This window comes from Parus major, chromosome 2 (assembly GCF_001522545.3).
Source record: "Parus major isolate Abel chromosome 2, Parus_major1.1, whole genome shotgun sequence".
Taxonomy (NCBI): domain Eukaryota; kingdom Metazoa; phylum Chordata; class Aves; order Passeriformes; family Paridae; genus Parus; species Parus major.
In genome coordinates, this window is record NC_031769.1 from 47,390,068 (window position 1) to 47,462,156 (window position 72,089).

The following is a 72,089-nucleotide window of genomic DNA, read 5'->3' on the forward strand; positions in this document are numbered from 1 at the left end:
CAGCAGCTTCACGACCAGCACACCAACGTCCTTCCCCGAAGCCGAAGAAGGCCCAGCTAAAAAACTGTCCCCACCCTCTTTTTCTGCCCCTTTTCCTCCCCCCCTGGGCCCGGCCACTCTTTGTCCGTTGTGTGCACCCTTAAGTACCGGCAGTTAGCTTGTCTCAGCACATAATGGGTAAAAAATTCCCCGGGCAGGCCAGAAGGACAAAACAAAAAAAAAAAGGACACCTAACCCTCAACAACCACGTAAATGCTTTGGGAAATGTTTCATGTTGATTGAATGTTGCTCTAAACATTTTGCTAAAGATCTCTGTTTTTCTAAAGATGCTGATAGGGTATTTTTTGTTGTTTTGACCTTTTGAGCATATCTTGTCATCATTCTCTCACATGCCCAACTCAAGAGTACATGAACAACCATAAGCCCTTCTAAAAGTTTCATCAAGTAAGTTTTTTTGGGGCCTTACAGGAGGCCACATAGAATTCCAGATATATTAGTATCTATCAGCCACTCATTTCTCTCAACATTTATATCATGTTGATTCACTCAGGCACTTTTGCCTGAATAAGAACTCCAAAATCCCACCCATGATCTGATTTCTTTAAGTCACTTGGGAAACAGGATTACACTGTCTTTTACCACCTCACATCCACATATACCTGTAGTGTGCTTGCAGCTACAAAACAATTGTGGCTGGATTTTGATTACTTTCTTTAAAAGTGGCTTTGCCTATTACTTTGATGGTCTCCACTAGGAGCCAAGTGATATAAAACCATGTGTGCTAAGGTGAGTATTACTTTGTTTCTCTAGTCCCTAAATGCATAGCAGAATAATTTATGTGAAAACTCAGTGCAGAATAGGGATGATTAGCAGAAATCTATTTTTTATGAGAATGGGATGGGTTGACACCACGTGACCATCAAAACCACTCTATCTGTCCTCAGCAGGAATGGAGGGGGGAATAAAGTGGGAAAAACCCCTCATGGGTCAAGACAAATGCAGTTTAATAAGCAAGAACAAAGGCTCAGTGCAAAAGAAAAGGAAAACAAAAGATTTGTTTTCTATGTCCCAGCAGGCAGTACGCAGACACTTCCTGGGAAGGAGGGTTTTAACATGCATAGTGGTTGCTCTGCCTCCAACACAGACAATTCTTGGCACCCCTCTGTCACTGAAGAGATCCAGATGTGTTCTGTGTGCCTGGAGCCTGATGGCACCAGGGTACACTGTACACCAATGCCTACCAAAGCTTTTTACTTCTGTGGGTCTGATGCACCAGGCAATCGAATCCACATGGTCCAGTAAGCCTGGCCATCCCTTTTCTTGTCCTGGACACACAATAAAAAAACAGTGTGCCATGCAGCACATGACTGGGGTTCCCTTTCCCTCCAACCAGGGCAGGAAGAGACTAATTTCTTGGGGCATGTCTAATTGCCAAGGTGATACCCATAAGGTTGAAGATGTACAGAGACAGTCTTCAAAGTTTTTGAGAAGACTTGATTCCAAAAATTGAGGTGTTGATATCTGGGCAATACATTACTGCTAAACTATTAGAATATGAAGCTGGAGCTCTTCCTCCATGTGAAAAACGATGTTCACTGTTCTGGTAAATATTTAAAAGGTTTAATAAAAAAAAGACAATAGGAGACAAAGACAATAAAGCAAAGAGTTAAAATGATCAGATGCTTGTCACTCTGCCAAGAGCATACCTGGTGGTTTGGAAACACCCTTTATATAGCATTTCTATTGCATCAACTTGATGCATATTCATAGACTTTATGCATATCCAAACTTTTCTATTGACTAGTTTACATTTTCCAGGAACTGTTTAGCATTGCAACTCCTTGAGTCCACCTTTTTAGAGCATGCATGTTTCTTGGCATGTGGTTTTAACCCTCATCTTATCACCCTTTAATTTGGGCCTTGGCTCCTTCTTTCCACAGATGGTGAGTGTTGATAATAGCAGGGTTCCCATCATCTGTTCATTGAATGTTGCAGACAGTTCAACATACATATATCGATTATTACAGCAAAGCCATTTTAATATTATACATATAGCATTCATCTTCATATTTGCAAAAAGACAATATTATACCATGTATCTATAACACCCCTCACAGCCTGTGTGCACAGGATAATCTTTGGATGTTTGGAGACTTCATAATAGTTTATATCACTGTAGATGACTTCCATCACCACTAATTCTCTCAGACTGGATGCCTTTGCCTGTGGTAGGAACACATTCCTGGCAAGTTCACAAGATCTTCCTTGAATTGATACATTGCTCTCACTTGAGAGGAACCATCTCCAGAGACTGTAAATTGCTCACTCTATTCCACTCTCTCAACTCTCCAGTTTCTGGTGAAGCATCCCAGCTGTTGGATTTCCTTACTCTCCAGCTGCTGACTCCTACCCTGTTTCCCAGCACTGGAGCAGGCAGAAATCCGCTCATCTGGCGGCTATGATCTTCCCATGTATCTCGAAATTCTGATGAAGTCAGAGACTGGGTAGATTCTGCTTCATGTATGAATTCTCTGGCTCTTTTCTCAAATTTCTGTGCAGAAAAGGCATACTCTGAGAAGCCAGTGTCCACAAAAGAAACAGAGGAGTCCTGCAGCTTTATCTGAATAAAGGGAGAGAGTCCACCATGCCATACTCCCTGGGTTCCCTCTTGAGGTATTGAAGGGTGCAGTGTCCTTTAATCCTAAACTCTGAACCACATGTTGCCCTCTTCTTTTACTCATTGGCTGAAGTACAGCCTTCCTGAAACACCTACAACATATTCCCCCCTTGAACTTGAAATCATCATTTTCCCCTGAAGTTTGGAGGTTCAAGTTGTCTGGGTTCTGTGGACCCATCAGAAGCTCAGACTGTCTGGGATCTGCAATAGACTTGTTGCAGACCCATTTCTCCTATTGCCCTAAAGTTCGAAGTTCAAGCTGGATCAAACTGCCTGGGTTCTGTAATAAACTCTCAGGGCTTGATATTCGTAGAGACATTAGACCCATTTCGAAGTCGTTAACACCCACTTCTCCTAAAGACTCCCACAGCCATTCTTCCAACACCTAATTGGTTCTTTCAGACATAGGCATTAGTGAAGACATTAAGACCCACTTTTACCATTAGTGAAGATCCCAAACCCCATCTTCCAGACTGAGGCATTTGCGAAGACATTAGCACCCATTTTTTTAATCATTTGTCAAAGTACCAGCTTCTTGATCAGACCTTTCCTCTTCCTCCTCCTCCTTTACTAATTGGCAATATGGATCCACTGTTTTCTTCATCCAGTGCTTCTTTCCTAGTAATGAGAGAATTGCTGTAGCTGCTGTTTGGATTCCTGTCTCAAGCACTGAGAGTACAGAACTGTGGCTCCATAGGCACAGGCCAGGGCCCAGGACAGTACTGGAAGCTGCTGGTTTTCACTGGGATAGGCAAGACACCTTTCTATCAGTTTGTGGCATGTCAGTTTTCCAGGGTAACCTGCCTCTTCAGGTGTGAATTTCCAGGATTTGGTAGATGAGAACTGCTGCAGGAACCTGCCCCAATCCTTCCACACACCCTGCTTCCAGGACCAGCTGTCCAAGGGCACATTTCAGTATCACCTCATCCGAAAATTGTCTTCTCCTAGATCAGGATGACACTGGATTCCACAAACCTCATAATATGCTAACAGTGTTAATAAGTAGTTTTAAACAGCTCATGTAAGGATGAACAAGGATCTCTGAGGCCTGCATAAAAAACCATCTGCATTAGTCCCAGATGTGGAGAGGGATATGTATTTCCTCGTGCTCACCACAAGATACTTCCTCCAGAAGAGCAAGGACAGAAATGCCAGGGGAAAGGACAGAGCCGTTTTTATTAACGTGTTCTCAAGCTTAACTAAATAAAGACATAAGCAGTGCAGCCAACAATCTCTGTGACCTGCATTGGAGCCTGATGCTGAATAGCCACTGTAGCTACAGCACACTTCATACAAAACTCTTGTCTCATGCCCCATACTGGGCATCAAAAGGACTGTGATGGGTTCACCTTGTCTGGAAATCAAGAGGCCATCAAGCGGCTCTGTCACTCCCCTCCTCAGCAGGACGAAGCAGGAGGAAGGAACTAAGATGGAAAAAACCCTCACGGATCAACATAAACGCAGTTTAATAAAACAAAAGCTCAAGCAAAGGTAAGAAGCTCCAAAAAATTGTTCTCTACTTCCCATCAGCAGGCAACATCTGGCCATATCCTGGGAAGCAGGGCTTCGGCATGTGTAGTGCTTGCTCTGGAAAATGTAAATAATGAATGCCCCACCTTCCTCCTCCTTTCTATTAGCTTTTATATTTGAATAGGCATCACATGTCCTGGAATTCCCTTTTGGCCAGTTTAGGCCAGCTGTCCTGGCTGTGTCCCTTCCCAAGATGTTGCCCACCCCCAGCCTACTGCTTCGGGAGAAATGTTGGAGAGATGAGCGGCTGAAGCACTGGTGTGCAGTTAACACTTTTTAGCTCCCAAAGCAAAGCACAGCACGGTGGGGGCTGCTAGCAGTGAGATTAACTCTATCCCAGCCAGCCCGGATACAGAGGAAGACATGCAGGTGATAATACCAGAGAAAAACTCGATTAAAAACGTGTTTCACAGAGGGGTGAACTATTGAACCATGTCCTGTGAAGCATCCATCTTTGACTTATCGATCCTCTTTTCACGGGAAACGACAAATTAGCAAACAATTGCATCGCAGGAGGAGAAGCCCGCGTTCCCAAGTGATCCTCGCCAGGAGCCCCAGCTTCCTCTGGGCGGGTGTTGCCGTGAGAGGCCGGAGGGACAGCGCGGCGCCTCAGGACCCGGGGCTGCCCCCGGCCCGGACGAACGCTGCTTTTCCAAGTATCCTGAAGGCACCGCTACGTCATTTTAAAGAATGGCACTCTATACGCTTCCCGCAGCGGAGGGAGAGCCGAGCCATCCCAGAGGCACTTCCCGAACGTTCCAGCCGGGAGACGAGCGCCAGTACCTCCCACCCCCGCCACACTCCCTGCTGCGGGTCGGGACGAGGGGGGGACATCCCTCACGGGCGGGGCGCTCTCGTTTCGATTCCCCCCGCGCTCTGGATTTGTTTCGATTCCCCCATTCCCACTCCCACGGTGACGCGGGCGGCGGGGGCGGGCGGCGGGGCGGAGAGTTTAAGGGCGACAAGCGGAGCGCGCCCCGGCGGGGCACGGACAGGCAGGCAGGTAGGTAGATGCTCTTCCTCGGCCACCCCTTGTCCCCCTCAGAGCCTTGTCCCCGGTACGGGGAGCTCGGCAGTCGGCCGCGGGCCGCTCCGAGCGGGATGCCGGGGTGCGGGAGCTGCCCGCGCCCCCTGCGCCGCTCCATCCGTGCTTGGTGCAAGGCGGGGGCAGCCGCGGCCTCTTGGGGGTGGCTTCCCATCTCGGTGGAGCTGCTGGGAGCTTCCTGCATGTTGGAGCAGTTCCGGAGGGGCGACGTGCTGCCCCGACGAGGAGCCTGGGTGCGGGATTTGGCGTGTGGGCAGCGGGGGTGGCTGTGCTGGTTGGGAAGCCTGCCAGGGAATGTGTGGGGTGGTTGAAGGAAAAGGAGAAGAGTGCATTCTTGCTCTGGCCAGGCATCTGGGAGTGTGTGTTGGCCTGGTATGGTTTGCGCTGTGGAGCTGGGGGAGATGCGATGCCGTGTCCGTGCTTGAAAAGAAGAGGGAGAACTCCTTTAGCATAGCCCGGAGCGAAGCATTGTCTTCAGTGGTTTTGGATGCTTTCCCTGAAAAGCAAAACTCTTGTACGAGGTCGTGGAGTGGTCGCTTAACAAAACAGACTTTTTCAACTGGAAAGGAGTTTGAGCACAGTGTGCACTGCAGAAGAAAAAATGCAGAAGGATCTCTCACCAGCTTTTGTATTTTTTTTAATTTTTTTTTTTTTTGTAAATTTAGATTTACAGAGGATTAACTTTAGATTTATCGCGAATGGGAAGAGGCTTTGCTTTCCCATGAAAACATGCCAGAGGGAGTATTTCCTATCAGTGTTTTTTTACCAACATACAAATAAATTTGTCAAGCATTGGCTGAGAACTGCACAGGCTTGAAAACCTTGATATTAGGGCGATCTTGGTGTTTTGGTCCTGGGGTGTTTTTTCGGTTTGTTTTTTCCTCATTCCAGAGTCAGTACCCTCTGGAATGAGTTTATACTCAAGCTGTTTGTTGCCGTTTTTCTTACTTGGTCGTAGAATCATAGGAAATGCTGAGTTGGAAGAGACTTACCAGGATCATTGAGTCCAAGTCCCGGCCCCGAACAGGACACCCACCCTAATAGTCACACCATGTGCCTGAGAGCGTTCTACAAGTGCTGCTTAACTCAGACAGGCTTGGTGCTTCCCTGGGGAGCCTCTTTCTAATATCCAATCTAAACCTTCCCTGATTCAGCTTCAGTCCATTTCGTCAAGTCCTGTCGCTGGTCACGAGAGTGAAGAGATCAGCGCCTGCCCCTCCTCTTTCCCTCAGGAGGAAGTTGCAGAGTGCAAAGAGATCTCCCCTCAGTCTCCTTCAGGCTGAACAAACCAAGTGACTACTCAGCCGCTTCCCTTACAGGTTCCTGTTCAGACCCTTCACTGTCCTCGTGGTCTCCTTTGGATGCTCTCTAACAGCTTAATGTATTTTTTATTTTGTGGTGCCCAAAACTAGGCAGTAATATTCAAGGTGAGGCCACACTAGTGCAAAGAAGAGCAGGACAATGATAACAGGAACATTGCCAGGCTGAGCAAACAACTGCAGCAGTGTAAACAACTCCCTCTTGGACTGAGTTAGGTCATGTATGGCTGAACTAGACTAGGGATTTCAAGACTGTTGTTATTTCAGACAGAAACAGAAAGATTAACTTTTTCTACTGTTGTGAGGTTTTGGTGGTTTTTGTGTTGACACAGTAATGACACTGTGCGAAAAGAATATTGAACATGCTTTTGCATAATTTTTTTGTATATAAAACGGGAAATGCAAGTATTTTCTTAATTTGCTGGAAATCATAAGTATTTGTATGTGTGAACAGGTGTGTTTCTTGAAAAAGCAATTCCAGACACAGCTCAACTGTACCTTTTTGTTGGGTATGACTTTTTACTGGTAGGTTACAAAGAGAGAAGAATCACTTGAAGCTGAAGGCAAAGAGGCCTGTTTTGTTTCCCTTAACAAAACAGGATGTGCTGGGGAGCAAGGCCAGGCCTGTTGCTGCTGCAAGCTGTGAAGCAGTCTTCAAGGAAGGCTAGTCACATGTGCTTGGCCTGAGTTCAGCTTGCAAGGAAAGGAGGAAGGATGTTCTGAGGTATCATCTGGTTTTGGCTGGGATAGAGTTAATTTTTTTCCTAGTAGCTGGTACAGTGCTGTGCTTTGTATTTAGGATGAGAATAATGTTGATAAAACACTGATGTTTTTGTTGTTGCTAAGCAGTGCTTATCCTTAGTAAAGCATTTTTCAGCTTGTCCCACCAGAGGGGAGGCTGGGTGAGGGCACAGAAAGCTGGGAGGGGACAGAGCTGGGGCAGCTAACCTGGGCTGTCCAAAGGGATATTCCATACGACAGAATGTCACATTGGTCTGTCAGGTTTCTGTTGCCTTGTCCATGAGTGTGAAACTGGTTTCCCAGGGTCTAAAGCAGGTACAGAGCTGGTGTCCTGGCGTGTGTGCACCCATCTCTTTTTGTGAAAGGTGTCTTGTTCCTGGTGATGTGCTTCTGATATCCCTTTCCTTGCTATGTCACTTCCTTGCCTAGTACCTTTTATTTGTGCAAGTGAACTACAAATCCCTGCTCTAAATATTAGTAACATTTCAGTGTCCACTTCTTGAGGTTTTGCATGGATTTCTGCTTGTCAGCAGGGCTGGCTGAACTTCTGTCTGGGTTTGGCTGCGGTTTTTGTAGTCCTGTTTGGTGGTGTTGCATCTGAAAAAGAACTGAGCTGCGTCAGCTGTGAGTTTAGTTGGAGACATCAGGTGTCTGAGCTTTGTTATTAATAACAATTCCTTTCTGAGAGTTTGCACAAACAGAAAGCAACATACACTGGTAATATAAAAAAGGAGGACCCTGGGAGGTCGTTCAGGCCAGCTCTGCCCAGAACAGGGCCCTAGCCCAGAGTCTTGTGTGTATTCTGCTTATACCCCTTGTTTCATTCAGACATTGCACATATCTTCCCTACCTGGTTTGAATGTGGTATTTGAGGTATTAACAAGCCTTTGAGACATCTGCAGTTGCATCCTGGGCTGCATTTGCCAAATGTTGATAAGGATGTTTGTCTTGTAATGTCTGTGCCCTGCAATCATCAGTTTATTACAGAGCACATTTTGAAGGAAAAGCTTGGTATAAAATGAAGAGCAGCCTGGGATGTTCTGTCTCACTCTGCTCTCTCACCCCAGCCATTTAGCATCTTTTGAAAGCACAGCCAGAACTTAGAAGTCACACTGATGACTTCCAAAATACGGAAATAGTGCTTGCCTGCTTGGCTTAGCTCAGGTGAGAATTCCTTCTCCAATAGTGAGAGATGTTTCGTGCTGTCTGGGTGTGCTGATTCAGTGTGGTACTGCATTGGTGAAACTACAGAACAGTAGCCTGAATTCCCTAGTACTGCTTCTACCTGTTTTCTATACACTTTATAACTTTATAACTGTTCTACTGCTTTCTATACACTTAGGAAGGAAGTGTATCTAGAGAAGCAAAATTCTGTGAGTGGTGTTGAGGATTGCTTGTGTCCAGTGATGGAGGTTGTGTGCAGGTCTCCAGTTCAGACTGAAACAACCCAATAAAATGTTCTCTCTATTCACCTACCTGGGAAATGGTTTTCTTTTGTCTTTTTAGAGGCAAACAGCTCCAGAGATGCACGCTGTCTTTATCTGTGGAGTACTGTGATGTATAGGATGTGGACTGGCCATAGAGCCCAGAAACTGTAAAAAAACTTCCTTTGGTCCAATTTGTGCTGAGTTCAGGACAACATTCTGATGAGAAATGATCACTGTGCTGCTCTGTTTGCCCTAATCTAATCCAAATCTGCTCTAGAATTTAATTCAGTATTTTCCAAGTGGTGCTGGCTTTTACTGGGAGCAAAGGGTCTTTGGCACTTCCAAGGTCTAGTACAAATCTGGCAAAGTGACTTCTAACAGATTTTTTTTGTTCTTGTTTTGTACAACTGAGTGAGAATCTTCTCTCTAGATAAGGCTGTTTCTATCCATCTATCTGAATATATCTCTAATGATAGGGATGTCTGATGACAAGCTGTCCATATTAGAGGCTCTTCATTTGAGTTGACCAGTTTCTCCAACATGAGCTGACATTTTACAAGGGCCAAATATGAGATTTTCATGTTCATCATCATCTTCAATATCTCTCTTCATGAGATACTGGCTGAATGTTCAATTAAAGTATTGTTCAGATAGTCACAAATGCTACTATGACCTTTTTCAGACTAAACAGATCCATGAGGATGTCCATGTCTAAATCTCAGCTTCTTTCCTCTCTTCTACATGAGATTTACAAATGTGTCTGCTTGTAGCCTGGTCAGTTATGAGCTGTTCATTTTTGTCTCTGCTGTTTCTTCAGGGCCTCCTCTAAAAAGTACAGATGATTTCCAGATTTTTCATTTGACTTTTCAGCATTCAGTGGAAAACTGAGAGAAGTAAATTTTTCCCTGCTGTCACTGTCAAAATTGGGCTTATACACATTGAAAGGAGACCGTGTTCTCTGAATATGTCTTTGGTTGTTGTCAGGAAAACAGGTAAAACTGGCTAGCAGGCAGAGCACTGCCATACTTAATGGCCACTTACAGCCTTCTTGGCCTGTGTTTGTCCTTCTTTTACTGGGTAAAAGAAGCTGAATGTCTGCCCTGACATTCACATCTGTCTGTATCATGAGGAAGATGTCATTTGGAAGACCTGAATTCAGTGTCCTTTTGCTGGGTGACTGCAGGGCTGCCTGCAGGGGTTGTGCCAGTGGTGGGCATGCATCTGCAGGGGTCCCTCTGGTGTAGCAGAAGGGGTGACCTGACAGTTCTTTCTTGGTGGCATTGTGCTCTTGGAGCCAGCATGCTTTTGTTGAAGGAGAGCTAATGGAGCCCTGAGGTTTCCTGTTGAGAAAACATGAATTATTCGAATGCTGATGAAGTGCATTTAGTTGTAACCCAGTCACAGTGTAGATGCATTGTTGGGCTTTTTCTCTCCCTACCTATTGCCAGTTTGGAATGTCTGCCTTTTGGGTTAATGAGGAACAAGGGATGGTTTGTCTGCTTAATAGGACTGAGGAAAGCACTGTCTTTAGAAGTCAGATTTCCTGAAAATAGGAGGATTCTTATTTGTCACCATTCTTTTAATTCAGATGCAGGGCTCCTAAGGTTGCTATACTTCATTTGTTCCTTGAATTATGGAAATCTATTGTGTCTGGAGAATAAAAATATTATTCTACCAGTAAGTAATGCCATAGGGATGGATCCTTAAAGCTTAACTTTCAGGATCAAAAATAATTAAAAACTTGTCTGTGAAGACCTTTTATTTTATTTTTTTTTCTGTGAATTAAACAGAGTCTTGCAGTTTCTCTTTTTAAAATGTGTAAAGCAGATGCAGACAGAAAAACTGATGGCTTGGGTTCGCTCTCAGATTTCTAAATTTTTTAGCACTGCCAGCTTCAGATGTTCAGAAAGCACAAGCTGGCCTCTTGAGAACCATAGCTGGCGTAAGGAACACAACATTTTTCAATAGTGACAAATAGCTTTTCTGGGCAGCCTCCATTTGTGTTTTCAAAATTATCTTCTGAAGCGAGAGGAATCAAAACTTAGCATTGTAACCAGTCCAAAGCTGCCCTGCTTTTAACAGCAGTCTGACTGAAGCAGTTCAGTGGGACACTGACCAGCCCAGTAACATAAGAGTTGATGGCACGTAAAGTAAATGGGAATTTTGACCACTGGCAGCAGTTGGGCTTGGAGTAGATTGTTTCTGACTTAACTGTATAATCTTTTTGTTTTAATTCTATGAGTAAAAACCAGCATGCTTCATTTTGCTGTCTCGTTTTTGCTGGTGGTCTCAGGAGTCATTAAAAAAGTAAACACAGTAGACCATGTTATCCGTTTGATTTTTTGTTTGTTTTGTTTCTGTTTCATTTCTGTGAATGATAAGGTCTCAACAATGCACTGGGAGGGGTCTCCCAGACCTTAGGGTGTTCTCACACCTTTATGTGTTTCATAGACTCCATAATTTAGGAGTAATCCCTCCTTCATGAGGGGAACATGTGTCTGGCTGGGATGGAGTTAATTTTCTTCACAGTAGCTGGTATGGTGCTTTAAATTTGTGAATAAAACAGTGCTGATAGCACAGTAATGGTTTAGGTGTTGCTGAGCAGTTTACACAGCTTTCTCTGTTCTTCCCTCAGCATCCCAGTGGATAGGCTTGGGATGCACAAGAGGTTGGGAGGGGGCACAACTGGGCAGGTGACCCAAACTGACTGAAGGAATAGTCCGTGACATGTGGCATCATGCTCAGCAGTGACAATGGAGAGGAGACTTGGGGGATCATCCTTCCCTGTCTTGGGAACTGGATGGGCATTATTAATCCATGTCAGGGAGGTGGTTAATGATTGCCCTTGCATCACTTTTGTTATCTTTCTCTCTTCTTCCAGGCCCCTTTTGGTTACTGAGCAATTTTTATCTTGACCCACAAATGTTTTTGGTTTTACTTCTTGCTTTTCTCTTTCCCCACCCCACTGAGGGTGGGAGAATGCCAACAGTTAGCTTCCCACTGGGGTTAACCCACAGCACTCACCCCCAGAAATCTTCCTATAGTTCTATCCAGATACAGCTGTGGCTTTTACCTGTGCCAGTTAAGGCAGAGGAATAGACAAGAGTTTTGTTTAATGCTCCTCACGCTTGGTAGACTTTACATAATAGGCCCTCTATTAGTCCATTGGTTTTGAGTTAAAATTGTTTATGCTGCAGGAATATGTTGGGCAATAGCAAGACATGCTGTGCTAGTCGGCACAGCAATTCTTTTGGATCATTAGCTTAGATGTCAGACCAGCCTGCCCAGTGTATCTCTCGGGTCTACAAACTTGAGTATAGCTGCTAAAGCCCACAGCAGACATCCCAGTTATTTATACAATCTACAGTTTGAAGTTTTGGCTGGGAAACTCCAGTTCTGGAAAAGGATGAAAACTTGTGTTCTGGTAAAAATTCCTGCTGCCTGGACAGGGGAGGGCATGCTGTCTTCTGATCTAAAACGGGGAGTTCAGTTCCAAAATTTCTCAGCACGGCACTCGTAAAGTCCTTTTAAAAATGCTCATTGCTGCTTCCACTGTACTGTGGAAAAAACAATCTTTTAAATATCTTGTAATATCTTTTATTTGTACTTGTACTTTTAGCATATTACAAAGAAAAGAAAAGATAAAAATATAATTCTGGGGAAAAATATGCTGACTAGAAGCATAAATTTCTTTAAAAAAAGAAAAAAACTGAAATTAAGCTACTATTTGGAAAACCACCAGTTCATGTGTATTCCTACTTGAAAAAACTTCTGTGTAGCTGACCTATTTTGGCAGTATTCTTGAGAAAATAATTTGCCAAACTTTTTGATGATAAAGACTTGAAATCTGAAACACAAAAGATTAGGTAGAACCATCTTTTGGCACTTGTTTTTTATCTTTGTTCTGTTGTTCTATTTTTTTCTTTTTTTCACCTTAATAATGCTCATACCATGCAGTGTAAAAGGATTTCTGAATATGCTATGAGTACTTTTGATTGGCTGTTTGGAGAAGTAGTATTTTAAAAGTATATACTCTATGCACATTGCTCGGTAAAGCGATGATTTAATTTGCCTGGGATAATGTAAAAATTACCCCTCTAGAATGACTGGTTGTCGTACCTTCCCCAAGCAAATGGGACTTCCTTTTCTTGAGTTTACTTTTTATCCAGAATTTAATCTGTTCTTGGTGCTTCCCTGGAATTAGCCAGCTGATGGTTCGATTACAGACATCATCATGGAGTTTTTATTTAATTAGGACATAACTTCTGACAGGTCATTTCCCACTCTGTCTGAGGCAGTGCAGATCAGAGCATTATGGTTTCATCTGATTTTTCTGCTGTTTCCTCCTCAGAGTTGTGGGCTGATGCTCTCCCATCTGTTTAGTGCACTCATGAGCCTGACTAGTGCTTTTTGTGCTTGGATAAATGCAAAGGCACAGTGCCATCCGTAGCATGCCTCATCATACCTCTGTGCACACAGGACAGCACTGGTTCATGAGGAGCTCTACAGAGAAAATACATCAGTAATGTTTCATATACTTAAAAATATCTAGTTTGCTTTGTTGTCAAGAGATCTTGCAGGTATTTTAGTGCTGCTTTCAGCTGGGATAATTTTCTACTCAGTAGCTGGTACAGTGCTGTGTGTTGGATTTAGTATGAAGATAATGTTGATAACACACTGATGCTTTAGTAGTTGCTGAGCCATGTTTGCCCTAAGTCAAGGACTTTTCAGCTTCTGATGCTGCCCTGTCAGCTGCAGGGGTGCACAGGAAGCTGAGAGGGGACACAGCCAGGACAGCTGACCTGAGCTGGCCAAATTGATATTCTGTACCATACAATGTCATGTATATAAATCAGGAGGGAAAAATGGCCAGGGGCCACTCCTCAGGAACTGGTTGGACATTGGTGAGTGGGTGGTGAGCAATTTCATTGTGCATTAATTGTTCTGTATATTCTAAGCTTATTATTAGTAGTATCAGCTTTCTTTTTCTGTCCTGTTAAACTGTCTTTATGTCAACACACAAATTTTACTTTTTTTCCCCTAATTCTCTCCCCCATCCATTCAAGGGAGTGGGGGAGTGAGCTGAGGTCTGTGTGGTGTTCAGCTGCCTGCTAGACTAAACCTCGCTAGACTAAACCTTGACATTGTTAGCAGGTTGTGAAGGTTGCAGATTTTATGGGTTTTGCTACAGGCTTGTTAATACCTGGATAATAAGTAAATGTGTGCATTCCTATTTGGTGAATTAATCTTACTTAATTGCACTGAGATTTGTGAGATTCATACAGGTTTTTACAAGTAATGGAAACAGCTTTTAATCATAAACTCAGTCTGTGAAGAATGATTCTGCAGAGCACTGTAGCAGTGGATATTTCTCTTGTCTGCTTCTTATGTGCTGATTCTCATACATGTAACTGGTATTTTTCTCTTGCCTTTGTTTTTTCCATCTAGCTGCTTGACCATGTGATTAATTTTGTTTAATGACCCTTGATTTTAAAATTCTAATGATGAAATAGTTTTTTGGTAAGTTGCAGTTGATGCTAGTTTCAACCTTTGGTTTCTTTGGCTACTTCCTGTATTTATTTTAATAACTGTCAGAAGTCTGATTCAAGGTCCTCAAGCATTATTACCATACTATGTTACAATATTTTCTTGCAGTAATTAAGTTTCTGAGCAGGTCTGTATACACTGGATTGTTGAGTATCTAGACAGAGGACCTGGACAAAAAAACTCATAAATAAAAAGCAAGTAAATGGGTTTTGTGTTTAATTAATTGAAATGTATAGCTTCATATATTTCTGAAGCATGTAAATGCTGTTTGTTTTCTCAGGTATTTCCTCCTGCATTGTGTATGTACTTTACACATTGAAATAATTTGGAATCTTAATTTAAAAGATACACTTTCAGACCTGAGGATAAAAACTGAAAAAAAAATTAATGCCAGTGGTAGATCTGGTTAGCTGAAGTTTAATGAAAAGTAGATGAAAAGTTGAGGAGGCATCAACAACAAAGATGAGGCTGTCACCAGATCTCTGTTTAGTCCAACTAAACTATCTAGCCCAACTGCAGGGAACAAAGAGGATGTGCTCTTTTGTTCTTCTTTCCAAATATGCAAAAACTAAGATGAACATTTAAGTCAAATTTAGGGAAAGAAATGTCTCATAAGTCAGTGCTTTTGTTTGATTGTTTTTTTCTTTTTTCTTTGTTTTTTCTTTTCCTTAGCATGGATCCCATGTCATATGCACAGTTGAAGAGGCAAGCTGGGAACCAGGATTTTAAAAATGGAAATTACTCTATGGCCATCAAAAACTATGATGAAGCTCTACAAACGCTTGGTTATTTAATGCAATGGATCCCGTAAGTATTCTTGAATTATGAGATGTAAACCATAAGATGTAAACCATAAGCCTGAAATATGGAAATATGTACAGTTGCACAGTTAATTCAAAACTCTGTTTTTTGACCTAACACTTGATTTTCTTGTATCTTTTTTTCAAACTTTATAGTGTACTAGTTTTATAGTTATTCTGTTCCTTACATATACGTGAGATTAATTAGTGACTTAAATATTAATATTTTTGCATAAATATCAATTATAAATTGGTGCAATTAATGCTCAAATTAATTTTTCATAAACTGCCCTGGTTTCTGTTAAATTTTACTTCTGTTTCTAAGCTGACATGTTGTGGATTAATCCTGTTGTGATTTTGCCATGTCCTGGCCTGTTGTTGCATGAATCATCTGGTTATCTTTAAAATTATTCATGCAGGTTACTTTGTTCTTGTTATTGGTCATTCTCAGTATTCTGAGACTTGTTAAAAATAAATTTTCAGCCAAAGATTCCTTTGGGTATTTCTTTCCAGATGTTAAGTGCTTTTTATCAGTTAATGTAAGCTGGTAATGTTATCAATGATTAAATAGTTGAGTATTATGTTAAGTATTAAATATTCATTACTGCTGTATATTAACACTGCTGTTGACCTAATTTAACACTGGCCACTTACTTATTTTAAATGTGGATTTTTCTGTTGACTTCCCCAAGTGGTGATACACTAAAATGCATTTTTTGGTGACCAGAATGTGTTTAGTACTCTTTCCATCACACAGCTTCCATTCCTGGCTGCTGGCTTTCACTGAGCCATATGCAGGTGTATCCGGGTGGTCTGAACTCTTGCTAAATCCTCATACTTCATTATTCCAGTGGCTTGGCTTTCTGCTTCAGAAGAGACCAGGTCATCACTATGGGTATCGCTAAGCTATCATTAGGATGTCTCTAAGACATTTTACAGCCGATATTCAAATGATATTTATTATCCACAACTACATTTTTTACCTCTGATTTTGTCAGGTGGGTGGGTGATATGTGTATTTTTTTTCATTTATTCATATTGCTAAATGTAAAGTGTGATCCTTTTTCAAGTGAAAAAACAGTAATGCTAAAACCATATCTTTAGGTGTTCCCGGGACATAGCTGTGGTGCTGTGCAACAAATCAACAGCCTTGTTCTGCCTGGGCAAATGGAAGGATTCAGTGGTTTTAGCCCACCAAAGCTTACAGTGGGATCCAGAGTATGTTAAGGTATTCAGATGCCTAAGCTGGCAGTTTTAGCATGTCTTCCTGCTTATTTTTCTTTTTTTTTTTTTTTTTTTTTTTTTTTTTTTTTTTTTTTAAATAATGGTGTCATTTTTTTTTTTTTTTTTTTTTGTTTTTGCTTTGGGGCATGATGAGTAAATGTAGCATAAAATCCCAGAATTAGTGTTTGATTCTACACATAAGCATCAGATTCATGGCTGTAATAGTATTTTTAATGATGTGAAGCAACTCCCTTTTTCACCAGGAGATGCTGGTTCTCTCTGGGTCCCAATGAGAGAGGTACCAATGCTTTCAAGAAATGTAACTATCAATATCCCAAATAAGGGTTACATGTTAATAAGCCTTCTGTTCCTGGGAGTGATATTTGGTGATCGAGGTCATGCTGTATTTCCAGTGGACAGAACAATGCACTACACTTGGCTTGTGATTAAATACACATTGATTAAGCACACCTTGGCTCAAATAGCCATCTGTTAAGAATCAGCAGGAGTTGTACAGTATTTATGATATGGAGTCATACTTTTAGATTGGCTTTTATGTGCAATAAATAGTCTTCTGTTCTAACCACTAAAGACTCCCAGACCCTGTAGTAGTTTTTTTTATTTAGATATGGTAAAATTGCATCCAAATGCCCATTTAACTTGTGCTGTGTTGCAACATGCCAGTTATCTGATTTGAACAAATTAACTCCACTGTGACTCTGAGCTGGTACAATCTAATTCAGGGTGAATATAAATATGTTCACGTGCTGTTGGCTGAAGAATACATGTATTGTGGGAAATGCTACAAAATGCAGTGATGTGGAAACATAAATACATATTCTGGACAGCCCACTCTTGTCCAGGGGAGGTTAACATACAGTTGCTGAAAGTATGTTTTTCATCCTGTAGTTGTTTTCCAAGCTTTGAATTTCAGGATTTCACTTTTAGTATCTGTGATAATATCAGTAACATGCTGTGAATTTCAAGGTATTAGAATAGAATAGTTCATTTCACTTTTTTTTTTGATCTGTATTTAAGAAGCTGTAGAAATAGTACTACATGTCATAACATAATGAGAAAATTTAAAAAAATACTTTTTTTTTTTTTGACAGTAAATATCTCTGAATATTTTTCCAATATCTTTTCTCCTCCTTTTTTTTCCAGGCTTACTATAGAGCTGGCCATGCATTCATCATGTTATCAAAGTCTCGTGAGGCAGTTTCTATGTTCCACAAAGGTCTCGTTCTCCTGAATTCTTCTGCAGATCAAACTCAAATTGCTGAGTTCATAGCAGGAATCTTCATAAGTGTAAATGGTAAACTCAAATTAAGACCTTAATTTTTCTATCAGGCTTTCAATAGTGATGATGAGACTTAGTAGCACGAACTACTAGTGAACTTGGTCCAGTTTATATACAGCAGACACCAACAATCTCAAAACAATTATGGACTAGTTAGAAAAGGTAAAAATTTAGAGTCAGGAAGGCAAGATTGCAGATTTGGAGCTCTAGATCCCAGAGGCTTTAAGTGGATTTTGTCCAGGCCACCCTCCTTTTCTTTAAGCCAGGTAGATTGAAAATAATTAGAAGATGGGCTGTTTAAATGTTTTTACAGTGCAGTGTATTTCAGTGTGGAGGACTTTCCCTCAGCTAGTAGTGGACAGCAATGAGAAGAGGAAATGTGGCCTTCCTGTGGCATTGTCTGGGTTTTTCCCGGCAATGTCCATCGCCTGTCTCCCTGCCCTCTCCTCAGTCTCTCCCCCTCTACTTGCTTTTTAGTCTGTTTAACATGCTTTGTATGATGGACCTCCAGGCATGCCAGGAGATTTCAAGTTGTGCCCCTGCTGCCTTTTCTTGATCCTGTAGCCCCATGTTAAGGTCTTTGATGAGTTGTTGCAGAGTCAGTACCTGGTTGACCTGTAAGTGGAAGAATTGCCATGAGGTTCGCAATGCCTTGGGGCTTTGAGGTGTTTCTTGAGGGCAGGGGTTAATTTTTTCCTGCTTGTTTAATGAAGTCTGTCCACTGATGAACTGGGTGCTGAATCAGTTGGGTGACCAGCTTTTCTTAAGCCCTCACTGGGCAATCCCCTGGGTATTAACCAGTGCTAAAATTATTGCTGTGCAATGAAGTAGTTTAGTCGGACACTCGGACCTCTGAAGTGCTGTGTGTACCAAATAGTTTTCTCTATTGCTTATCCTTGCAGATGAACGATTCTTGCCACAAACTTTCCACCCTGCATATGATCATATTTTCAGTGCACGTTTCAATGCACTGATTTGGCAAGCAGTGATAGAAAGGCTGGCCCAGAAAGGGAAGTGGCGGGTAAGTGTTGTCACTGTGTCACCGTGTTACCGTGTCACCTCCCACTGCATGTTGGGCACTCAGGTCTTACCACTTCAGTATAAGCTCATGTTACCTTTAAAAGCCAAACCTGAACTGCCTATAGTACTGCCTAATTCAGATGTCTTGATTTTTAAGACTTGGAAAAATGCTTTTAGTGATAAATAATTTCTGAAAGTCATTTCTGAAAGGGATATGATGGACTTGAAATCCTACTTGTCTTCTGCTGCTGTCTGTTGTCCAATAGTACCACCTAGAGTCACTATTCAGTTCAGTAATACTCAAATTAGAGGGGAAAAAAAATACAAATTTATTTGTGGTCCTTTTTACTTCTCCTTTTGTATGAAAAGCTGGATTTTTGAAACTGTCTGTGAAAGACCCACAATTAAAGGAGCATCTCAGTGGAAATACAGGGTTGTTGAACAAAACCAGATAATTTAGAAAATTCAGAAGGTGGATGATCTGAAATGACTTTAATCCTCTCTGAATTAACTGTGGAAAGAATTGGTCACTGTCATAGTTACACCTGTCTGGGGTGTTGAGGTGCTGGCAGATCCCCTGTAAGGAATAAGGAGTGGCCAAAGCTGTGCCACTTCCAGCTGGCTCCGACAGTCCTGTTCTAGGGCCTGGCTCAGCCAAGGTGGTGGTGCCTCAGAGAAAGTGTGTTTTAAAAAGGGCCAAACCCTGCCTGAGAGAGTGAGGGGGAAAGAGTGGGAGAAACAGCCCTGTGGGCCCCTGGGGTGGAGAAGGAAGAGGAGGTGCTCCAGGCCCAGAGCAAGGGGCTCCTTTGCAGCCTGTTGCAGGCAGAATGAAAGCTTCAGTTGAGGTTTGTCAGGGAAACCCTCCTGTTGGGTCATAAGGTTCAGACAGGACCCACTTGCTTCTGAACTCCTCAGAGAGGCATCTAGATGCAGTTGGATCCAAACCTACTCCCTGACTTGCTGAATGGTTTATGTTTAAAGGATAATATACAAGTAACTGAGCCTTTCTCCCACAGGATTAAGGATGGCAAAACAAATATATCTATATGAATAAAATAAATAACATATTTAAATTTATGATAATGATCAGACTAAAATACTTTAATCAGAATTATTTACTGCACGCTACAGATAGTTATAGCAGTTAGTAAATATTATATAATAAAATATACACTATATAATAGTGCACTATTTATTAAAGCAATATTGAAGCACTGGTATTAACGATTGCAGAATAGTTATTTAGTAGAGATTGATGCTACTCACCCATGCCAGTGGCCATGTGCAAACCTCTTTTGCTCAGCCTCCAGAAGTAACCTTGAGGAGAATCTCCACTCAAGGGAGGAATCTCCGCACACATACAAAAAGGGGCATGTTAGAACACCCTGCTTTTAAAAAGTGTGACCATACTTTTATAGTATAAAGTGACTGTCAGTCATATGTTTCTAGGCTGGCTGTGTCAGCTTAGCAGCTTTAGATAACTTATCAGTAGTATCAGCTGTTAGGAACTTTGCTGCTTCGTCACTGGTGGCAGTTTCTGTCAGGAAACATTGTTTTTCACATCCTCAGCATGTCTAACTTCGGGATTGATAAATCAGGCTGGTCTCAGCGTTCTTCAAGACTACAAGCAGTGTGACCCTCCCTTCTCTATCCATCACTGATAACTTTTACAAATAAGATAAAGTTCAAGCTGTTTCACCACAACTTAGGGCAGAGTATCCTACTAGACTCTGCTTAGGCAGAGTAGCTTGTGGAGAGACCATGAAGGAACAGGCTTTTGACAGTAACCACAGCCTGTGGAGGACCCACACTGGAGCTGTGGACTCACTGGAGCCCCACATTCCCCATCCAAGCCCTATTCTGGGCAGGGACATCTTTCACTAGGTCAGATTGCTTAAATGCTGGATGAACCAGACCTTCAATGCTCTTAAGGATGTGACATTCAGAGCTTTCCTGGGCAGCCTGTTCCAATGCCTCACCACCTCTATCATAAAAAATTTTTCATTATGTCCAATGAGAACATACTCTTGGTTAAAATTTTTGCCTCTTGTCCTGTCACAAAAGCTTTGTTAAAAAATCTTTTTTCTAAGCCCACTTTTTATATTGACCTTATTGAAATAAGTTTTCCCTGAAACCTCCAGGCTGAATAACCCCAACTTTCTCAGCCTTTCAGTGCAGGAGAGTTGCTCCATCCCACTAATGATTTTTGTGGCGCTCCTCTGGACTCATTCCAACAGGTCCATGTATTTTCTGTGCTGGGGACCCCAGAGCTGGTTGTATTATTCCAGTTTACAGCAGAGAGAGACTCTCAGCAGAGCAGAGAGGTAGAGTCACTGACCTACTGACCATGCTACTTTTCCTTGCAGCTCAGGATACTGTTTGTTTTCTGGGCTGCAAGCACACATTGCTGGCTTTTATCCGATTTTCCATCCATCACTGTCCCACAGGTCCTTCTTCCTCAGTCTGTATTGATACTGGGTATTGCCCTGACACAGGTGAAGGACCTTGCACTTGGCCTGGTTGAACTTCCTGCAGTTCCCATGGGCCTGCTCCTCAAGCCTGTCAGAGTCCCTTTGGATGTCATCCCTTCCCTTGAGCATTATCAACTGCATCACTCAGCTTGGTGCCATCTGCAAATTCCCTGAGTGACTGAGGGCAGCCCGCAATCCCACTGGCAGTGTCATTGATGAAGACAGTGAGTGTACTGGTCCAGGCACTTGAGGGACACCACTCACCACTGGTTTCCACTTGGACACTATGCCACTGACTACAGCTCTTTGGATGCAGCCATTCTGCCAATTCCTTACCCATCCAACAGCCCATTCATTAAACTGGTATCGCTTCAATTTAGAGCTAAGACTCTTGTGGAGCACTGTATCAAAGGCCTTACAGAAGTCCAGGTAGATGGCATCCATAGTCCTTCCCTTGTCTTTGGTGAAGTTAAGTGGATTTTCAAGGAGAAAGGCAAAGTTTTTGAGAGAAATGGAGAAAACAGAGGAAAGCAGCAGAAGAAGATACATTATTAATTTCTTGCTTTCTGCTTGGGATGTTGGTGTTAGCTGGGCAGTCTTGTCCCCAGTGCAAGGGTCCATTCCCAAAGCAGAGGGTTACTTCCAAGCACTGGAAGTATTTGAAGTATTGGAGAATCTTTTAGAGCCTAACCTTTTTAACATGGTTTTTATTTCTGAGGTAACTTTCATTGCTTGTAACTTCCTACACTCCACTATATATTACATTATTCAGTTGAAAATTAGAAATGAAGATTCAGTTGTGATATTACAAAAGGATCTGAAATATTGCTAGCCTGTGATGGCTTTCTGACAAGATCAGATGAGGCAGTGAAAAACAAAGTTTTGAGTGTGCTTATATAAGAGCATTAATGTCTGGGGTTTTTTTCAGTCTTGTCTGTTGTTGTTGCCTGAGAAGAAAGAGTTGCCCCATGATCTCAGAGTTAACCAGATATCTCTGAAGAATCTCTTTGAGGTAAGTTCATGCATTTTATTTTTACCTTGTATCTATTTCTTTTCTTCCTGATAACTAGTGAGAGATTTTCCATCTTGAACTAAGAAAAATAAAATGAAAAATAATACATGGACATTATATGATTTCATTTTATCATCTATTTGTTTGAAAATTTAACTTCATGTAATGTAATATTTCTGAATGAAATTTAGTATTTCCAAGTGTATTAGTATTATGAAAGTGTAGTTGGAGGCTGTTGCTGGGAGTTCACCAGCTCTGCAGCTCAGGAGAAGCCAGTTTCCGTAGCAGTAACACACCAGCTTTCTAAAGGCATCTCACAATGTTTATGAGAAATTAAGAAATTCCACTGGGCATTACCATAGAATCCTAGAATGATTTGTCTTGGAAGGGATGTTAAAGACTGTCTAGTTCCAGCCCCCTGCCATGGGCAGGAACACCTTTCACAAGACCAGTCTGCTCAAAGCCCCAACCTGACTTTGAACACTGCCTGGAATGGGGCATCCACAACTTCTCTGGGCAACCTGTTCCGGTGCCTTACCACCCTTACAGTAAAGAATTTCTATATTTCTTGCAGTTTCTTTCTGGTCAGGAACTTTAGAAGATGTTATCTGTAGGCTACACAGTACCTCTGCTTGGTAACTAGCTGGCAAGTTACAGTTTGTTGGTGTATGAATACTAGACTCACAAGCTGAGAGCAAAATGAATCTGTTTATTGTCTGCTTAGACAGTACTTACACACTTAGTGTGAGAGTCTTTGTTTGTGCAGCATGGTTGCAGGCCTGTAATAAATCCATCAGCCTGACATTTTGTTAGTTTCCTCAAGGTTTGCAGGCTTGGAAGAAACAGGATGCCTTTTCTGTTGTGAGATTGTGTGTACTTTCTCTTGTGCTTCTCAGGTTTTTTTTTCAGTGTCAGGCTCTGCTGTTTCTCACAAAGCTTTAAGTCATATTGGTGGAATATACTAGAATTTGCCATTTGGCTGTTACAGTCCTTGTGGTACTTTGGTCATAATAATTTCAAATTGGTGTTTTTTCCATAATTATGTTTCATTTATGTACCTGACAGAGTGTGCAGGAGTAATTCTGAGGGTAATGCAAGGGAAATAAAGTCACACCTCCTCACAGGCTTGTTTTTAGAGATAGCAGAAGAATTAGTGACTGGATATATGCAAGCATGTCCTGGTTGGGTATCATTAGGCAGGTGTGCTGTGCCAGTGCAAGCACAGTAACTCCACAATGGCAGTGATGTGTGGTAACACAGCAGAAGACCCATGCAGAGTGTCTTAGCAAAGTGTCTTCCAGCAAAGCAAAATGCCTCACTGAGACAGGAAAAATGGGCAGGCTTTGCAAAATAGTATGGCCATTTTTTCATTGAATTGGCCCAACCAATCTTACCTGGTCTAGTGGGTTTGTTGTACTGAAAGAATCAAGATGAAAAATCCCTAAGTACCAATTCTCCTTTGCAAAAATTAGAAAATGTGGCTTTCTGACAGCTCAAACTTCCCCTGCTGCTGCTACATTCTCCCTGTAATCTGTTGTACTTTGATTTGATAACTGTGCTCAAAGAGTAATTCTTGCCAGTCAAAATTTGGCATGAGGTATTAGAAAAAAGGATTTATTTGTAAATGTTGGAAGCATGTGTGAAGACTGCTATTTAAAAAGATGACTGGCACAAATGGAGAAGTTTTGTCTGAACACTGTTTCCGACCACCTCCTCATGTCCTGATCCTTCTGGCATATTGTCTGAATTTCTGAGTTTCCGCTGCACACCTCCAGAGTATCCTGTATTGCTATACCCTTTGTAGACTGTGCTTCAATTCATTAAGTCCTTGCTAGAACATACTTTTTAAGTTCAGCTGGCTTTTGCTCGGGTTGTGTGCTTTTTCAGAATCCCAGAATCATCAAGGGTGAAAGAGACCTTCAAGGTCAACCCAGCACCACCATAATCACCCCTAAAACCTAAGTGCCTCTTGAGCACTTCCAGAGATGGTGACTCCAGCACCTCCCCAGGCAACTTATTCCAGTGCCTAACCACTCTTTCGGTCAATTTTTTTTTCCTAATATCTGGTCTGAACCTCTGCTGACACTATTTAAAGCTTCTCCTTCTTTTGGCTGGGAGGTGTTGAAAGAGACCAGCCCCCAACTGGCTACAGCCTCCTTTCAGGAACGTGAAAAGAGCGGTGAGGTCTCTCCTCAGCCTCCTTTTCTCCAGGCTAAACAATCCCAGTTCCTTCAGCCTCTCCTCATCAGACTTGTGTTCCAGGACCTTTCACCAGTTCCATTGCGTTTTTCTGGACACACTCCAGCACTGCAAGGTTTTTCCTGTAGTGAGTGGCCCAGAACAGAACACTGGATTTGCGGTGTGGCCTCACCAGTGGGTACAGAAGGACCATTGCCACCCTCGTCCTGCAGGTCACACTATTCCTGACATCAGCTTTTTGGGAGTGAGTCCACCAGAGGAGGCCACCAAGATGATTAGAGGAATGGAGCACTTCTCCTGTGAGGGAAGGCTGAGAGAATTGGAATTTGTCAGCCTGGAAAAGAGAAGGCTTTGTGATGCCCTAATTGTGGCCTTCCAGTACCTGCAGGGAGCCCAAAAGAAAGATGGTGAGAGACTTTTTACAGGAGCACATGATGACAGGACAAGGGGGAATGGATTCAGACCGAAAGACAGTAGGTTTAGTTTAGCTACCAGGAAGAAATTATTTACTCAGAGAGTACTGAAGCACTGGAATGGGCTGCCCAGAGAAGTTGTGGATCCCTAGAAGTGTTTGAGGTTGAATGGAGTTTTGACTAGCCTGGTGTGGTGAAAGGTGTCCCTGCCTATGGCAGGGTGTTGAAACAAGATGATATTTAAGGTCCCTTCCAACCCAAGGCATTCTGTGAAAGTCTATGAAATAAATAGTTCCATTTTACAGTGGCTATGGCTTGGTTGTTGTTCTGCTGATTCTTGTCTTGAAAATATAGAAAATACTGAAAAAGAAATGCTTTTTGTGTATGTAAAAATGATGAGTTGTAATTGTTCTCTTTGCTGCCAGACATCTGAGTTGTATGGTCGCGGTGAGAAGCTGCAGGAAGTGGCGGAGTTAGTCAAGTGGCTGATTTCCATTGGGGCGAAGGCTGAGTCCATCGGGCTGTATCCTCTGCATGCTGTTATCAGGCTGTGTATCAAAGCAAGTGAGTGACATCTGCAGCTAAAATAAAACAGTGCTGGCTTTTATCAGAGAACTGACAGCTAGACCTTTTTTAAATTAAAAAAATACGTCCCAACAGCTCAGGTCAGATCATCTAGGTATAACCTTGCCCATGCCAATAAAGCACTCTTTTAGAAATGTTCTGAACACTCTCTTCGAACACCCATGCCTGATAGTAGTGGAAACCTAATATAATTGTTATTTTCTGTGTTTTGAAGCAGAAGTGTGATTGATAGGGGTCTTTTGTAACCCGAGTATATCAGCTTTAAAAAAGGTACAGTGTTTCTTTCCCCATCTCAGTGTGGAGCAACAGTTTCTTTGTGTGTAATAGAGTCATGAATCAGCCTTAGATTTGCATCTTGCCACTCCAAAGGGGAAAACAACCCCAGGATCTGTTTCTTTAAGTGTGCTTTTTTATCTTTTCAGCAAAGAACCATCTCTTCAGATGGTTACTGACTTGGAGGCCAGAGCTGAAGGACAGGATCAACCAGAAAGACAGAGATGGACAGACCTTGCTGCATATTGTGGCCTCTTCCAGTGAATATTCACAGAAACGCAGTAAATACTTCTTTTCTTCCTTTTAGTGTGTGTATTGTTCATTTTCATATGGAAAAATCTATAATGGAAGAAAATTTCAGACCCTGGTGTTTTCTATTTCATGCTAAGGAATAAAATGAGAAAGTATCTGAATGTAGACTTGTAGTGGCAACTGATACTTAAACATTACAATAATTCTTTTATAAATTGTGACCATTCTTGCTCTTTGGTTTTTTGGTTAGGATTTTCTCACAAGTATGCTGCAGTTTTTAGAATCATAGAAGTTACCTTTTAAAATTCATTGTGCCCTTTAAATCACATCACACCACCTGGAGACCTGAAACAAAGAGTTTTAAATCTAACAGCAAAAACTGTGAGATGAACATTCCTAATAACAATTTTGAGTCAAAATCAGGAACATATTGAGAATTCATTTGCCACAGACATGTTCAAAGAAACAAGAATTTTCACTCATTTCTATACAATATAACATCCAATGTTTTTTTTGTAGACACTCCCAAAAGCCAGCCCAATTTATTGTAGTATGGTGTAGGTGTTTTGTTCCTCTTAATTCCCACCAGAACATCTCATTTATCTTCTTTTTTAATGGATAACCCAAGTTTTATCCAGCTAAACAATGCTTTATTACATTTGCTGTCCTGGTTAGACAATTACAGTTAAGTTTTCTGGGGTATATAAGCCTATGAAGTGGCTCCCTTACTGCACCTGCAGTGTATTAATCAAGTTTTCTGGGGTGTATAGGCCTGTGACTCCTTAACTCTCTCAATATATCTTTCTTGTTCTGTGGCATTTAATTCATCTCCAGTTATATGACAGCATTAAACAATCTTCTATTGAATTTTGTTCTTCAACTATTGATTAAGTTCTCTAAGGGGTATGGGTCCATTGAGTTCCTTTCTGCAGCTCAGTGAGGTAATTTCTCATGATTTTCTACTGTCACTCAGCCAACACAGATGCAAATTAAAACCAGATAAAATAGCATGTTGTTGAACATTCCTTAGCTAAGTAAATATAGTTCAGTACAAAATTTTTAAAGGACCACAAAATTCCTGGCTGACTAAGATATATAACTTGTTGTCAAGCCTCTCCTGTTCTTTTAAATAGGTGAAAATTTAAGGCTTGGATAGCAGTGTGCCTTGTCAGAGGAAATGCTTTCCTTCACAGTTTCTGTGGGATTTCATTTTATGTTACCTTGGCTTTTTTCCTTGTATTTCTTACTCTGCCCACAAGGTGGCAAGAGGAAGCAAACATTAATGCCAAGGTAACACCAGACTTTTGGGTGCTTAAAATTGATTTGGCAATATTCATATGGTATTTATTATGTAGAGAGCACATATTTTTAATATGTATTTATTTATTAACGTTTATGTCTTTATGTATTATATATAATGTTATAAAATGTAACTTTATATGTATCTTTTTAACATATTTATATATATATCTGTTATAGTTATATAAAATAAATATTATAAATCATGAAATCACAGAATCATTAAGTTTGGAAAAGGCCTCTGAGATCTTCAAGTCCAACCTTTGACTGATTTCCACCCTGTCAACTTATAACTCTGAAAGAACTTAGGTTTTTTAAAGTTAAAATTATGCTAGAAATTGTGCCAGGTAATTAAAAATAAAAAAGAAGACAGAACAAAACTGCTGAACAATGTGAATTTTTCTTCCTCTAATTTTTTTTTCATGTATTGCTTTAGGACAAACAGAAGATGTGATCATGCTTCTGAACTTCGGGGTTGATCCCACTGTTCCAGATGCACAGTCAAGATGTGCCATAGATATCTTGAAAAAGAACAAAAACTTTGATGCTGCAAAAGAAATCATCAAGCACATTGAGAAACACACTTCCTCTGGGAAACAGAAAGGTACTACATGCAGTGCTTTTCCTGTTTTAAAATTATAACCTTTAGGTACAAAATCGTTTTATTTCAAATAAGTAATTGCGGGTGTGTTTTGTGTAACTTTCCCTGTGGGTTGTCACTGTGATCTCCTGCCAGTCAATTGTGAACATTTTGTCCTTGCTTGAGAGCAGCTGCTGTCCAAGTGATGTTCAGATCAAGTTTGGCATAAAGCAAAGTTTTTGAGCTATATATGTTTTCATGGGTGTATTGCTTTAAGTTTATTGGACAACACTGGGTTTCATTGCGCTTCATTTCATTATGGCTCCTGGCAAATAAATTCCCACAGGTTTTTTTTTCTTTACTGTGGAGATCTCTGCTATGGAGAAGGTTTTAGCACAGTGGTTATCCATTAGGAGGTTAACACCAATACCTTTGTGGTAATAATGGCTTTGGTTGGCATTTCAGGTTGCACTGTCTTTTGTGGCCAGGGTTTTTTTGGTTTTTGGGGTTTTTTTTGGTGATGCACAGCCTACAACAGTTTTCTAAGCTTTGTGCAAATGAGAGGCTGGAGAATAAGCCTCAGCTTTACAGGTAACAATTTGAGGTTAGTCCTTCTTTCTAAAAAGATGACCAACCTTGTCTCTCTCTTTGTCCTAAGAGGTAAAGCTACTGTTTTGTTTGGTCTTTCATGTACCTGGATTCCTTAAAGCATTTAGGAAATCCAAGCAAACTTTTTCACTGTTTAAGGACATTTATTGGGACGTTGTTTAATATCTGCTATTTCCCATTACCTAAATATTTCTTAAACTTGTGGATAACATTTTGGTTTGGTGTATATTTTTGGCTTTGTTTTTTAACTTTAAGAGGAAATTCTTTTATGGCTGTAGGTTTTAAGTGGCACTGGGGAATCAGACAAGCTCGTTTAAAGTGTATGCTGTGAACATTACTGGGTTTAGTCATCCACTCTAAAAATTCTGAACAATGATATAATTGCAGCATTTTCCTGCCTGCATACAGAAGCTATTGCAGTCAGCCTTGTGAATTATGGTAAATAGAGTCGTGGTTTTACCTCAGATGCCAACTAAGTACCAAGCAGCAGCTCCCTTGCTTCCCCTCCTTCCCATTGTGGGTTGAGATAAGAACAGTTTAAAAATGGAAATAAAGTAAATTACTACCATTATTATTATTATTATTATTATTATTATTATTATTATTATTATTATTATTATTATTATTATTATTATTATTATTATTAAAGTTAAGAAAAGGAGAAAGAGGAATAAAACCCATGAAACACAAGCGATGCACAGTATAATTGCTCACACCCCTCTAACGTGATGCCCAACCCATCCCCAAGCAGCAGTGGTCCCTTCATGGCCAATTCCACGTAGTTTATATAATGAACATGACATTTTGTGATATGGAATATCCCTTTGCCCAATTTAGGTCAGCTGTCCCAGCCATGCTTGTCTCAGGGTAAGCACTGCTCAGCAACACCAAAGCATCACTGTGCTATCAATGGTATCCTCATCCTACATCCAGAGCATGGTACTGTACCATTTACTAAGAAGAAAAATAACTCTATCCCAGGCAAAACCAGGACAAGAGTGTATTTGATGAAAGTATCAAATTTCCTTTGGGGTCAGAAATCTATCACAGGACTGGCATTTGGCAGTAAGAGTTTCAGCCATCTGTTTTTAATTTGCCACTACACATTTCTTAGAGCCCTGGGATGTAATGCATCACAGTCTTGCCCTGAAAACATGCTGGCAAGGAAGTGGATTTTCAATTTCTGTAATGTTTTGCAGGAGAGAATGAGAGTGCCACGGCCGATACAGATTCTCTCCAGGATGTTTTGGAACAGTTTGTCCAGTTCTACAGGTGTGAAAATGGAGTACATAATAAAAATGTATTGAAGGAAGATGCAGTTAAACGATTTCTGAAATGGCTGTCTTCTGTGAAAGGTGCAGTGAGTTTCCATTTCTTCCTTTCACAAAACTTAATTGCTGTGAAAAATGTTTCTGGTGCTAACATAAATTAAGTGCCCTTTTGCCCTTCCTTCTCTTATCTGTTTCTGTAACTTTTAGGACTGATGTTCTTTTAATTATATTTAATGTTGTGTTTTTGCACTTAAAACCAATGGAATGTGCACAGAAATTCATGATGCATCAAAATGCTCAAACTTGGCTGACAGCATAAGGATGGAAAGATATATTTTGATGTTCCTTACTTTCAGTTTAACAAGCTAATTATTCTGAAATTAGTTTACAGTGAGGTGGAATTCATTATATGGCTTTGAGTGAGTTATGTTGTCTTAACTGTCTTGCAGAAATCCCTGAAGAAATCTCATGTGACATCTCCAATGCCTGTGCTAACAGCTTCATAAAACAATTGCTGGGGAAGCAAATGTGGCATAAAGTTTTGCTGCTCCTAACAGGGACAGCCAGTGGGGAAAATCCATCAGGTGGAGGACTCTTCAAAACCTGCAGTCTCTCAGATGTTGACATTGGCAGCATTATCCAACAGACTGAACAAATGGATAAGCAAGTGCAGCTCATAAGATGCTTGCTCGAACGAGGAGGTGAAAAACTGTGATATTAATCTGCTATAAGAGATGCAGTATGTTGTTTGACACGTTGGGAGCAAGATTGTCTCAGAAATACCAACACATGGGGTTTTTTGTGGCTCTGTATAAGTGCAGCAGTTTGTTGGAGCACATGCATTGGCTGCATATGCTGTGTGGGACATGGAGAAGCTAGTAAGGCTACATGGGTGGAAGATGTTTATCAAATGAAATTTATCTGCTAGGGTTAGTAAAAGGCCAAGGACTGTCGTTGCTCCTGCACTTGTAGTTTCTCTTGGGCCTTAATTTCTCTGTCTTCAGCCAAAATATTGTCCTGGTATAAAGTTTAAGCCACAATCTTTGAGTTCAGTCTGCTGTTATGCTACAGGGAATGGACTACTTCATTGATTTCAAAGGAATGACCAGATGTCTTTCTGTTTTTAACTAGTGTAGACATCATCATACTTGTTTTGTATGAGCTTATTCCTAGGGTCCCTTTGGCATATTTCATTTAATCTTACAGCTTGATGCTAGCTATAAGTTATGGACATATGGTACTGCTGAAACCTTTTGAATGCCAGGAGAGGAAGGAGGCCTCTTATGTCAGTCAGTGACTGACTGACTTGGAGAAGATATGTTCTGGCCTTTATGTCTTCCTGTCACAGCAAAGGGACTGGTTGCTCAGCTTAATGGGAGACAAGGAGAAATGATGAAGATATTCTTAGTCAAAAAGTGTTTTAAAAGTTACATGTAAAAAGCTGGCAAAAACCACCCCTGTCACCTGCCTGGCAATCAGCATCTGACTGCATCTGTTCAGAGCTTTCTGTAGTTAGCAGATTGGTGTATTAGATTTAAACCCTAATATTTTCCTGTCCTTCACACCAGCTCTGCCTGATGGTATTGGAGCCAGCTCTGAAATACCACTGAAAATATGCCTCGGAAAGAATAATTTTGAACTGGCATATTTGCTGCTGACCAAAGGCGCAGACCCTCGAAACCTCTCTGTTACACAAGGAGATACTGCTTTGCATGCTGCAGTTTTCATCTCTTTAAATAATAAAGGTAAGGCTTTTGCTGCTGAAAACATCCCCATTCCTTACCTGCCGGTTCTGCTGCTGCAGAGACAGTGGATCAGGATTTGTGACTGTGTCTCACTCAGCCCCCAAAGTCTGCAGGGCAGAGGACACGCACCAGTTTGTTAAGATGATGTGTTCTGTTTAGTGGCTGTGCTGGCTGGGACTGTGAGGAGAGGTAATGGCAGCTCAGGTGACATGGGGCAGTCAAGGAAGGCTCCTCTCTGAAGCCCTGTGAAATGAGTGCTAGGTGGGAATGAAGTAAACTGGATGTATACTGGAAGAAACAAGGGTAAAGTTGCAGCAATGGCAGCAGGCTTTGAAGGAAAGCCTGCAGTGGCATCTGAAATCTGTTTATCAGGTTTTTTCAGTCATAAATCAAGTAAAGTTCTGTTCAGGGGAGAAGGGAGTGAAAGAACTGTAGGACTTACATAAAAATACAAAAAGTTAGGATAAACTGTGAAATTAAGCTCCCAAATCACATTTGATTTGAAGTTAAGAAAAGAATGCATTTTTGAGTTGAAGGATTAAAATTATTCAGAATACTGAATTTATTCATTTTTGAAGCACAAACATTTCGTTGAGTGGCTTTAAGAGATTAAAAGGTAATGCCACTTGTCATTTTAAATCAAAAGATTAAGAAGTCCTGTGACAATATGTTCTCTGAAGTATTTTTCAGTGAGTAAAGTTTTTGATGTGCAATTTCTTTACAGTGATTTTGACGTGTCACTGTTTTACAGCTAGAAAAGAAATGTTTCACATATATTGTCTCATTTAAATCACATCTATTATCTGGATGAAATCCAGAAAGCTGTAGAATATAAATGTATTTTTTCCCCCCAGGGAGGTAACTAATCTTATTTTGAAGGAAGTTGCTCCAGGGACCTCAAATATCAGGAAACAATTGGGATTTCCTGCAGGTTATTTTAGTGAAGCAAAGTTATCTGCAGCAGACTGCTTCTGGGTGCCTTATTACAGTGAACCAAATGACCCCAGAGCACTACCTTGAGCTGCTGCTTGTCTGGATGACAGGCGACCAGTGTCCCTTGGGTAGCAGTCAGGGCTGATGTTGGAAAATGAGCAAACCTGTCTGTACCCAGAGGTTAAAAAAAGAAATTAAATTGACTGATGCTATGGTAATAATTGCAGCACTAGGAATTTCTAAAGCTTTGCTGCCTTTTCCCTGAAACTTGGGAAAGCTCAGTTTTGAGCTGTTTGACGTAAGCATGTTTTATATACATGAAATGTAGATTTTATTTTTCTTTTTAAAACAACTGATTTTAATTTACTAGCAGCAGAAAAAAAAAGTATTGAAATTGTTGGAATACAATGAAGACTTGTAAAGCAAGTTAGTTTATTTTCTGTTTGTTCTCCTGCTTTCAGATAGCACTGGTTTAAACATTCTGAATTATCTACTTGACCTCTTTGCTTCAAGACCATCTGACTTTCCATATCTTAATCCAAACATACAAGATGACAATGGAAATACAGTGATGCATATTGTTTTCCAGAGAGGATTTTCAAAGCAGACTAAGAGAATAACGGAGTTACTGGCAAAATTTGACATTAACTTTAACATAAAAAACAAATCAGGGAAAGATGTGATGCATAGAATTAAAAAGAGAGATCCACTGCTAGAAGCCTGGAATAATGCTGCACAGGAAAAGAAGAGGCACCGCCAAGACAGAGCAGGGCAGTTGGTTAAAACATCTAAACCCATTCCAGCCTCTGAGATTTCACAGTCAAAGAGCACTGGGCGTTCTTCTTCTGGGCTCTCACTGAAGGCACCATCTGGCAACGCAGTGCATAACGAGTTAAAACCCCCGTGTTCCATAAAAACAAAAAAGGGTCAGTTGGAAAAGCAGGAAACAGAAGGAATGAACAGCCCCTTAACACTGCAGGAAAGTCTAGTGCAGGCAATCACAGCTTTAATTCAGCAACTGAAAGTGAGCGACACCCTGAAAAAGGATCATCCTCTGATGCAAAAGCCATCTTCAGCCCAGACTAACTCGGAAGAGGAAAGAAGTTCCTTGCAACCTTGTGGAAGCATAGCTCATCCTGAAAGAAAAGGGAATGACTGGGAGAAAAAGAAGGGAAAAGAGGAATTTAGTATGGCCCTGCCTAATGGAGAGAAGGAAGAACTAGAGGAAGAAAAGGGGAAGAGTCTGGATATTGAGGCGTATGTGCTGGAGTTTGATAACATGACTTGGGAAATAGAGTGCACTCCTGAAACGCTAAAGACTTTGAGCAGTAAAGCTGTGCCTCATTATCTGAAAGCTAAAACCATAATGACAATTAAGAGGCTGGGCAATGGGGAATGGTCTAGGGGCCTCCAGAAGCCACTAAAACACTTGAAAGCTGATATCCAACTGTATGAAGCCAAACTGGGCAAAGGTGCAAGAATGCTATGGGAACTTGCCATTGACTTTTCTCCTCGTTGCAGTGAGAGTCCAGAAAAGATCATGGAGACAGAACAGACAAAAAGTTGTTCAGAAAAATCAGGTAGAGTTTACACAGAAATAATTAGAATTTGGGCCATTGTTCTTGACCACTGCAAGCTGAACCGAGCCTTAGAAAATATATGCACTTCTTACAACCGTGGCCTATCCTGCATTTTGAGGAAAAAGCTCAAGGGTATAATCAAAGGACATCAGAACCACAGTGTGACAACACAGAGGCGTATTCCACGTTGTTATGTTGAAGACATGGAGGCAGAAAAATCAAAAGAGCATACCATGCCTGAGTACTTCCCTCCAGCTAGTGCAGCAGAATTGGAATACAATATAATGAAATTTCACAGCTTCAGTACTAACATGGCACTTAACATTATAAATGATGTGCAGTCTTCCATTGAGTACCCTTTCCGAGTTGGGGAGTTGGAGTACGCGGTGATTGCTCTCAATCCAAAGCCTATGGAGCCAATCATTTTAATTGGGCGGAGTGGGACAGGGAAGACAACTTGCTGCTTGTATAGGCTTTGGAAGAAATTCTATTCTTACTGGGAAAAATCCACCTTGGCAGATGGACCTCTGTTGGAGAGGCAGACATGGCAGCAGAGACAGTGCAGTGAGGTTGAAAAAGCTGGTTCAGGGAAGGAAGAGAGTGAACTAGAACACGAGAGTGATGATTCGAGTGAGGAGCAGGTGAGTGATAAGCAAAACCAGGACAGCGAGGATGAAGAGGTTCTTGTGGACACAGCTGGTGCAGAAATGAATTCATGTGGTGACCATGAAGAAGACCAAACATGTAGTGCAGAAGCATCAAACAGGCTGGAGCACCTGCACCAGATCTTCGTAACAAAAAATCCCGTCTTGTGCCGAGAAGTTCAGAAGAATTTCATTGAACTTAGCAAGTCTTCCAAGGTGACCAGTCACTTCAAGCCTCTGGACCCAAATATTCACAGGCTACAAGACATTAAAGATGAAAATTTTCCACTGTTTGTCACCTCCAAGCAGCTGTTGCTGTTACTAGATGCGTCCATGCCCGACCCATTTTTTCCAAGAAATGAAGACGGAAGTCTTAAAAGAGTAATTGTTGGTTGGAGTCCTCAGGAAGACTTGGTTGTACCAAACTGGCAGGATGAGGATGAAGAAGGTAATCTTGAAGCAGAACATGGTGATGATGGAGGAGCTGCAGATGCGTGCTCTAAGGAAAATGATCCTTGGACTTTCGTGACTTTCAGTGTATTTGCAAATGAAATATGGCCAAAAATGATAAAAGGTAAAAGCTTGTACAATCCAGCACTGGTTTGGAAAGAAATAAAATCATTTCTGAAAGGCTCTTTTGAGGCACTGAGTTGCTTCGGGGGCAAGCTTACTGAGGAACAGTACAAAAAGCTAGGCCGAAAGAGATCACCAAACTTCACGGAAGACAGGAGTGAGATCTATCGCCTCTTCTGTCTTTATCAGCAGATACGATCACAGAGGGGTTACTTTGATGAAGAAGATTTGCTGTATAATTTATCTCAAAGACTTTCAAAGCTCAGGGAGCTGCCGTGGTCCATCCATGAGTTTTATGGCGACGAGATACAGGATTTCACGCAAGCTGAGCTAGCCCTGTTAATGAAATGCATCAATGACCCTAATGCCATGTTTCTAACCGGTGACACTGCCCAGAGCATAATGAAAGGAGTTGCTTTTCGTTTTAGTGACCTGAGGTCACTGTTTCATTACGCAAGCAAGAGCTCTGTGAACAAGAAGCAGCGTGTTAGGAAACCGAAAAGGATATATCAGTTGTACCAGAACTACAGGTCCCATTCAGGTAGAGTAACAAATTTATTTATGGTCTGAGCCTGTGCTCTTCAGATGTCACTTAATTGAAGTTTTCTGCTGGCCAATTCAAAGCCAGTCTCTATGTGGCCTGTTTTTTTGAAAAGATCAGATGGACATATTTTTCTAATATGTCAGTTCTGTTTCTTGGCATGCCAACTGGAAAACCAAAAATTTATGTTTTTAAAATTTTAATTTTTTGAACTCTTATGCTTATTGGGTGCTTTGGCTGTGTTTGGGGCAAAATTTAAGAAATGGTCATTCCCATTTCTGTTGTCCTATCCCCAAAGCACTAGATTTTGGGGCATTGGTGTGCTGTTTCTGCTTTTCTTACTTATTTCTCATTGTGATCTTTATTATGTGAGAATGCTGCCAAGCTGTTGTAGCATGTTTTCTGATCTTTAGGGGCCCGAGAATGACATCCACTCAAATTGGCAGAAATATAAATAGAGGCTTACAGCTTCAGCCTTCCCTGACTAGTGTTTTTGTCATTATATTTCTTGATTCCAGGTTTCTAACAGAACCTTTTAAAAGTGTGTTTGCAAGGTCTTCAGGTTGAGGTTTGAAACCTGTATTCTGCTTTTTGCAGGTATTCTCCGTTTAGCATCTGGAGTGGTTGATTTGCTCCAGCATTATTTTCCAGAATCTTTTGATCGCCTTCCTCAGGACCGTGGTCTCTTTGATGGGCCAAAACCTACAGTCTTGGAGTCCTGCAGTGTTAGTGACCTAGCAATTCTGCTGAGGGGCAACAAAAGGAAAACACAACCCATAGAATTTGGAGCACATCAGGTTTGCTTTTTTTAGGCTTTTTGCAGATTCTGCCAGCTCTGTTGCTAAATAATAGTCTTGTGTGAACTGCCCACAGCTTTCTTTTTTAAGCCCTTGTCTCACTGATAAATTAGGCATTTCAAACTTGGAAACCTTTATTGTGTTGGTTTCTGTTTCTTTTTAATATGTCTGGTTCTTTCTGTTCTTTTTTTGGTGTGAGGTATTGTGTGAGGTATTGTCTGACCTGTTCCTTTCTATCTCCAAATTTTCTTACACCAGATCTAAAATTGTCTACACATACCACGCATTTGTCAGTCTTCTAGTGGCAGCTTTGTGACCTTTTTTGTGGAGTATGCTGAAATGTCTCTGTGAAATGTCTAGTTTTTAGAAGGCTCTTTTATTATCATCATGTTTGTCTTTCTTTATGCAGCTGTTACCTTTTTTTCCCCTTTTTTGCTTTCTAATATTTTTTTTAAATGTATTTTGTGGCAGGTGGTATTAGTGGCAAATGAAACTGCAAAGGAGAAGATACCTGAGGAACTTAGTTTGGCACTTGTACTGACAATTTATGAAGCAAAGGGCTTGGAATTTGATGATGTCCTCCTTTACAACTTTTTCACAGATTCAGAGGTATTTAATTTATATTTATATAAAATTTATCCATTTTCTGCATTTTCTCTAAAGTCAGACTTACTTGTGGTCTAATTGGTAGTTCAGCTGGGAAAGGATTCCCTCTTTTCTCTGAAGATGAGTGGTTTCATCACAGTAGAGAACAGAGGTTGTAGGTTTATGAATTGGGAACGTGTTTCCTTAAGTGCTGCTTTCTCCTTCAGGTTTCCTGTTAAAATTTAAGGGAGAGTCTAGGGGTAATATGTACAACATTGCACACACACACACACATGCTCTTTTCTGCTGTACACCAAGATGACTCCTCTGACCCCAGCTGGACAAGTATTCCAGGTATTCCTTACTGAACATGCCTGCAGACACTCCATGTACCCATGCCTGAATTACTCTGTGATTAAACATTCAGTGTGAACAACCCTGTTACAGATGTCCTCTGCCTTTACCCCTCAAAACAGTGTCTCATGTGGTTTTCAGCAGATGAAAAACACAAGAAATCTGAGGGAAGCTTACTGCTGGCTCTTCACAGAGATTAGTGAATGTTATGTGATAAGGGCAGAAGGAAGGAGCTTGAAGTAAATACTGACTGTCATGGTAGATTTCTCAAAGTTGATTTGTTTCTGGTGATGCAGGTTGTAATCAGAAAAACAACAAGGCATTTATCAGAATTTAGCAGAATCAGTTTAGCAGTGTTGAGTTGTGTAGAGCATTTTAGCTTAGACTAATGTATGTCAGGCCTGGAGAACTGTTTTCATACAATTCTTCCGTGTTCCTGTGAGTCATGAGTAATTGAGTTGATTTGAGCAGCTAAACAAGCAGGCAAGAAAGCAGTTCACCCTGAGGTTTTCTAATTTAGAAAAGCTGTATCTGTGGACTGCTGTAAGCACAGCAGTGTGGCTGTGTGCACTTTGTAAAGTGTTGGGTTTTCTTTTCATTTGTCTTGAAAATGACATTTAAGAAGAGTCTTGGTTCAGGAAGCAGATGGGAATGAAAAATCTAGAAAGCAAAAATGCCAAGCCCCCAAAACACAGCAAGCTCTTGACCAGACTGATACCTTTAGCTGGTTGTCATGTTACAATCTATGACTTAGAGGCTTGGGAATGTCTTCATTTGAAATCTTAACTTCAAAATACATTTTGCAGGAAAGATTTCCTGTTTTTTTTTCCCCTGTGGGAAGACAGTTAACTTGTTTTGTGTTGCTCGAAGCTCAGAAATATATAAATTGTAAAAATGTTGTTTCAGCCTTATTTGTGAATATTTTTTATTTTGTGCCAGAAACTTGGCAATATTTAATCACATTTTAATTAAATACCAAAAGGGAAAAATGAACTTAGAATATAGTCACGATTTTAAGGTTATTCATTTTGCAGGGGATCAGGAACCTGCAGAGTGGTGTGATCAGGAGCTGGCATTTCCTACATGGCATGAGAGTGCACAGCACTGATCTGCTGCCACACTTAACTTATAGTTAGGAGTGTCTGTGCGTATTTATAGACATCTTTCACATGTCTCTGTGTTGGAGTCCAATATTTTCTGACCACGCTTTTTAAGACTTTCCTTATGAGTGGGTTTTTTTGCTCACCTCTGAGTGTTCTTACAAGAGGAGGTGTTGGCAGGTGCCATTCCACCCCCTGGCTGAGACCAGCACTAGCAGTTACTGGTGTTCAACACAAAGCTTAATACATTCATCACATGAATGACCAGCCAGATCTTTTCTGGGAATACTGAGGATGAGAATATATGCCAGCATGGGATATGTGTGGGTCCAGCTCACTGAGCTTGTCAGCCTTGTAGAGTCAAGGAGACTTATTGGCTGCCCATCCTAACTGCAGGCCAAGATCTCTCAAATGTGTCTTAGATACTAGATTTTAGTATGACAAATTGCAGCTTGTGAGTGTTATCCCACCACCATTTACCTTTTATCCTGCCCCAAACTGGCAGGGAGCTGCCTGGCCCAGCAGTCAGCACTCCCCCACTCACTGAGTTTGCCTGGTGTGGTATTGGAGATTAATTGGAGGTTATTGGAGGAGAATCCTCATCCTTAGGACTAAAACTTGACCCTCCTCCATGGGGGAGGTAACCTGATCTCCTCCACAGAGGGATCACTGTAAGGGTGTTTAGCTGAAAAGATGTAGACCACCCAAGGAAGTTTTTATGTTTAATATCAAATTACTTATTTGATATATTGAGCATTGCATATGATTTGGATCTAGAAGAGTGATACAGCAGGATCCTGAAATCCCAAGGCAAGCATAGTGTAACAATGACAATATACACTGGAATTGCAATACAGATGTGACTCTCATTACTGCTCCCTATATATATATATATATATATATATATATGTATATATTCCCATTAGCTTCACCATCATGATGCTGGCCATCCCCAGTCCCTGAATAGTAATATGTAGTAATGTGCAGCTTGTAGCCAGATCAAGCCAGCTGCATTTTTAAAGGTGTGCTTTGTTTGCTCCTCATACTTCCTGCAGTCTGTTGGGCTGAGGTACATCTTTGCTTTTGCCTGGGCAGCTCAGGAAGGTGTAACTCTGTGCTAGCTGTTTTAGGGGAAAGTTGTTTATATGCCTTCATGACCACCTGCTACAGACAAGTATCTCAGGCAAAGGCTGTGTTGAGATGAAGTTCAGCTTTCTTGTTGAAAATTGCTTATTATTCTTTACTTTCTTCCCTGAGATAATTTCCTTCCCCAGTCTTCTCCTCTGAGCCTTCTTCCCTTGTAGGGATGATAGGTCACACCATACAACCATGTGTGTATGTAGGCAATAATGGTTAATACATATGAATAAACCTTATTCTCTTGATATTTCAGGCTAGCAAAGAATGGAAGATAATTTCTTCTTACAATCCTGATCCAGATGTGCAAGTGGGAAGCAACTTGCTAATTGAAGTGCCATTAGAGGATGCCACTGGTATGCAGGAAAGGACTCCATTTAATGTAGAAATGTACAAGGTGAGCTTTTTGTAACATTGGGAGTAGGAAGCACAAGTTAAATTCTTTAATCTTAAAGGTAGGGAAATTTCTTAAATCCTTTAATCCTGTGTTAGTTCCATGTTTATCAAGGTTGCTTTATCTTTTATAGTTGTTCACATTTGTATAATAAAATAAAATAGAAGGTTAATATAATATAATGTTAATGTAACGTCATATAATACTGATTTTAAAAGCTGGGAGACTGTTTGCAAGTGTAATTTGATTAGAGAACAAAAACTGTGTCATAGACTTTCAGGTATATTTACAGAACAACTGTGATTAAAGCAACTAGCAATTCAGCTTGTCAATATTCATTATTCTTAGAATCTATTTTCGATTGGTGTCACTACCTTGAAATTAAGGAAGTTGCTTAGAATCTGGTGATTCAGATATTTTCAGGATTGTATGGGAAATCAATAATTATATGTGATTAGAAGGAAAGTACCCTGTCATACCTGCAGCTGATTTGTAGTAGTAGTTGCTTGTAAGTTAGCTGGACAATGGCTTATGTAATTGAAATCCCATCTTTAATATTTAGACTTGCTTTCTAAAGTACTTAAAAGCACTTTCTTACTTGTTATTCATTCTGTATAAATTCTCTGTTTTGTTATAACTGCAAATTATGGTTCTTTCTAACAATTTAGCTCATCTGGCATTTAATTTATTTAATTTAATTTTTTTGCTCTGCCTCAGATGCTGAATGGAGAACTCAAGCAATTGTATACTGCAATTACAAGAGCCAGAGTCAATCTTTGGATCTTTGATGAAGACCGTGATAAACGGGCTCCAGCTTTTAAGTATTTCATCAAAAGGAAATTTGTTAAGGTTGTCAAAACAGATGAAAAGAAAGGTAATGTTGTCCTAAAACTTTCTCAAAAGACTCAAACAGTCAAAACTCATGTTTTCTTGCTTTTAGGCTGTGTAATAAAGAAGGTTAAATGCCTTGGTCCTTCTAACTGTGTGCATTGACAGCTGCCATTGCAAATTTCCACTTATTTCAGTGGCTTTTAATTCTTTGTCTCTAAAGATCGGTTGCATATATTAAAGTTTATTGCTAATTTGCTAGTTTAAGGTTTCTTGCTGTCACAGGAGAAGAATCAGTGATCCCTCAGACAGATCTGATCTTGTAAATAGTTTATTGAGTTCTAACCAGTAAATTCAGAGATGTAAATATTCATTAAGTATGGATGGATTGATGGTCAATACTCTACTTTTTACATAAGCTTTCTATACCTGTCTTAAATATTACACACATGCAAAAATGTCATTTACCAGCCCATTGATGTCTGGTGTTGAGTAAGGGATCCCTCAGCCACGAGGGGTGACCTTAAGAGGTGTTCTGACATAAAGGGAGATCAGGTTATTGCTGCTCAGCCAGTTACTGTGGAGAGAGCTCAATGGACCCTGATGGCTGCAGATATTTATGGCTTAAAGTGGTCAATTTGTAGTCAGATTTTCTGCTGTGTTAATGCAGTTTCAGCCACTTACCAGCCCAGTCTCCAGCCAAACTCTGGGGGTTTCTGTATTCACGCTGGTAGCTTGACACAACAGTGTTAGCACACTTGACTCATAGTTACCATTACTGGAGCAACCACAAACACAGAGCTCAGAACAGTATGAGATAATGCTTAGTATTGGTACATGATAAGTGGTTTCTGTGGTTTATCCATTCTAACATAAAATGGTCACCCCTGCCCTTGTAGACTTAGATGACAGCATGTTTGCTAAAACTTCAACTCCAGAAGAATGGATTGCACAGGGAGACTACTATGCCAAACACCAGTTCTGGGAGGTAGGAACATATGTTTATCTGAAATAAGGATTCTTGCTTATTCTGAAACCTTTTCTTTTCTCTGTATCTATAAAACCATCTGTAAACCTTCAGTTGTTCTGTAGCAGTTTGCCTTAGTTTGTGGTTTGTAGCTGTGTGTCTGCTTGTAAATAACTTACAAGAAGTGAGCAGAGAGAGCAAGCCTTTTGTTTGTAATCTTAAATTCACTGCCCATAAACTTGCAGTCCCATGGGGGAAATTACAGTTTAATGCATACGAATGAAAGACAGTTGGAAAAACAATTATTAGCATCAATCAGAATTGACTGATATGTGTGAATCTAAACCATGTTCTTGACAGCATCATTGCACATACTGCAAAGAAATGAAAGCATTTCTTGGAAGTGTACTAATTCAGGTAGGAAAATGATGGTTTCATTCCCTTTCTGTTTAAAGAACATAGAGATTTTACAGTCTTTTGTTTCCTAGCTTCCTACTTAATACAGATATGGGATATGTCCAGATATGGGATGATAGTTAATGGGATTGAAGCAAATCTCAGCCAGGATGACAACATCAATGAAATATTCTAAAGGGAGATAAGGGATATCTCTGGATCAAATGGTATTGTCCTTATGGGTGATTTTAACTTCCCAGACATCAACTAAGAAAATCATACAGTGGACACAAACAGGTCCAGGAAATTTCTGGAGCATGTGAAGATAATTTGTGGGTTCAGGTACTAGAGGAGCTTGCTAAGGAAAGTGACCTCCTAAATTTGTTATTTGTAAACAGAGATGCATTTGTGAGTAAAGTGGGGGTTTGTGTCTTGGTCACAGTGACCACAAAGTAACTGAGTTTCAAGTTGTTGGCTGCAGAAAAAAAGTCCTGCAAACCTTTGACCCTGGATATGCCCCAACAATCAAAAAGGCAAACAATGCCCTGGGTACATCAAATACAGCATTGTGAGCCAGTCAAAGGAAGTGATTGTCCTGCTCTGCTCTGTGCTGGTGCAGACTCACTTGGAGTACCTTGTGCAGTTTTGGGCACCAGAATATAAGGGCATCAGACTATTAGTGTGCCCAGAGGAAGGTGACCAAGATGATGAAAAGTCATAGAATCATCGAATGGTTTGGTTTTGAAGAGACCCCAAGCCCCATCCAGTCCCAACCCCGCTGCCATTGCCACAGGCAGCTCTAGAGGGCAGGTCTTAAGAAGAGCAGCTGAAGTGGCTTGTCCTGTTCAGCCTGGAGAAGACATGGCTGAGGGGTAACCTCATCACAGTTTACAACTTCCTCAAGGGGAGCTCCTGATTTCCTCTTTCTGGTTACCATTACCCCATAGGACATGGGGAAATGCAATGAAGTTGGATCAGAAGATCAGACTGGACATAGGAAAGGGCTTCTCACTGAGAAGGTAGTCTGCCACAGGCACCCCAGGAAAGTGGCCATGGCATTAAGCCATGAGTTCAAGTTCAAGAAGCATCTGGTTAACATCCTTAGTTGTGTAGGGTTGTTTTAGGTAGTCCTGCAGGGAGCAGTAAGTTGGCCTCTATTATCCTTTTAAGTCCCTTTCAATTTGAAATGCTCTGTGATTCTATGAAATAAAACTTTAGACACTTTTTTGATCATGGCAAGAGGGCAAGCTTTTGTGTTTTGCAAGTAACAACATAAAATTATTTGAAGGGAATGTAAATATTTATAAAAGACAAAAATCCAAAATAATCAGCGGCCACTATACAGATAGTCTTTATCTCCCCTTGAAAATAAAAGGCAATTTTCCAAATGGACAGAAGAGAGTTTAGATAAAAAACCCACACAGCTTAAAAAAAATAATCTTGAAATCTGAAATGTATTAGCTATATTATCTCCAAATTTGTTTTCTTTATAACCCTGATCTTTACCAATCAGTGCTACCTTAAGATAACATTATCTGGTGACTTAGGCAGTTCTAAGAGTGGCTTGCAGTGTGCGATTTCCAAACAGAAGCAACACTAAATTAATGGATAGAATAAAGAAATCATGGTGTTGCAGAATAAGCAGTGTGATAATGAAGCAAGCCTTGCTAGGAGCATGGTAATTCCTGGTGTTTCTATTCAGTTTTCACAGAAAAAGCCTGGCATGATAAAAGCACTGAGTAAATGTTCCTTTCTTTTCAATTTCACTTTGCACACATTGGTCTTCTTCACTTTTAGTTATATGTTGTAGATGCCTGGTCACTTACCAGTTGTTTTAGGCTATCATTCAAATTGCATATGCTATTTGTTCTTTCAGCTTACCAGGAATTCTGCTTTCACTACTTCCATGTACAATATTGTAATTAATATTCTAATTTTGGTAGTCACATGTGGACTGACTTTAAAGCTTTTCTTTTTTTCCTAAAAATATACCACAGTGTTTTACCTTTTCCTTTTTCCAGGCGCCCTGCCAGTCTTTCTGCTTTCCATTCCAGTGATTGTAAAATTAAGTATTGCTTTTATGTGATAAGCCATGGGCTGGATGCACATCTGTGAATGCTGTGTGTGATTTCACCCCAGGTGGCTGCCAAATGTTACCAAAAGGGAGGAGCAGCTGAGAAGTCAAAACTGGCCCTGACACACGACGCTGTTCTCAAAGTGCGCGCAAAGAAAAGCAGCCCAAGGTAGGTGTCAGTGCAGCTGAGCAAGTGTCACTCTGCAGAGCCAGACCCCTCGGGGGTGCAGAGGGTGAGATTCACACCACAGCTGTGGGACTGGACCAGAGCTGTCAGAGAACAGTGCAGGAGGGGTGTCTTTCTGTGTTTGTGGTTGGCAAAAGATATTTAAGAAACTGTAAGGTCTAGTGCTATAGGATCCGGGGCACTTCTCCCTCTGGGGAGTAGTGGCAGGGCTGTCCAAATGAAATTGGCCCTTGCAAAGGCTTACTGGTTGTGTGAGAGAAAAGCAACAGGATTTGCATTGTGTCAAGAGGCTTTACATCCTAAGATATAGATAGGAGATCTATCTGATATGTATATCTGATATGCTATCAGCAGTGCTCAACTTCAGTTAATCACCCTGAATATTCACTCAACAAAGGAGAAGGAATGGTGGTGTGCATTGGGGAAGAAAAGCTGCTATCAAAAAGTGAGCTTTGGAGTAAAATTAGTTTTACACTCAGTTTAAACTAAATAAGCAGAACCAGATCTGAACCAAAGGACAATTTTAAAGGAACAGATTTTGAGATGAATCATTTAGTTCATGATTTCAGCTGCGTAAAATAGCTCTAGAATTTGACAGGGGAGAGAGTTTGCAATTTCCTGAAGAGGCTTGGAAACTCCTTGGGACTCATATCAAATAAGACAGGAAAAAACTTAATGGAGAAGGATCTAGACCTATGTGAATCAGTTCCTGCTCATTCTGGGGAGACCAGAAGCTAGCAATGGTAGCAGAATGGGAAAGGAATGACTAGATCAGAGGAAGCTGGCACGAAAGGGAGAAGAGGGAAGATCTAGGAAATGCTATCACTGGAGTTAGTTGAGATTTTATCTTTTTTAATTACCTGCTTTACATGAGTGGCCCTGGTTAGAAGTATAAGATTCTCCAAAAATTTCATGATTATAGAGAAATTGTTGATGGGACTGATAAAACTTTCTGAGTTCACTGTGTTTGTCAGCTGTATAAAATTTGAGGAGAAGGAATTTGGTGTATTAGGATCTGTTAAGTTTATAGAACATGTGTAATAAAGAAGCTGCCAAAGCTGAATATTTTTTTTTTAAAAAAAAAAAGTGGAATTAATGCTAGTGTAAGCTTAAATAAGATTTTCGTGTGTTCTGTATGAAATGCTCTGTACAGTTCTGATTCTCCAGGCTTGAGAATTGTGAATTCAATCTAGATCATGCTGCAGCGATACCAGGAAGGCTGGGATTGTTTAGTCATACAAAACAAAGGCAGAGAGCACATTTGCTTGTGTCTCTAATGACTTTGGTGCTAAACAGCAGAAAGGAGAGAGCAGGCTAAGAAAAGGAAAGCAGTACAAAATCACAGTACTATACATTAGTTAAAAAAAAAACTCAGAAGAATCTTTTGACTGCCAGAGCTGTCATATTTTGGAACAGACTTCTGGACAGAGAAGTGCCAGCCCAAAATATAATTAATTGTAATCAGGTAATGTATAAAGAATAATGTGTGTTGTCAGTGTTGGTTGGATTCAGTGACAGCTCATGTGATTTGGATGTTAATAGTAATGCTAAACTTAATTTGGATGTCAGTAGTAATTTTCTCTTTACTTCTTTCCACAGGGAAAAACAGATGGAATATATGACATTGGCTAAAACTTACTTGGAATGTGGAGAGCCAAAACTATCACTAAAATGTCTGATTCAATCAAAGGAGTTCCGTCTTTGTGCAGAATTGTGTAAAAAATTAGGAAAGGTATTAAATAACGTATCACTTTCCTTTTCCTACAGCTTTTTTTCCTCTCATATTACTCAGAAAGTAATAGTATCTCTTTGTGTCATGGTAAATAGCTAAACTGAACAAGCTCTTTAATCTGGGCTATTCAAAAGGAATCATTTGTCAGAGAATAGGCAGAAGAGGAATGAAGTGGAGAATGATGCAATTGTGCAGGCTGGCTTTATATCTTTGGCTTTTCTCAAATGTCATTATCAGTCATTTGCAGTCAAAAATTAGTAAATGACTGATGTCATGAAACTTGAACTGTTGCTTCATTCAGTTCTCTGATGTTACTGAAACTTCATTGATAACAACCATCTAAACAGAATCTTAAAATTTGGAAAGGTTGAAGTAGTGTGCTAACAATATGTAAGATTTTTATTTTCAGTGTTTTTCCACTAAAAGAATGTAACGTGACTGTTCCCAAATATTTGAAGTTTTAGGATATGTTAGGTTTCTCATTCTGCATCCATAACTGCTTTAATTTAGTACTGTTCATTCTGAGAAATCTGTAAATCAGGAGAAGCATGTGTAGTGTTTTCTAACAGCAGGCAAAGCTGGCTGGGTAAAATTATTTTGAAGATCTTATATAATACCTTTCATTTTATACTCTAGTTTTTCAGAACAAATATTTTGAAGTTTTTTTTAAACAATCTCTTCAGTTTTAGTGATGGTTGCTTTAATATGTATTTGATTTTATTCAGATACTTAATTACATTTTATTAAAGTGTACTTCTTTATGAGATATGATGGAATTACAAGATTTATTCCATTCATGTAGTTTTAACTGTTTAAAGCACTTCAGTTTCATTATTGACTTCTGCATTGCAGATGAAAGATGCTGCAGTTTACTATCAGAAAAGCCAGTGCTACAAGGAAGCATCTGAATGTTATGAACTAATCGAGGAGTTTGATCTGGCCATTAAAATGTATTGTCAGGAAGAACTCTATGAAGAAGCAGCAAAGGCAGTTGAAAGGTATGTCCTGCAAGATGGTATTGGAATATAATTCTCTTTTGCATTTCCAAATTCCATAGAATGCAGCTGGTTCACTGCAAAAATTTCAGAAGGGTTTTGTCTACTGACTTTACATAAATCCTTTGTGATGTACCTTTAGTAATGGTGACTGCTTTTTTGAATGATTAAAGCTTCCTTAATATGTAGAGATTGTTCAATTAAAAAGTTCAAGCATTAAAGTCACTTTACCAACGAAAAAGTTTTTAAATCATCCCCCCACAAAACATTCATGGAAATTTATCAGCATAGACACAAAAAATCTGCACTGCCATGTTTATCATGAGAAAGATGATAATGGAAAGCTAATGATAATTTACTCATCCAACAGGAAAAAGTTACTCATTCTCAACATGCAGGAGAGAATATTTCACAACACTGGCTTGGGGATACCTCAATAATTTTACATCAGCCATTAATAATTAATGTTATGAAAGATGCAACCAGGCATTTTGCTCAGACACTCCACAAGCTACAGAGTATATGCAGATACATACAGCAGGCTTGAAAGAATTCTCTCTACAGTGACAAGTTTAAGTAAATTTTACAGAATATTGCATATTATCAATGTGTGGAGAATTCACTGAAATTAATACTTCTTTTAATAAATAGAAGAATAGTAGAAGAATAATAGATAAAATGTGTTAAAATTATTTGTACATTGATTTAACAGTGGGGAGAATGCTTCGCTAATGCTGTAAACCTTGTGACCTTGTTTGTACCAAAAGTTCTAATAATCTTGATTCTGACAGCCTCATGTTGTAATTAATTTCGTTGTGTAGATCTTTTAAGATGATGTGATCCTCTTTTGCCTGACAGGCATATCACATGAAGCAGTTGGCTTTTTTGAAGGAAGGGCTTCTAGTGGAAACTATTTGTTTAATGTTGGTGTTGGTTTGTTTGTTTGTTTGTTTTTATTACAGCCCTTTTTTTGTCTAGATTTGTCATCTGTGGCAGTAAATTGATATATCTCTTATTTCAGATATGAAGACATGTTGAATGCAAAAGGACGAATGGCTTCCAAACTCTCCTGTACAGCAAATCAGTTGTATTTGGAAGCAGCTGCAAAGTACCTGAGTATGAGCAGGACTGAGGAAATGATGCAGGCCCTCTCAAAGCTTGATATAGAGGATCAGCTTGAGTTTCTGAAGTCTCGTGGATGTTTGCACCAAGCAGCAGACTTACTGAAAAGGAAGGATCGCCAGGAGGAGGCTGCAAAGTTAATGAGACAGCACGGGTTTGCTCTGGAAGCAGCCAACCTCACGGCTGTAAAAGAGTTTCGCGCATCGTGTTTGCTTGCTGAAGCCCGTGCCAGGCTGAGTCGCGGTTCAGATTTACACCTGGGGAACGTGGAGAGCATCCTAAGAGAAGCCCTTGAGCTTTGTGAACAAACTGGGCAGAAGTCTGGCGTTGCTGAGGCTGTGTTTTTGCAGGGAACTCTGAAAGGAGACTTCTTGAAGCTGAGCAACGCGTACTGCAAGTTCCTGTCTCTGAATCATTCCGCTGGTGCAGTCGAAGCTCTCTTTGCATTATGCCGCTGCAGCACCCCTAGCCAGAACATCCTCTTCATGGCAGCACGTGGCTTAAAGGCTCTTCTGAGTCTTGTTAGTGGCCTGAAGAAAGCAGCCACCAATGCAGAGAAGGATATGGTGAAGTTATGCTTTGCCTATTTTGGGATTGTCCCAACAGGTGACAGTTGCCAGGTGTCTCAAAATGAAGCTGAACCCATTCTCAAGTTTTTATTAGACAAGCCAAGTCTAAAAGAGAGGAAGACAAAAGGTGATTTCACCATAAGCACAGAGAAAGTAAAATCAGCTTTGAAGCAGCACCTGTTAAGCAGGTTGTGCTTCATCACCCGTGAGTTACTGAGCAGGAAGTACCCTGATATTTGTATGAAGTTCATTGCTGGATTGAACTGTGAAAATAAAACCTGTGAGGGTTATCACAAGCCCTTGTTGCGTCATGAAGCAAAGACAATATTTCAATGTAAAATGCATCTGGTGGCAATAAATGGACTGTTGTTGGAAGCCACATACACTTTCCCTGAACAGCTACTGAGTCAGTGCAAAAGCTTTGAGGACATTTTGACTTCTGACAAATATGCATCATGTAAAGCCCTCCTAGGAATATTTTTTCCTAATCATTTTCATTTGAGAGTACTGTCTGAGAACCCAAGGGCATGCAAAGAAATACTGCAATTCAGTAGTGTTATTTCCAAACCTTGTAGAGAGATGTTGAGGAAGTACATCACATACAAGTTTAATAATGAAGACATTGCAGCCAGAAGAGAATCAACTGACTTATGGCTAAGTGCCATGAAGGTCCTTATCTTATCTTCAGGATATCCTGAAGAATTTGAGAAACTTCTTTTTAAAGAAGAGGATAATTATAACAAAGAGCTAATGTTTGCTTTGGCAAAGGCAAAAAGTTACCCAAACAATAAAGGAGAAAAGACCAAAGGAATAGAGGGCAGACATGGTATGTTGCTACCTGACAAAAATGTTGAAAACACAGGAAGAACACACTTGTGCTTCATTCGGCTTCTTGAAAATTCACTTGAGCAATTCTATGTTCATAAGAACCCGGAGAACTGTAAAAGATTTTTTTTCCGTTTCATGAATGTCCTGATCAAGAAATGCACAAGGTACCTGATTCCAAGCATAGGAAATACGGTGATGTTGCTTGAATTCCAGTATATTCTGTGCTGTGCTGTCCTGATGCGTCTCTCCAAGAACATTACTCTCTGTCTTCCAAAGAGTTACATTGCCCTCCTTCATTACTGGGAGTTTCTGTTCAGACGCAAGGACCATTACAAAGAACTGAAAGACACATTTTCTATTATACAGGAGTATAGACCAAAGGACACAAATTCAGCTGTGTACTATTTCAGATCTCATCTCTGTTATCTAGCAGAAGTCTTGTGTGGTGTTCATGGAAGGTTCAATGTCCTCCTGGATGCATTCAGCGATCCCGACTGCGTAACTTCAGGGGAGGCTGAGCGGACAGTAGTGCTGTGCTTAGTGATGCTACTGAATGCTGACCAGGTGCAGAGTTCTAAAGATAAATCCCTCTTACTCCACCTCTTTCCTGAAATCAAGCTGATGCTGGAATTAATGAGAAAAGACACTCCCTCAAAAGTACCTGAAAGATTGCTGAGGGTCGTGGAACAAGTGGCTCATGCTGCACATGTGAGAGAAGTTGCTGCAGGCCTGCAAGAGCTGCTGACAGAGCGAGATGAGGAGCACTTGGTTGACTGCCACTGGAAATGGGACGCTGCCTACACTCAGGGGCATCCCCCCATACGGGGCATCCAGTATGAACGTGTAAACCTGGACAGATTTATAACTTCTTTGGATGAAACAGAATATGCTGATGAGCTGAAAGAGGAATTTGAAGGGGTTCATTGCTTAGAGGACCAAAAGGATCCCCTGGAAGTCATTGCACTCAGCAAGCAACAGAAGCAAGAGCAGAAAGCATCTGCTCAACGCCAGCTGTATCGTGTGTTCCACTTCATTTCCCTGTATGTCAAGTGGAAAAGGAAGGCCCGCTCCAGAGTTCATCCCGTTACAATGAAAGAAGAGGAATTTTTATCAGAGATATTCAAAAGAGCAGATATTGACCAAACCCAGTGTGATCTCTGTGGTGTCAGATTCATCCAAAGCTCTGAGAACTATTTCAGCCGCTCAGAGAGCATGGAGGCAGACACTTCTGAACCTCTGACACCAACAGAGAGCAGTGGGGAAGAAAAGTTGCATGCAGAAGGAAATGCAATTTCTGTGGCCAGTGAGGCCTACATGGAGCACAGAAACACAGAAGAACACAAAAATAACCATGCTGCCTACAGACACTACGCTGAGTTTTTCAGAAGAAAGATAGATCCAATAATACACGATGGACTGGAAGTAGTGGAGGCCATTACAGAAAGGGATTACACCCGAGACCATTTAGCATATAAAGAAGGTTCCAACTTACGCCAGAGGAAAATCAAAGAGAATATTAAAAAAATTTCAGATGCAATAGAGGAAATCTATGAGAAAAAAGCCTGGGCTAAAGGTAGGACCTTTCTAGTTTTCTTTAAGAAATTTGTCATTTTTTGGCCAAACCGCTAGACCTGGTAAAGCTCCATTTGAAAGTCTTAATGTGGTCCAGAGAAAGGTATTTCAGGTAGCCAAGGAAAAGAAGTGCTGAGAGAGCTGGAAATACTGAGAATATATTCTAAACTCTTCCAACTTAATAAATTACATAGTACAGGTAAAGTGAATAGCAGTGAATTTTTATAGATAGTAAAGTGACTTTTAACCACATGGTCAGATATATGGTGTTCTCTGAACTTACAGTTTTACACAGTTTTACAGCATCTTTTCAGTTTTTCTGATAGGTCATCTTCACCAATTTTTCTATTGTTTCTACTGTTTCCAGTTTATTTCTGCTAGACATAGTAATTTGGATATGCAGGGTAGGAGTGCTTGTAGTCTTTGACTAAGGCTATCTCTGATTATTCTGCCCTTGAACTTGTAATTTTGCTAGGGCTGAACAAAAGTGGATACTTAATCACAAATCTGTGGTGTGTCAGGTACTCAAAGGCAACACTGGTATTAAAAAGTTTGGTAAATTGTGGTGCTTGAGATACATATTTTGATGCTAGATTTTTTTTCCCTTATATGCTTAAAACATTAAGCTATGTTGAATTTCTCAAGCAAAATTGAATTAGTGAATGAGTGGCTTAGAAGCATAATTGTTTAGTATACTTGCTTTGGGAAAGTGACAACTTAAATCCTAACATTGTTACTGGCTTCAGTGGAAGAAATCCACCAATCCTGTCAAGTTGTCATTTTGCCTTTGATGTCTGACAGTAGTGAAAAACTGTAGTATTTGATATGTTCATCAGCTCTGATCAGTGAAATACGTTAAATTTGTAACTAAATGTTAGGTTGTGCTCTTCACATGTAAGATTTATCTTTACTTGGTCCTTGAAGTTTAGTTTATTGTTTACTTGGCTTCCTGCTCAGTGAACTATAGTACTGATGGATATAGTAGGCTTTAGGTAATAGTGATTTCGTTATGACAATTGCTTGATGACTTATACCTTGTTCTTCTACTCAGTGAAAATATATATAGAGAAATTATTTGTCTCTGAGACTACTTTTCTCTCTCTTTATAACAGACATTTTTCAGGTTCTTAATGGTGCAGTTCAGCAAAGGCTGCATCATTGTAGGTCTGTGTTTTACTTTGATTTGTATAATTTCAGAGAGATAAGGAAAGTCAGGAACTTTATAACCCAAAAATAAAGTAGAATGTTTTCTGGGTTCGGATGTAATTCAAAAATTACAAGGATGTAGAACTTCTGCTCTGATAATGCTAGTAATGTTGGTTGGAATGGGGAGTAATATATACATCATCTTCATCCACATTAGTGAATTGAGATCATTGGTGACCATGACTTCTGGGTTTGCAGCATTGTCATCCCACATAGCCTTGTGTAACTTCATTTTGTGCTTGATTTTTAGCTGCTGTCCATTTCTCAGCTAAGTGTTCTCACAGAATGTTAATTGTGCTCCATTTCAGCTGAAGAAGTAATAACCACACATGCCAACAAGTTGGTTTACACCATTGATGACGCTCGTAAGTGGCTGAAGCAAATGGACTCTCACAGGATAACAGAAGAAGGTATATTTTAAAATATGGCTTTCTGTGCCCACTACTGTTCAGTAGTGGTCTCTAAGCATCACTTCAGTCTCCCACTCAGCAGCATTGTGGGTATTCACTGGCCTTTGAGAGGCACTCCCACAGGAACACTCTGGAAAACATGAGATAACCAGGCCTTTCTCAGTGGCTCTTCAAAACAGAGCAGCTGGTTGCAGGGTGTCCAGAGTGGAGGCAAGCCTTCTCCCTGGCTCTCCATGGATCCCAGCCTGATAAAGGATGCTTGTTTCTTTTATTTCACTTCCATTGCTCATGGTTTCATACAAAAATTAGCATACATTGATGCAGTCTATTGCATCACAGATCTCTGAGGGCAAGTGTAAGACTTCATTGTGCCTCCCTGAATGTTCATGTTTAAACATATATTTAGGTGGTGGGATTGCAACACTTGCAGAAATAGGCAGCAATAGGAAGTGATTAGACTTATAAAATGGACTCTATGTAAAGCATTAAAGCAGCTCAATTTTAGAAAAATTGGTTGAGATAAAGCCTTGTGATTCCTCTTCCTGTTCCAGCAGATAGTTAGTAGGACCTGAGGTGTTCTTGTAGTTTCAAAAGCAACCTTATAGTCTGTCTTGGAGGTCAGCAAGGAGATACAGTGTCTGGTGAAACTGAATCTTGAGAGAGAGATGAGATGAACTTCAGAAAAGTCAAAGGAAATAACAATTGAAACAGACTCTCAGTGTGAAAATTAATTAATAGTGCAGCAAGTGGCTTAGCAGTTGCTGCTTCATTGCTGAGGTCTTAAGCACATTGTTGTATTAAGCAAAATACATCTTAAACATGATTATGCACATATGAAGGTGTATTGATGACATATCAAATAGCAATGGCACAGCTTGTCATAAGAGAAAAAGGTGTTGGGGTTTCCCATTCTTCATTAATTTATTGTTTTTAATATAGGCTCGGTGCACGATAAAGACTTGGAAAATGAAGTGGAAGATGAAATTATGGCTTTTGAAGAACTTGCCCATAAAAAAATCTCAAGGAGAAAAGGAAGACATGGGAAACGATAATTTGAAAAATTGCTCCAGATGGCTACTTCATCCTCTTAACAATCTAAGTTTAGAATTAATTTTTTTTAAAAAAAATAGAGGGATGGGGCCAGAAATCAGAAGAGGATGAAGAAAAAGAGCAACTTATGCTGTGTTTTATTTTGGGGTTTCTTTATTGCTTGTATTGTGTCAGAAAAATTACCTATGTTATGATAATGTAATTGTTAAAACCTATGACTGGACCAATTTCCTTTCAAACCTATGTGATATCATAAAAGTAACAAAAGCCAAAGAAACAAGCAAGTAGAAAAAAAATACTAATGTTCTGACTTATCTCAGGGGTATTTTTCCACTCAGTCTTTTTTTTCTTCTTCCTTGTAAACTTGCATCATTCTTCTGAGCTGGAATTCTTGGAAAAATAGATTGATACTTTCTCTGATTTTAAGAGTCTTGGTATGTTTAAAACTTTTTGAGTCTTCAGGTGAGATATTTACAGTATCTCTCTTCTATTTTTATAGACAAGAAGTCTCTAAACACATTCATATTTCTGACAGCTGTATATTCTTCTGATTACATAAGTATGAAAGTTAGGGGTTGTCTTTTACTTGATCAAGTTTTGATATAAACTTCTACCTGTACCTATTGAAAAAAATTATAATCTTAATTTTAAAGGATGTTACACATTTTAAGTGCTTTGTAAGGTTTAATCGATACATTTTTGTAATGTATAATGTTTTTATAAAACCTATAAAACTTTTAAAATCACTTGATCTTGTCCTATTTTTTGAATGCTTTCTGAAAGCCATATGTGACTGCATGAGTGAGACTTGCAAATTTGGTCCTGAGTATCAGTTCGTTCTGGTGGGATCTCAGTGTGTCCTGGTTTTGGCTGGGATAGAGTTAATTTTATTTTTACTAGGTGGTAGAGTGCTGTGTATTTGAATTTAGGATGAGATTAACGTTGAAACACACTGATGTTTTGGTTGTTGCCGAGCAGTGCTTACTGGTCAAGGAGTTTTTGGTTTCCCATGCTCTGCTAGAGAGCAGGTGCACAAGGAGCTGAGAGGGAGCATGGCCAGGAGAGCTGACCCCAGCTAGCCAAAGGGACATTCCATAGCATAAAGCATCTTAGCACATAAACTGGGAAGAGGTGGACAGGAGGGGCTGAGCAGTGGACAGGGGAGTGAGCAGTTGTGTTGTGCATCACTGCTTTTCTTGGGTTTTATTCCACTCTCTTTTTTATCTCCCTTTTCATGAAGATTATTATTATTGTCATTATTACTGCATTTGACTTAATTTCAGTTATTAAACTGTTCTTAACCCACAGGTTTTACCCTTTCTTCTGATTCTCCTCCCCATCCCACAGGGAAGGCTGGAGGGAGAGTGAGCAGCTGTGTGGTAATCAGTTGCTGGCTGGAGTTAAACCACAACATCTAGTCTCTGTTAGTAACCATCTTAATTAAAACATTTGTGTGTTAAACATAATTAGAGTATTATTAATTGTTGAAATATTTTGCCTTTAAAAGGGTTCCTTCCACATAACAAATTGCTTCAGTTGTTCAGTCTTTTGTCAAAAACTTGATCACTTATTATTATGCTCAATGTTGTGGAAATGGGACATTTTACATGGGTAAAAATTAAATGCTGCTGTAGAATGGAGCTATGTGGGTAATAAGCAGTTATAATTTTTTATTGTATGGTAAAAGTCTCTTTCCAGATGTTTCTTCTTAAAGAAGTCTTATTCCTTAAGCAAGCATTTAGAAGATACTTTGGAAACATGCACTGATGAAATGTAATGCAAGTCACTTGCAGTGTATAGAAGTCAAGAATTAAGAAAGCTGGATCATTAATGTAAATTATTTGACTTAGTTTCTGCAGAATACCCATCATTACAGAAAACATTCTTGATAAGTTTCCCAGCTTCATTATTTACATTTGTGGCGGTAAACACTACCTAAACTTTTAAAGGACAATTGCAATTTCAAAATCCTTGCTGGCCACATTTTAAAGAGTGAATTACTGTACTTTTTCTTTCTCTTTATGAAAAAAAAAACAAAAAAAACCAACTTAAGCATTACCACAAAATACCAAGTGAAGGGGAAACAAAGAAAAATAAATAATAACAGAAGTTACCAAGAACTTAATGTCAGGTACCTTTCCTTGGAGCAGGGACCTGTGATTCTTGATGTGGCTCCATGCAACCCACTGTTTTTTTCTCTGACTTTGAATCAGCACTACCAGATGGAACTTATTTCAATAACATATGAAACACTGACTGCTAGACAAAAATAATGGCAATTCAAATTTCGGAACTTACAGTTTCAGAGATAGGTCTGGATTAGGTCAAGATTTCAGTAGTGTTCAAGCAGAGGTGGGAGATCTAGTTGGATCTCCAGACCAGTATCACTGTTTTAAGGGTTTTTTCCCCTGTGTTGGCCTGCATAAGTAAACATGAATCTTCCTTTTCCATGGCAGTCTCTTCAGATAATAGCAATCTCAGTGCATTAATCCTATTTACATATTACATTAGCAAAACTAGTTTGTCCAGATACATCCTTGGGTAGTGGGATTTTTTTTTTTCTTTTTTGTTCTGCTTTTTTCCTTTTTTAAAAATAAATCTTTCTCACTTCTGGTGGAAGCCCCAGTGTTCTGGCACCAGCTAACGCCTATGACTCAAAGGGCTTAAGACCCACGGCAGGTGCCTTGGTATGTGTGAGATGCATATTGCACTGAAACCTTGGAACTAAGCAGTGGATGCAGGCTGTCGAGCTAATCCACCCACTTCTGCCTGTCTAAGCCATGTTGAAAAGAATTTTGAAAAGGCTTCAAAGGCTCAGAAACTGGTGACTTAAAATCTCTCTCCCTGGTGATACAAAAATGACACCTAAATGAAAAAGAACAAACTATTTGCTGCAGTTGGAAGATGGGGTGTGTGGTCCTAAACATGACAAGTCTCCAAATTTTAGACTTCCCAAGAAAAAAGAAATCTCTTCCTTGAACCTCGTATTAACACAAAGAACTGTGTGGTAAATGATGCGTACTTTTCACCTCTTTCCTTCATTTCTCTTGAAAACATTTTTTCATTATACTGCCCACAGTTTTATGCCAAAACACTTTCTTAAAAGTCAGCTGTTACAAACTCTGACTCAGCAAATAATTTAAACACTTGCCATTTTTTAAGCATTTGCTGTCATTCCTAAAGGGAATCCTTTTACCTCTGTACTTACTGAAAATATAGGAAGAAAGAAATTGTCTTATTGCTGTAAATAAATCAAAAGGTTTCCCACCCCTGTGACAGTATTTGCTGAAAACCAATTAGGAAGCACCCTTCCTTACATGAAAGAGACCACAGCTGTTGCTACTCAGCTTCAACCTTTTTTGTTGGAGTACTTAGAAAGTTAAATACAGAAAAGGAGAGCTAAAAAAAATATAGCCAGCAATAACAAAGTGGCAACTAAAATAATGATAAACAGGACATGCTACTGTATCTGTATTCACTGGTTATTGTTGATCAACACAGGAAGAGTGTAGACCTGTTAGAATGAGTCCAGAGGAGTGACATGAAAATGATGGGAGGGCTGGAACATCTCCCACGTGAAAACAAGCATGAGAGAATTGGGGTTGTTCATCATGGAGAAGGCTCCAGAGATCCCTTAGAGTATCTTCTACCACCTGAAAGTGTCCTACAAAGAGAGCTGGAGAGGGACTTTTTACAAGGACGTGATAGGACAAGGGGGAAATGCTTCTAACTGAGAGAATAGGTCTAGACTAGAGATTAGGAAGAAATTCTTTGCCATGAAGGTGATAAGGCACTGGAACAGGTTGCCCAGAGAAGCTATTGATGCAGTATTCAGGGCCAGGTTGGATGGGGCTGTGAGCAAGTTGGTCTAGTGTAAGGTATCCCTGTCTATGGCAGGAGGGTCAGAACTACATGATCTTTGAGGTCCCTTCCAATCCAAACTATTCTCTAATTCAGTTTTCATTAAAACCTTCACACCTACACTTACACAGCAAGACCCAGAGACACCTTGGTATTAGATTTGTGGCATGTCTGTCTGTTAGCTTGTAACTCATTAATTATTAGCAAGGTACCACACAACACCCCCACTCTTTATCTTGATGTGGTAGATGGCAGAAATTTTGAATATCTTCCCTAATGTTCTCTCTAAGAGCTGATGGGGTGGGGAGTGGAAGGATTTTCATACTTTATTTTGTAATTTTCATAACTACACTCATACACCAAAATTTCTGACTGTACACATAGTCAACATCAATGTGAAATACTTTTAAGAGTCAGATACCTAAACACCAGAGCAGTTGAATTGTCAGTTGAATTAATAACCATTACAAATAAGTAGTCTGAGAATTAGAACATTTATTTCATGGACTCCTGTAACTGTTTTCAGCCTGTCATCTGAGCATGATATATGTATGTGTGCAGGTAGTGTGCATTCATACTCTTTGCTGTGTTCATCCTGCCTTGTTGCAAGAGGATGGGTTGCAGTGTCTTGGAAACCTGTTATAGTCATTCTTTGCTGCTTAATTATGGAAATAGTTCCAATTTCTTTGGAAAGAGATTGGTAGGAGGTTCTTACCTCCCTACAGCCCATCTTCTGCATAGGCCACACACCAAGTTTCATGGTTTAAAGGTGTAGTTGCTAGTGATTTAAATTATGTTCATATCTAGACACTTAGAAGTTACTTTCAGTGGTCTTCTGATCAGCTGTATGCATGTAAGTCAGTGCTGAAACTTTGGCAAGCAATTGACAGAATTAGGTTGCCTCTTCAACATTCTGCAGGCAAATAAATAATAGTGATACCAGAAAGTAGTTTTCATTAGGTCTTGTAGAAGTAAATCTGTGCAATTTTCATCCATGAAGAAGTGAGTAGATCTTTACTGAAGCTACATTACATGAGCTTAATGTTATTTATCCCTCTCTGTACTATTCATTGTAGAATTAGCTGGTCTTGTACTACATTAATAGTAGTTATGGACAGGGTCTGCAAAACTAGAAGAGCCCTTGAACACAGAGTAGCTTGACAGGATGCTGAAGCAGAATAATTCAGGTGCCTAATTTCTATGGAGAAAGTTGAGTACCTCACTATGGTTTACAGAGCAAAAGAGCACTGAGCTGAAAGGTGCTGGTGATCTAAAATGGATCTTCAGGTGTCAGAAGACAGGCAGAAAGGAAACTGCTGAATACAGGTGAGTTACAGACCCTTGGTATCACTGGAGTTTTGACTGGGGAAGTCTGGGTGAAGGAGTGTCTGAAGTGTGGAGCACGGAAACCTTCAGGCATCTCCCTGTCAAAAGAATAGATCAGAGTTCTTCACTTTCACCAGGAGGCAGACAGAGAAAGTTTTCTTGGAGGAATACGTGATGATGAATACTTATGCAACAGCTAAGTGGCTGGAATACTTCTCTAGGCTGCTGAGACGGCCAGGTTTCAAACTCAGCCCTCCCAGGAGATGCTCTGAGCCATCAGATGCCAATTTGCCAAGAAAACATTCACTACAGCTGCTGCTGAAGGTGCCTAATTCAGGATTTTGAAGCCAGAGAGAGGGTGGAAGTGGGGTCTATTCAGGAAGGGAATACATACATTCAAGTTGCAGGTGTCAACACAGTAATCCTACATCTGAAAAAGATCCACCAGATCTTGGAAGGGGTGCTGGTGGTGCTTGGTTTCCAGGGCATGGTTAAGTACCCTTTCTTTGATAAATGACTGCTGAATTCATTGTGAAATGAAAGTTTCAGTAGGAGAGGTGGGGTTACCAGCAGCCCCCCAAGCAGGCTCATCACTGTTAAGAGACAGGTGGATGTGGAGTTAAGCCCGGGTCTCCAGTTCCCTAGGAAAACACTGATTCAGGAGCTAGTCAACAGTAACTGTTTTAGGAAGATGCACTAGATATGCAAGAACCTTAGGGAGTTCTTTACTGAACCAAAGTAGATTATGAGAAAGAACCGTCTATTTTCTGGATCCTGGTTAGACTTGGGGGGTAGATGGCATGCTGAGCTACCGTGTTTGTCAAAATGCGGCAGGTCTGGGCATATAATAGAGGTACAAGATTTCATGGAGACTGGTAATGACTCACAAGTGCCATAATTTTTACCTTTTTTTGGAGCAGAACCCCACTTTCATTATCTTCTTTCTGACATTTTATGGCTAGCAAATTAACATTAATGACCCAATGTTGTCCCAAGTGTGGTGCAGACCATTATCTTGGATTTGATAATCCCACCCATTTTCTTCAGAAGCCCTTTCCTTCCTCCCTGCTGCTGTGTAGGGTCAAGTTCAAAGTGACATTACCTTCAAGGTAAGGAATGCTGCCTCATTCCCATACTGATGGCCATCCCCATACTGATGAGGCTACTCCTGCCCTTGTGTCCCTTAAGTGCAGATACTAACATTGCTCACGTCCCCATCAGTTTTGGAACTGGGAGATCTTGGGGCAACTGATGCTTTGCAACCTTGTATGATAATCTTTCATTGGAGTAAGTCAGCAGTGCTATTGAATGTATTTGGGCAGATATAAAGCAGTTAAATACTTAGTTTTAACAAATAACGCAGAACCATGTTTTCCACAGTTGCTAGATTAAACTTGGTCAGATTTCACTAAAAGATGCACTTTGAGCAGTTAACAAGGACCTCTTGGCTAGAGACCTTCTTAAAGAACAGAAAGATCAAGCTGAAATAAACAAGTGCCAAAAACCAGTTTCCAAGTTGCTCTGCTTGTCTTCGTAAATAACATGCCTGGATAACTCTCACTTTTTCTTGACCCAATCACTTTGAATGTCTCTGCTGTTCAAGCCAATGTTACTCAGACAAGATTAAACACCAGCTAATAGAAAGGAATTTCCTGATGTTACATTCACAGTTTGTCACCATTCTTTACTTTCACTGGAGGAGTCTGACGTTTAAAGAAGGAATAAACTTGTAGTACAATGAACTGTACCTGTGAGCTGGGGTATTTATAGCTCTGTGCAGCAGTCTGATTGCAGGGGCGAAGAAAAGGCTTTGGTTGTTGTGTGGAGTATGTTTTGCATTCTGAATTAAAATCAGGTTACTGTTTTTTACTGATCAGTGAATATTGATACAGAGAGGGGATTTTTTTTTCCTATTTCCACCACCTGCCTAAAGACATAAGTCCTTCTTTATGGCCTCACCTTGCCCACTTTGTGTTGTCTAGTTCATAAATTGCTAACTCCACCTGCTTTTTGCTGGAGGATCTTTCTGAAGTTCTTGCAGCTTGTGAATAGGCAAGAAAAACGTGCAAACTTCCTTCCCCCTTTCGAGGACCTAGGTTAAATAATCTCCTTTGTCTGGCAGGAGCTATAATGCACTTGAGCAGTTGTCAGGATTGACTGAATCTTGTCCAAGGCTGGGGTCATCACGTGGGACTAGTCACCATTCCCCAAATGAAAAGTATTTTCTTCTAGGTGTAATGAGTTTTTAATAGGAACTGTAATCACCTAGTAATTTAGCCTGGGCCTCTAATTGGAAACAGTGATGCATCTGCTTGTCTGATGGAAGCCTTTTGACTGAAATTGCTAGAGCACAATCCGAAGCAGTTGTGTCCTTATGGAAAAAGGGACACAATCTTTCCAAGTTGTAGCATGAACCTCCATTCCCATATTCCTTCTAACTAAATTGGGGTGAGGAAGAAGTGAAAATGCCTGTCTTGTCTGATGCTTGTCTTCCAAACGTTGTCACAAGGTATGGTTCTTTTAACGCAGCATGCACAAAAGTTGAGGCGTTTATTTATAGTTCTGCACAAAAATGGGTGCTGGGTGGCAAATCCACAAAGCCATCACAATGGCTATCAAAACTTTTCACTAGACATATTAGCAAACAAAGGCACTAGTGCTCACTTGTTTCAAGTTACACAGTTCTCTGATTAATTAGTGTTCTGTCTTCTATTGGTTGAGTCCCTCACTTCTTATGTTGATTCGTCCATGTGCTCAATTTTTCTCTTCAGTTAGTGGGTTTCTTAAGTCAGTGGTCATGAACTCCCCCTGCCAGAATTACCTTTTCCCACTCAGAGCTGATTTCAGCACAGTTGCTTGAATTGGCTCTTTAGTGTCTTCCTTATCTTGGGAGTTTTTCCAAATGTCCTTGTGGCCTGTAAATTCTGCATTCTTTGTGTCTACTATAGTAGTACATCCATTCTCCCCTGAGATCTTTGAAATGTTCAAACCCTAAATCTTAACAAGGCAAAAAAGTAACTTGCCTTTCTAATGTCTGGATGTCAGAGCCATCCCCATTTTGTAACTCGTTCTGCAAACATTACTAAAAAAATTACCTGAAAATGTGGAATAAAATTATCTGTCTACCTAGTTTGATTAATAGATAGACCATTATAGGTACCTGGGGGAAAATAGTTCCCTTTGACCATAAAAACTGAAAAAAGTCCCAAACCATACAAAACTTTTGCTTCATGAAAGCCACAACATTCAGAGTAAAAATGAAGTTGGGAGGTTTTGGAAGTTAAGAGGTTTCACCTCAGTGATAAATGAGATAATGTCTCTTTTTGATCTAATTTATCTTGTGCTTTCTTTTTCAGCAGAATCTCAAGTCCAGACCTTGAGATCTGGTCTAAAATACAGTCTGAACACAAATTTTGATATTCTGCTTTTTTACACATGGTGGACAATTTTGTATTCTATGACCACAAACTTGACCCCACTCTTCATACTGCCAGATCCACAATTTAGAATTGTTGCACACTTGTGTGCTTAAAACCATAGGATTATATTGTGTGTTTATTGAAATTTGATGTTTTCTTATATACCTTTATTTGATTTCCTGAGTCTTTTCCACTGTGTTCAGCCAAACCTAGTTTTCCTCCCTATCCAGGGATACTTGACTTACTGCTTTCTTTAAAAGAAACAGAAAATCTGAAGCAAGCACTTCCTTCCAAGAGCTAGGTATTAAAGATAAATACCAATTTGCCATAAGACTCAGGATTAAACCTCAAAATTTGGAAATAATGAGACATATGACTGGATTGGACTGTTTGTGACAGGGGAAAGAGGAAGAAAAATAGTCTTTATTGTTGGATATCCTCTGTTTCTTTCCATTCCTAACAGGCAGGGTGGAGGTGATCAGCAGTGAACACCATGTGGGATTCTACAGCAGATTTTTAGTCATCACCTAATAAAATAGGCTGTAGAAGCCTCTTCTTACACAGGGGATTAGCTAAGAAGCAATGTCATATTTCAAAATGAAGCACTTGGGCAGTGGGTGTGTGTGGAGGAGAGAGTGGGATCATGCTGTAAAAAGTGCTCACATTTTTAGCCAGACAGCAGTTCTGCAGCAAATAAAATCTCTCTCTCCAACAGATGGAGGAGAGGTGAGTGGGAGGGAAGTTTGGAAGCGCACTTTGTCATTTCTGTTAGCTCACTGCTTCGTCTGCAAGGGAGAGTGCATGAAATACCAGTTGATAAAAGGGGGGATTAAAAAGTGTAGCAACATCAAGAAGATAGAGGCAACTCTCCATGGAGCAGCTTCCATCTGGGACTGCTAAAATGCTTTACAAACACTGGACAGCTGAGATTTGTGATATCCCAGTGGACAAGTATTGATCATTCCTATTTAGAGATGAAGAATTTCAGGAATAGAGTGCTGACAAGATTTAGGTGCAGAAGAATATTGATTTGTAGGGCTGGACTTCATGCTGCTGTCATCTCCTGCTTCCAGTGCAGGACCTCACTGCCTGTATGTTGTTCAGACTTTGGCTAGCTGCCTGGATTAGCATGGACAATTCTGCCTGACCCAGCCTCCCCCTGGAATACACTGCCATTTGCTTTCCATGATCAGGCTTAATTTACCTGTCATTTTCATTAGAACTCATGACTTTAAAACTCTCATGGAAAGCAAATGTTCTCATATGAAAATGGCAGAGAGAGAATCACGAAGCAAGAATATCTCTACTGTTTTCACCTGCAAAGTTTTACTTATTCCTCCCTCAACATTTGTTTTAAATAGGGGGGAGGGGTAGTGAAAAATCATCTCTGATAATTTGTTGCAATATAAATTAATTAGCTTTCCACATTTCCTCCAAAAAGGGCTGCTGTTTTAAAACAAGGTCAAAACCACAGTTACATGTAGATATATGTATTTGGGTGAAATGTTTAAACATGAGCTCAGAGAGAGCTGTAAGTTTTGCTGCCCCTGCACTGGAAGGAACTTTATTTGCACCTAGCATAAATGCTTCCAAACACATATTAACCTTATTTATACTTATGGAAAAGCGGAGTTAACCTGGTAAAAACCAGATTACTCTCATTGCCATAGAGAGAAAACAGACAAAACCAGAGTCAGATTCTTCCGGTCTTAGTGCAAGGGCAGTCAGGTCTCAATGTACAAGCTGAGGTGTACTTTCTGAACTACTCTGACTTTCTGACCTGTTCATCTAGTCAGAAATCAAAACAGGGATGTTCTCCTGCCAGTTGGACTGCACATCAATACTATTGAATGGAAGGCTGCAGGGCAATGAACCTCTTGTTTGCATTCTCAGGTTCTAGAAAGTGTTTATTGTTTATTGCTTTGGCTGGGAGAGTGTGTCTCTGAACATAGGAGGATCTCATGAGCTGATGTTTTCAAATGTAAAGACTGATGGCTGTTTTCCAGCCTCTGTGAGGTGATTCTGCCTGGTGTTCTGGCTGATTGATTAGGTAACCAAAACATGGATTCATCCCCTGGGTTAATGCTTTTGAACTGTGGTATCTCAGATCAATCAGTCCTATTTGTTCCTGCCTTGCTTAACCGAGGCAGCAAAATAAATTCTGACAATGTCGGACATTCATCATCTGACTATATTTATAATTGCAAACTATTTATATCATTGCAAGCTATTTATATCTTCAATGCTGACTCATAAAGCAAGGTATTTCACTGAGGCTGAAAGGGAAATGACCCTGCATCTTTTCCAGCTTATTTGTCATTTCATCTTTTCGTCCCTCTTTGGGGATCTCTGTCCTACTTTCTGTCACACATATTAGCCTTGGCTGATTGATATGACAAGATAAAGAGCCTTGAGCAAAACCAGCCTTATAAACATTGATAGAGCAATTATTTTGCTTCATGTATCAGAAAAATATCTTAAGCAGAATGAAGGAGCATTAACTGACCCATTTCAAGACTAAGTTATGAGTACATTAACAAAGAAACTAAAATGTGAAACTAAAATGTATGTTTTCTGGTTTATTTTTCTGCCTTGGTATGAAAAGACAGAATAAAACAAGAGCGGCCTCAAAAAAAGGCATTCAACTGGGCCCACTGTCATGAATATTTTCTACTAAAATGTGTTTACTGCTTATGTCCTGAATATTGCCATGAAAATGTACATTGCAGATTAGAGTTATTTATGAAATCCTTGTCAATTACGCTGAGGACAGTGTCTGTATTTGCTGTCAGTCACAGAAGTCCAGTTAGTGTAATAGGTGAAATCACCTCCCATGATTTGCTGCGTAGGATTTGCTGAAGGAATAAATTATATGTTTATTTCTGCATGAAAAGCTAAATACAATACAAGGACCATTAGAACTTGACAAGTTGATTGGGTATTGAGAGCTGTGTTGAAGGGAATTTACAACCTACTGACAAACCTTGAAGGGGAGGAGTTAACCTCCTCTTATTCTAGATGTCTTGAAGGACATAGAACCACAAAGAAGTCTTTATTCAAATAATTTTAACTTCAAAATATAATTCAATAAATGTGTTGTTATTATTCATAATATTCCATGTAATTATATTTGCTTAAAGTAATCAAATTTTTGCCTATTGTATATAATTGACATTTCCATCCAAATTAGCTTAACCCAAATCATGAATGGAAAGGAATACCCTTAGAAACAAAAAGCAATATCTGCTTTTTTCTAATAGAATAGAGTCTAGCAATTCAGTTGCCGAGCTGTCCTAGGGTGACTTCATGATGCCTGTATCCCCAGCTGTCCATTATGTGGATGTTAAGTTCTTCACCTTTAAGGCTGGCTCTGAGAGCAAAGTGGGGAGAAGAAGCGCGCAGTTTGTCTTCAGACACTGCACCTGCTCCCCCACATTCCTTCTCACAAAGCTCTCCTTTGCTTTTTAGTTAGTTTTTTATTAGCTAGCTGAGGCAGAGAAGTTCCCCACACTGTGGCTTTTCTTTTTCTTAGAACTGATTAGCCCTGCTCTGGACTGAAAACCCAGGAAAGCACTGGGAGCTCACACCTGTGGCCCACCAGGGCCCAGGATGCTACATTTTCCAGGGCAGGAGGGACTGATAAGAGACTGAGTGAGGCAAGCTACACCCCATGGCAAGGACTTTCTGAACTTGCCATTTCTTCAGAACAGCAAGAGGTTTCATTGTTTAATATTCTTTTATTTATTTTTTTTTTCTTTTAATGCTTGTGAATACTTTGTTAAATAAACAGGTTTTTTTCCCATTTCTCTTGAAGGAGATTTTTGTCTCCTGAACCATGTGGGGGAGGGGGCTGTTTGAATTTGCTTTCTAAAGGGACCCCTTCAGAAATTTCCTCCCTAAATTTGCCCTAAACCAGAACACTAATATACATTTTTCTAGTTACCAAAGAAAAGGCACCAAATTTAGTAAAAACGCCTCACTTACTTGCAAAACAGCATGCCTTAATAATTGCTAAAAGTGAGACTCAATCTTCAGAAAAATAACTAAGTATAACCAATGTGAGATAAGAATAAAACCACATTTTAAATCAGGATGTGTTCTTTGCTGAACTAAATCAAGTTAAAATTAGCTTTTCCAGCCTTACCCATATGTTACCTTTCTCTTTGAGCTCTTGTAGGATTTCTGTGCATTTGATGATAGCTGCATTTGTGAGTTTACTTTTTTTTTTAGGTTTTTTTTTGGTATCAGTTGAGTAATGAACAATTAATAGATGACCTCAAATGATGTGCAGGTCTCAAATGTACATCTTTCTTTTCTGTTTAGTGAAAGCACATTAAGGCAAATGTGTTCAGTGAATGTGTTAGGCATTCAAATGCCTGGTGCTTGGCTCCACAATGAGATCCAAAATCTTCTGTTCAGAAATGTACACAATGTAGAGACTAAAACTCTACATTGCAATCCAGTGCAGCCATTACACTTGTTTTAAGAGATCAGATGAACTGTACGGCTGCCTCAAGCCAGGCATGGGGAAATAATGCAGAGAAGAATGAATCTCTGCCTGAGGTGCTCTGGTGTCTGCGTGGGATCCATCTATCCACCTCCCAGAGACATTCCTAGAGCTCCATCTTGAAGAAAACAGCAAAATGGTGGGATCATTTGTACACAAAATGGTAGCACAGAGAGCCTTTTCTCACCCAGAATATTCAGACCATCAATATCTCCCACTCTGATACCGTAGCACAAAGCCAAATTGGAAGCAAGGTTCTCTCTTAAGCCTGGTCCTTTCATGTAAACAGTCATTAAGAGACTTCATGGGTGAGAAAGTCCGGGGGTCCAGGGACCAAGATCTTGTTGCCCAGTGCTGGGGTGCCTGATCACCTCTCTGTGGTTATGAATTCTGCACTAAACAGCTTCTGGATAAAACAAAGGTGCTGACAGAATTTAGACATGGCTGAGGGGGAGGGGAGATGCTCAAGATTGGGATTTTGGTTTGGTGAACTGAATTCTCATATCTGTGACTTTCAGCTCTTTCTTAAATCTAGTCCTTGGTCACTCCTCTGAGAGTTTAGAAGTAAGAGAACCAGCTCCACTTTGTTTCTCAGCACATGAATACTAATTGTTTCCCTTTGGATTTACGCCATGTCATCTAATATTCAGTGAATAAACAAAGCTCTAAGTCATGTGCAACCATCCCCAACCTACTGGAGTTATTAACAGCACCCACTCATGGACTTTTTAACAGAGATTCTGCTTTCCTTTAAATTCTCTCTTGGAAAAGTGGCCATAAAATATCCCAGGCTCAGATACATTCTATTCTGAAGGAATTCTTATTGAAAACTTTCAGTACTTACCACAGCATGATTCCCTCTAAATTGTCCTCCTTTGGAGTGCTTGCTGAACATTCAAAACTAATAGGCTGATAATATTGCCTCCAGAAACTTTCTATGCCCTTGCAATATAGTTGCTTCTATTACTGTAACACAGAAATGTGATTGAAACCCTAATTTTTTTTATATGTCTTAAATAAATTAATTCAAATAATTGCCTTAAACCCCCCCAAATTTAATATATAAAACAAGAATTTGTTGACATGGTGCTGCTCCTTCCCTTATCAGCTCACTGGGGAGGTAATTTTTTGTTGAAATCTTTATTTTCAAGTGCAATTCACGCTCACCACAGGACATGAAGTACTGTGTAGAAAGGAATAATGGGTGTAGCTTCTTTAAATCTTCCAGTGGAAAGTGCAGGGGAACAGCCAGCCGGCACTCTTTTCAAAACATAGTATTAAAAGTGGTTCTGCACAGACTGAATTCAGTTCCTCATCTCCAATTCTTGGGTGTTTGTCACACCTTGGACAGTATTGATGTATGACCAATGTGTGCATTGGTACTTGTATGATCTATGTATGTAGATATGTGTTTAAAAACACCTGAAGCTCCAGATATTCTCTACCAGCTCCTTGAAGTAGGTGAAATTTATACATGGAATTCCCATTTTCTCTTTGAAGAGTAGAGTCTCTACATTTGTCCCTAAAATGAAGAAAATTATTCATAAAAGAATCTCATCTGCTTGGTTTAAGCAGACTGACTAGGAGTTTTTACACCTTTAGTTAAGGCTGACTCTCTCTTTTGTCCATATTTGATGGAAAACTCAGTAGATAATTCTAATGACTCAGATAAAAAGATGGAATATTGATCTGCACCTGCAGTTTCACGCAAGTGTCTCATGTATGCCACATTTCAGCACCAGCTTCTTGTAAGGGAGATGAATCCTTGGAGTGTATTTCACAGTCTTATGGTGATCTTCAGCACAGGCATGTGCTGGATAAAGCCTGGCTAACAGCTCTGATCAAGTTTACAATGAAAACTTCACTCCTTTCTCTACAAAACCCATGAGACAGATGCTGTATTTGTATCTTGTTAAGTAAATAAAAGACATAACTGGTGAGATGTAGGATTTCTCATTCAGATTAGCTGGCACATACCATTCACAGGGCTTCACTGGTGACGTGAAGAAGTTGCCTGGGTAGCAGAATATTGTCCCCAGGCTCCCAGGCTGAGAGCAAGTACAACACTGCCAGCCTGCTTCTAATAAACATAGAGGGATTACAAAGTGATTGCTTACTTTGAACTACCTCACTTCTGCTTCCTTGCTTGAGAGAGATTAATGGATCATTTAAGGGAGGAAAAACATATTTTCAAGGGGCAATTTGGAAATGAACTTCAATTTTTGGGGACTTTGCATGTTTTTTTAAACAAACTACTGCTTAACTAGATAGAGTGATGCAGGCAACAGGTGCTTACTGCATTGTTGTGCCTGTGCTTGAAGTGAGGTGCCACGTGGGCTTTTGTGATCTGCAGTGGATCTAAGATGGCTTCAGAGTCCCTGAATTTTCTCAGATGGAAATTGCAACCTGTTTTTCTTTTCTCACCTTTTCACTGTTAAAATGTCAAGTCAAATTTTCTTTGGTTTGGACAGAGCATGTCAGGAAGACTGGAAAACAAGAAAAGTATAAATTAAAGGTTGTAGCCATTTGTAACCATAACAATAAATATCCTTGTCTGTACAGTTAATGCTTCATCCATGTCTGCTGCCTGAGAAGACTGAAAAAGCATTCATGTCAATGCACTATCTCTCATTATTCTGCATGTACAGAAGAAATTCATCCCTTTCAGCAGGAGGAAAATTGTCTAGCCTCAGGTCTTTGAGTTCAAAGCAGTTTAAAATATTGGCACAGCTCTTTAGGAATGAAATTTGAGCGGAGGTGTGGTAGAATGATGGTTTCCATCTCTTTCAAAATGGCTAATTTAACACTGTAACCGGTCATTTCTGCAATGGTGCACCTACTTTAACTGTTTCAATTTGAATCTCCCATCAAAGCAGGACGTCAAAAATAGCATTGGGTAAAGCAGTAGAGAACAAGCTGGAACCACAAATCTGTGTCAGGGAAGGAGGGACAGAAAACTTTAACAGGACATCTTATGCCAAGTTCTGTTCCATGTTCTGAGTAAGCATGGTTTGGGATGCCCCTCAAGTTTTTCTCCACTTTCTTTTACCACACCATTAGGAGAGGGACAAAACCAGGAAAAAAATTATCTTTCTGCCATGTGGCTGTATGCTAAGGCACCATATCCATCAGAAATCCCAATAAAACACTCAACCGCCTGTTCTTGCCTTTTATATCTTTCTCCTTTACTTGGATGTGAGTATACTGCAGCTACATAGAAGCACTTTTAATACTTCTGCTTTCTCTGGGGTTCATTAAGGCCAGTGGAAAAACACACACTTTCTCATGAATTTTCACCTTGTCCAGTTATAGCACTCTTGTTTTGAAGGCTAAGTCAGGAAAGCAATGAAATTATTGCAAAAGGAGCTCAAAAGCTTATAAATAATGTATTCCATCATTTTGGCCTAGGAAGCAGAGAAAGTGCTATCAAAGAAAGGTGACAAGGCTTTTAAGATGCTTTTCTGGGGTGTCAAAATTAGTGCCATGTGTTCATTTTACTGTGTTGTCCTAAGATTGACAGTGTGTCTGTTCTGTGGTCCCTCTGCAAACACCAGTGAGATTTAAGTGAGTTTTTCTGTGAGCAAGGGGACTAATCAATCCTGGTTTCCTATGAATTGTCCTTTGCCTCAAGTGTATCTCTTCCTTTATGCTTTTCTCCAATTTGAATAATGTCAGCCCTCCACTACATGCTGTTGATGCAGCAGCTGTCAGTGGTATCCCAGAAAAACAGGGCCAGGGCTAATGTGAGGCTGCCCATGGATGATTACACATGTTCTACTGCCAGTTGGTTGTCAGCAGCTGCATATGTGAGGAGCAGATACATCCTGGTTGCTTTGCTTTCATGGGGGAAAATAATTTGGCTCGCTGTGTGCTAGCCAGCTTGAAGTTTTTACAAAATGTATACGAGGCAGTTGTGTTTGAAATGTTTACTCCCTTGTCAATTTTGGTAGAAATTAGTCAGTGCTGTCAAAATTATTGGGTAAAGAGAGGGAACGAGACAAATGAGAAACTGAAGAGAAAATCACAGCCTCAAAGTTCTTTCTTTCTTGGGAATTCAGACCTGAAATAGTTAATGCCAGTATTGCATATTTGTCTGCTGCTTCTGTAACTGGTGATGCTGGTATTTTCAAGTTGTTCTCTCTCAATCAGGAGGGTCAAGCATATTTATTTTTTTTTTAATGGTAATGCAAATTATCTTACAACTGTAGCTGAGGCTTAAAAAAAAGAAAAATAGTTGTTAGATTGTGAAATTAATGAAATGTAAAAAGTAGCCAGAACAACTTCTCCTGTTTTGGTTCACTTGCTGATTTGTTGTCTTGTTCATCATAGTCCAAAATAAATAGCTGATTCTAACTGGGGCTCCCAAAAGTTATGGCAACAGTGGTACCAGTTGTCCTAAGCATGCAGAGAAGGAGCAGCTGGTGACTGTTTTTGCACACAATCTTCCTCTAAATATTAGAAGGTGCTTTGCAATGTGATATTATTATTATTTATATCTCAGTAATACCAAGATATCCTAGCTGAAAGTGGAGCCTGGAGGTACAATTTTTGGATCTACAACGCTGTAGGAGACAGTCCTGTCTCAGTTTCCCTCTATCCCTTTTCTCCAAAATATCACAGCTAATTAGGAAGAGGAAAGGCAGGAGCCATGAAATGAGGTGCCTTGTGCCAGGCTCCAGAGCAGAATACAGCTCACTCTCCTGCTGTCCAATGGGAATCTCTTCCCTGGATTCCCTGGCTGCATCTCAAGGTCCCAACTAAAGCCTTGCATTTCTAAAACAGTGTTACAAAACTCAAAAGTTATAAGGAAACATTGTAAAAACTTCATAAATATATTCAACTCCTCAAAACACTTGAAATATTGTGGGTACAGCTTAGCAGCATTCATTTATTCAAATGAAAGGTTGTTACAACCTTTATTGAGAGAAGGGGCGGGGGAAGTAATTTGTTTTCAAGGATTCTGCTTCGTTGCGTGCTTTTCAGACGCTCATGATTTGTGATTCGGCTGTGACTTCTCATGAGAATTACATTCCTAATAAATACATTTGTGTTTGCATTGTCAT

The 72,089-nt window shown here is 40.1% G+C and overlaps 1 protein-coding gene across 2 annotated transcripts; it reads left to right on the forward strand.

The window, feature by feature from the left end:
- Window positions 1–5,141: 5,141 nt before the first annotated feature.
- TRANK1 (tetratricopeptide repeat and ankyrin repeat containing 1) lies at window positions 5,142–54,659 on the forward strand. Of its 2 annotated transcripts, none has more exons than XM_015618833.2 (24): window positions 5,142–5,210; window positions 14,959–15,093; window positions 16,191–16,314; window positions 17,475–17,625; window positions 18,513–18,631; window positions 22,030–22,113; window positions 25,151–25,289; window positions 25,733–25,864; window positions 27,571–27,738; window positions 29,523–29,678; window positions 30,044–30,295; window positions 31,163–31,339; window positions 32,734–35,610; window positions 36,208–36,407; window positions 36,879–37,016; window positions 39,840–39,980; window positions 40,695–40,851; window positions 41,705–41,793; window positions 44,308–44,411; window positions 46,029–46,161; window positions 47,014–47,159; window positions 48,178–51,248; window positions 52,762–52,863; window positions 53,803–54,659. In XM_015618833.2, exons 2-24 carry the CDS (start codon window positions 14,960–14,962, stop codon window positions 53,913–53,915), a joined length of 8,907 nt encoding a protein of 2,968 aa, XP_015474319.1. In that variant the 5' UTR covers window positions 5,142–5,210; window position 14,959; the 3' UTR covers window positions 53,916–54,659. The 2 variants fall into 2 exon arrangements, with proteins under 2 accessions (XP_015474319.1, XP_015474321.1); XM_015618835.3 differs by lacking the exon at window positions 5,142–5,210 and adding an exon at window positions 14,100–14,259.
- The last annotated feature ends 17,430 nt before the right edge of the window (window positions 54,660–72,089 follow it).

Bases quoted from the DNA above. Each gene is read 5' to 3' on its own strand.
- TRANK1 (XM_015618833.2), top strand. From the start codon at position 14,960: ATGGATCCCATGTCATATGCACAGTTGAAGAGGCAAGCTGGGAACCAG. The intron at 27,739-29,522 runs GTACTACATGCA...AATGTTTTGCAG, and splicing joins TTCCTCTGGGAAACAGAAAG to GAGAGAATGAGAGTGCCACG. The intron at 44,412-46,028 runs GTAGGTGTCAGT...TTCTTTCCACAG, and splicing joins GCAAAGAAAAGCAGCCCAAG to GGAAAAACAGATGGAATATA.